This window comes from Oncorhynchus gorbuscha, linkage group LG13, assembly GCF_021184085.1.
Source record: "Oncorhynchus gorbuscha isolate QuinsamMale2020 ecotype Even-year linkage group LG13, OgorEven_v1.0, whole genome shotgun sequence".
NCBI lineage: Eukaryota > Metazoa > Chordata > Actinopteri > Salmoniformes > Salmonidae > Oncorhynchus > Oncorhynchus gorbuscha.
The window spans coordinates 80,081,004-80,150,480 of NC_060185.1; the positions used below are offsets into that span (position 1 = coordinate 80,081,004).

General features: G+C 42.2%; 7 protein-coding genes and 1 non-coding gene across 15 annotated transcripts in view; 4 read left to right on the forward strand and 4 right to left on the reverse strand.

Moving 5' to 3' along the window:
• Positions 1-6,371: 6,371 nt before the first annotated feature.
• gla (galactosidase, alpha) lies at positions 6,372-16,534 on the forward strand. The gene is made up of 7 exons (XM_046295883.1): positions 6,372-6,635; positions 7,275-7,449; positions 8,088-8,262; positions 8,418-8,509; positions 8,683-8,844; positions 9,107-9,304; positions 13,046-16,534. Exons 1-7 carry the CDS (start codon positions 6,475-6,477, stop codon positions 13,307-13,309), a joined length of 1,227 nt encoding a protein of 408 aa, XP_046151839.1. The 5' UTR covers positions 6,372-6,474; the 3' UTR covers positions 13,310-16,534.
• Positions 15,199-19,905, reverse strand: LOC123993577 (60S ribosomal protein L36a-like). Its single transcript, XM_046295884.1, has 5 exons — positions 19,831-19,905; positions 18,502-18,607; positions 18,326-18,393; positions 16,060-16,182; positions 15,199-15,280 (listed from the first exon to the last, which is right to left on the reverse strand). Exons 1-5 carry the CDS (start codon positions 19,888-19,890, stop codon positions 15,260-15,262), a joined length of 378 nt encoding a protein of 125 aa, XP_046151840.1. The 5' UTR covers positions 19,891-19,905; the 3' UTR covers positions 15,199-15,259.
• On the reverse strand, positions 16,534-16,670 carry LOC123994283. Its single transcript, XR_006831627.1, has one exon. It is a non-coding gene; the product is annotated as a small nucleolar RNA SNORA9 (small nucleolar RNA).
• Positions 19,906-20,581: 676 nt separating the features above from the next.
• On the forward strand, positions 20,582-41,078 carry btk (Bruton agammaglobulinemia tyrosine kinase). 4 transcript variants are annotated; one of them, XM_046295878.1, is made up of 19 exons: positions 20,582-20,735; positions 27,787-27,854; positions 28,287-28,445; positions 29,116-29,220; positions 30,164-30,245; positions 30,445-30,573; positions 31,082-31,140; positions 31,264-31,451; positions 34,248-34,310; positions 34,723-34,777; positions 35,055-35,131; positions 37,235-37,362; positions 37,649-37,723; positions 38,020-38,191; positions 38,929-39,148; positions 39,785-39,849; positions 40,015-40,133; positions 40,358-40,515; positions 40,735-41,078. In XM_046295878.1, exons 3-19 carry the CDS (start codon positions 28,305-28,307, stop codon positions 40,804-40,806), a joined length of 1,908 nt encoding a protein of 635 aa, XP_046151834.1. In that variant the 5' UTR covers positions 20,582-20,735; positions 27,787-27,854; positions 28,287-28,304; the 3' UTR covers positions 40,807-41,078. The 4 variants fall into 4 exon arrangements, with proteins under 4 accessions (XP_046151834.1, XP_046151838.1, XP_046151836.1 ...); XM_046295882.1 differs by having other exon boundaries at positions 40,738-41,078; XM_046295879.1 differs by lacking the exon at positions 20,582-20,735 and adding an exon at positions 23,910-23,997.
• A 539-nt stretch (positions 41,079-41,617) lies between these two features.
• On the forward strand, positions 41,618-42,978 carry timm8a (translocase of inner mitochondrial membrane 8 homolog A (yeast)). Its single transcript, XM_046295891.1, has 2 exons — positions 41,618-41,854; positions 42,247-42,978. Exons 1-2 carry the CDS (start codon positions 41,738-41,740, stop codon positions 42,406-42,408), a joined length of 279 nt encoding a protein of 92 aa, XP_046151847.1. The 5' UTR covers positions 41,618-41,737; the 3' UTR covers positions 42,409-42,978.
• Positions 42,979-43,034: 56 nt separating this feature from the next.
• On the reverse strand, positions 43,035-48,285 carry zgc:101583 (uncharacterized protein LOC494104 homolog). 5 transcript variants are annotated; one of them, XM_046295885.1, is made up of 6 exons: positions 48,155-48,285; positions 46,133-46,271; positions 45,928-45,984; positions 45,443-45,533; positions 45,022-45,182; positions 43,035-44,661 (listed from the first exon to the last, which is right to left on the reverse strand). In XM_046295885.1, the coding sequence occupies exons 1-6, from the start codon at positions 48,185-48,187 to the stop codon at positions 43,997-43,999; spliced, it is 1,146 nt and encodes a 381-aa protein (XP_046151841.1). In that variant the 5' UTR covers positions 48,188-48,285; the 3' UTR covers positions 43,035-43,996. The 5 variants fall into 5 exon arrangements, with proteins under 5 accessions (XP_046151841.1, XP_046151843.1, XP_046151845.1 ...); XM_046295887.1 differs by lacking the exon at positions 48,155-48,285 and adding an exon at positions 47,149-47,475; XM_046295889.1 differs by lacking the exon at positions 48,155-48,285 and adding an exon at positions 46,888-47,122.
• Positions 48,286-48,860: 575 nt separating this feature from the next.
• mars2 (methionyl-tRNA synthetase 2, mitochondrial) lies at positions 48,861-58,571 on the forward strand. Its single transcript, XM_046296660.1, has 3 exons — positions 48,861-49,664; positions 56,583-56,917; positions 57,303-58,571. The coding sequence occupies exons 1-3, from the start codon at positions 49,370-49,372 to the stop codon at positions 58,494-58,496; spliced, it is 1,824 nt and encodes a 607-aa protein (XP_046152616.1). The 5' UTR covers positions 48,861-49,369; the 3' UTR covers positions 58,497-58,571.
• A 9,749-nt stretch (positions 58,572-68,320) lies between these two features.
• Positions 68,321-69,477, reverse strand: part of med12 (mediator complex subunit 12) — a 44,576-nt gene continuing 43,419 nt past the window's right edge. Inside the window, exons 43-44 of the mRNA XM_046295892.1 lie at positions 68,987-69,083; positions 68,321-68,802 (exon numbers count right to left, since the gene is read on the reverse strand). Of these exons, the coding sequence (XP_046151848.1) occupies positions 68,765-68,802; positions 68,987-69,083 (135 nt within the window). The 3' untranslated portion in view covers positions 68,321-68,764. The remainder of the gene's footprint in view (positions 68,803-68,986; positions 69,084-69,477) is intronic.

The following is a 69,477-nucleotide window of genomic DNA, read 5'->3' on the forward strand; positions in this document are numbered from 1 at the left end:
CCTCCTGGAGCAAATACACTTTTTTGTGTTCCCTTTCACATTATTTTATCTGTGAAAAGAATACAAAATATGCTAACTTTAAAAGTGAGGGACAGTTTATGTATTTTGCGTGTACCACTGATTTACCTGTTTTTTTACAAAGGTATAATAATTAATTTTGTTTCATTTGTCAAACACTAAAATAAGCACCACACAGTATAAATTGGTATCAGGTAGTTGCTAATTGTGTTGAATTATTTGAAGTGAATGTCCTCTGTGTCACACCAGGTAAAAAAATACCACCTCCCTGAAATAGCCTAGGACTAGGACTATAAAATCCAGTGTTACCGGTACCCATGAATCTACTTGTCTAGTCAAGTCCTACACAGACAGACAGATGATTTGTGACTGTGCTGGAGAAAAAAATGCACTCAGACAAACAACAGGAAAACTGTCTGCAAAGATCCTTGAGCTGCTGCCTCCACCAGCCTGCCTGCAGCCTGTTTCTGCGGGAAACATACTGCCGCTACTCTTTGCCTGGCATTTTGCTGTGGCTATTCGTTTACCAGCACCTACTCCAGCAAAAAAGCAATAATATGCAGGTCTATCTAATTATTACAGGGGGCATGAGATCCATCAAGGCTCCTCAAAGTTGAGATTAGTCATGGCAACCTTGCATGCAGTACAGTGCTGCGAACAGTAATCATAGTCAGAGCGAAGGTTAGGCTTTGTGTACTCTCAGACTCTTTAAAGGACTACAAGCTGAATCATGTATCGATTACACTATTAAAATTGATTTTTATTTTTCTAATATACTGAAAGGCCCTTCACCAAGGCCTTGCAAGTCATCAATGAGGTATAGTATCTCTGCTAGATCATTATTAATAATATTTTTGATTGTAATCACGAAGAAGCCATTATTGAAAAACATTTTCATAACAGCGACCAATGTAAAATTATAATTAGGTGCATACGTTTCACGGTATTACTCTCTCCACTGTTTGATTCACTATCTGGGCTTGGGCTTAAGTTTTGCAAATAGATGTTTCAACAGAGCTTTCAGTAGTAGGACTATTGAAATGCCAATGTGTGTGTGTGCAAGGACCAGAGTGTCTGGCCATAGAAAGTGTCCCATCAAGTGGGACTGATAATCTGTTCTCTCCGGAAATGTACAAGTAAATAAGAGTAAAGAAATAGTTTAAAGTATTTTGGTGGCTGTTTACCAATATACAGATAAACTCAGCAAAAAAAGAAACTCTCACTGTCAACTGCGTTTATTTTCAGCAAACTTAATGTGTAAATATATGTATGAACATAAGATTCAAGAACAGACATAAACTGAACAGGTTCCACAGACATGTGACTAACAGAAATTGAATAATGTGTCCCTGAACAAAGGGGTGGTCAAAATCAGAAGTAACAGTAAGTATCTGGTGTGGCCACCAGCTGCATCTCCTCCTCACAGACTACACCAGATTTTCCAGTGAGATGTTACCCCACTCTTCCACCAAGTTCCCAGACATTTCTGGGGGTGGAATGGCCCTAGCCCTCACCCTCCGATCCAACAGGTCCCAGACGTGCTCAATTGGATTGAGATCCGGGCTCGTCGCTGGCCATGGCAGAACACTGACATTCCTGTCTTGCAGGAAATCACGCACAGAATGAGCATTATGGGTGGTGGCATTGTGGGTAACACATGAGGGAAGGAGGATGTCTTCCCTGTAACACACAGCGTTGAGATTGCCGGCTGTGACACACCGCCCCAGACCATGACGGACCCTCCACCTCCAAATTGATCCCGCTCCAGAGTACAGGCCTCGGTGTCACGCTCATTCCTTCGATGAAAAACGTGAATCCAACCAAAACCGCGACTCGTCAGTGGAGAGCACTTTTTGCCAGTCCTGTCTGGTACAGCAACAGTAGGTTTGTGCCCATAGGCGACGTTGTTGCCGGTGATGTCTGGTGATGACCTGCCTTACAACAGGCCTACAAGCCCTCAGTCCAGCCTCTCTCAGCCTATTGCGGACAGTCAGAGCACTGATGGAGGGATTGTGCGTTCCTGGTGTAACTCTGGCAGTTGTTGTTGCCAACCTGTACCTGTCCCGCAGGTGTGATGTTCGGATGTACCGATCCTGTGCAGGTGTTGTTACACATGGTCTGCCACTGCGAGGGCGATCAGCTGTCTGTCCTGTCTCCCTGTAGCGCTGTCTTAGGCGTCTCACAGTACGGACATGGCAATTTATTGCCCTGGCCACATCTGCAGTCAGCATGCCTAAGGATGAGCAGGGACCCTGGGCATCTTTCTTTTAGTGTTTTTCAGAGTCAGTAGAAAGGCCTCTTTAGTGTCCTTAGTTTTCATAACTGTGACATTAGTTTGTGGATAAAATAGCAAAATCCACTAATTTGAAGGGAGTCCACAAACACCGCACATACAAAGGTACAGTATGTTTAGTCTTGGGGGCAGGGGGCTTATGAAGTGGGCAGAATACACTCACTGGATAGTTTATTAGGTACACCAGGCTGTTCACAAAAATGGATAGCTCCTACAGACAGTCAGTCACGTGGCCATGGCTTGCTATATAAAGTTACTGTTCGATTGGACATTAGAATAGGCAAAACGAGTGACCTAAGCGACTTTAAGCATGTATTGATCATTGGTGCCAGGCTCACTGCATCCAGTATCTCAGAAACAGCTGCCATCCTGGGCTTTTCATGTACATCTGTGTCTAGGGTTTACAGAGAATGGTTAGACAAACAAAAAAACAACCAGTCAGCGGCAGTCCTGCGGGCTAAAATAGCTTGTTGATCAGAGAGGTCGAAGGAGAACGGCAAGAATCGTGCAAGCTAACAGGCAGGCCACAAACAGACAAATAACGGCGCAGTACAACAGTGGTGTGCAACGCACAACTCGTCGATCCTTGTTACGGATGGGATATTGCAGCAGACGACCACATCGGGTTCCCCTCTTAAAAACAAGAAGCAGCAACTCTAGTGGGCCGCCCGATCACCAACGCTGGGCAATTGAGGAGTGGAAACACATCGCCTGGAAACACATGACCGCGAGTTCAGTTTGAGAAAAATTTAAGAATCTATCACTGCTGTGGCTGGGAGCGAGATCCTTTTTATAGTGAGGAAACCAAGTAAGTTTGTAACAAAGTAAGTCGATGGTCAATCGCTCAGGTGGGACGAGTCATTTATAGCCTCCACTTCTTTGCCCAGGCTCTCTGATATGAAATACAGTGAGTGACAAATTCTTTGTATCAGGCCTGTCCCTCTTGGTAAGGCCTCTGATGTTCAGGGCTGAAATACACACCCTTGACATTTGCACAAAGGTCAGGTTTTGTGTTCATTTTATGATGCTCGCTTTCTAGACCCATGACAGCACAGCGACAGGGATTATTATGATAGTCTGGGATTTGCCATGTCAATAATTCTACCTTGCTTGTTTACAATATAGGCTTGGTGTTCATTAGCCCAATAATGGACTAAAGGAACCTAAAGTCAGTCATAGTCCAAGGTAGCTCTGCTAGATCATTATTAATAATATTTTATTACTAAAGGCAAATTGGATCTGGAAGCCAGAACAGTCAAATTCTCCATCTAAACGTGAATTGATTCTCAATTGCAGTACGGTTCTAGAAACTTAAGTTCATACCACATAAAAATAAATTCACAAATGCAAAATACACACTTACTGTAGACAGTTTTTTTTGTTGTTGAATTTTTACCCCTTTTTCTCCCCAATTTCATGGTGTCCAATTGTTGTAGTAGCTACTATCTTGTCTCATCGCTACAACTCCCGTACGGCTCAGGAGAGACGAAGGTTGAAAGTCATGCGTCCTCCAATACACAACCCAACCAGCCGTACTGCTTCTTAACACAGCGCGCATCCAACCCGGAAGCCAGCCGCACCAATGTGTCGGAGGGTACACCGTGCACCTGGCAACCTTGGTTAGCGGGCACTGCACCCGGCCCGCCACAGGAGTCGCTGGTGCGCGATGAGACATCCCTACCGACCAAGCCCTCCCCAAACAGTGACAACACGTTTGTGGCATCCGTTTTCCATTTAGACACAGGTGTTCGAAGATGCAGATAGCTAATTAGCACAGGTAGTCCACTCTGTCTTCTGTCTGTTTTCCGTAAACAAGCGCTGTAACATGGAAATATGTGGGAACCCTAACCCTATAAACGTGTATCAATTTAACCTTTTGTTTTGGGGAAATTATTTCTTGATGATATAAAAGATATGGTCCTTATGCTTCCAAAACCGTACCGCAAGAGACGCGTGTTAATGTTTAGACCGAGCATCGGAGCTCTTACCAAAACTCCACCATACAGAAGATCCCTTCGTCCAATGACTCTTATATGTAATGTAATGGAACTGAGAGTCATGATCAAGAGCCAGGTGTTCACCAGTCAAGAAGTTGTCTTTTCGGTGTGGCAACTTTCTGATCATTGGATAGGCCTTGGCCTGGTCAAACAAATTATAGTAAGATGTTTAATTGGTGCATGTGGTTGTGATAATCTTTTATGTGGACCTCAAGTAGGCCAACACAGGGATAGCCTCCATATCAGATTTGGAGAGCCTTGACACACAGGTCAAATAACAATTTTTGACATCTATTTCATACCTGATACACTTGCTTTTTCTGTTGATTTCAATGCTGCTGAATAGTCAAGTCATTGACAACGCATTACATTTTACATTTACATTTAAGTCATTTAGCAGACGCTCTTATCCAGAGCGACTTACAAATTGGTGCATTCACCTTACGCATGGCTGCTTCTCTCTAGTTATTCATGATGCAAGGTTCTTTGTAGCTCAGCCAGTCAGCAATTGCATGCAATGTCGAACAAGACCATCAGGGCCAGTATTGTGCAGAAAATGTCCCCCCTGCCAGAATTCTCCCCCCAATTCGCGTTATTCATTGCTGCGACTTGCTTGCTAGTTGAGATTTCTGCTCTTCACTCCGTTTTCAGTTTAGCCTACATTTCACTGATCTTAGTAGCAGAGAGCATTTTTGTCTGCAGTTTTCGGTTTGGCTATTTGTTTCAAGTGTATTAGTCTATAAATAAATCTCTTTGCCAAAATTTGTCATCTCTCCCATTTCTTAGTTGTTCTGAAATGTTTATTGCTTGCCTACATTTGACTCCCTCCTCTATGTTTAATATAACACACATATTAATTATTAATTTTGGTTGCCCATCCTGATGTGAAGTTTGTTCTATAGAAAGTATTTGACTCTAATGTGTGCCACAAAAGGTATTTGACTCTAGTGACGAAATTAAGGAAATTAGAAGGGGGGGAGGATTCGGCAAGGCCATTTTCTTGCCATGAATGTTGGCAGGAGGAGATTTTCGGCACAACACCGGCTCCAGGTATAAGTGACATAAGTGGTCGCTTCGGGCCTCAAGCCTCCTTTTTTTTGGGGGGGGGGGTGACTCAGTCGGGGTCTCAACTGACTGTTGACAGTGAACATAGTAGAATACACAAGGTGGAAGTTGAAAATTTGGTTGTGCATCAACAATTTTTGTATTTTTATGTCAGTGAAATGTGTTATAAAACTGCAACATTTTCTCCTCACCCCATAGAAAATGTGTAGAGTTGTAGGAAATTAATTGCAGGAAAATTAACCTCTGTTCTCTTGGCCCTCCCACCACAACAGGAGGGCAGCTCCCGCTCAGCCCAGTCCAAGCTCTTCTCTGTCCTGGTACCCCAATAATAGAACCAGCTTCCCCCTGAAGCTAGGACAGTAGAGTACAGGCCTATCTTCTGAAACCCTACCTCTTCAAAGAGTATGTTAAATATTCCTACAGCAGCTCCTCAATAATAAAATAAATAAATATTGAACTAACACTGTTCAATGTACTGTATACAGTATATGCCTTTCGTGAACTAACACTCACACTTGACTTTTTTCCCCCTTACTAGCTCTGACTTTGCTGAGAGCTACTTTGAGGAAAACTGTACTCACTATAACTGTGTTTTGTGGTTGTTTCACCTAGCTATTTAAGATTAATGCACTAACTGTAAGTCGCTCTGGATAAGAGCTTCTGCTAAATGACTAAAATGTACATGTGAAGCGCATTCTTCTCTTTGCCATCAAGAGGGGTGTCACTAAAATGTCTTGCCCGCATAGGGCCCAAAAAAAGCTACAGCCAGACCTGTAGCCCATTCTTTTTCAAACCTAGCAAAAAAGATTATGAAGTTATGGCCAGGTGCACATCACAAGACGTTACAGGCAAAAATGTTGAATTTACAATCCATGTCATCAAGCAAACACTTGACACAGGTGCGCCTCCTTGTTTATATCCAGACACAGGTGCAACGTGATTGGCTAGTTTCCAGCGCATCATGATATTACTGGTCCATGTTACAGTCAATCTTCCGGTAAGGCAGACCCAGTTTGTGTCACTATCAGGAAATAGACGTGCTTTCAATTCACACATTGTTAATGCAGATTATTCGTTAGTCAAGTGAAACCAGTAACTAAAATGGGTGCTGTAGTTCTGGTGCTATTTACAATCGGTGCTTTTATCAGTACAGTTAAATCTCTGGACAATGGTCTCGCGCTCAAGCCTACAATGGGTTGGCTGCATTGGGAGAGATTCATGTGCAATGTCGACTGTGACACGGACCCCAATAATTGCATCAGGTATGACATCTGGCTTCACCCTCAACTCTACACATACATTTAAATGTTCCAGACTCAATCAAACATAGAATGCAAGGGAAACACAATTGACAGGATGGGTATAATTTTGTGGCACGTTCCAACGGGAATCTGTTCCAAAAACTTCGTAAAGTAGGATGCCAACAAAAGCATACAAAGTAGCATGATCAATTCACCTAGCTAACTAGCTGCCGAATAGGCATCAACTCACCACGTAGCGTATTCTTAATGTTTGTCCATTGTCTACCAGAGTGAGGACAGACATGTTTCGAAATAAAGTCTTATTCTGCCGCTATACAACTATGTATGCGTTGTTTGTTGGCAGCCTTGTTATTTACGACGTTTTTGCAACAGATTCCTGTTTTAACGTTCCACAAAGTATAACCACCCTAATTGACACCACTAAACTAGCTTAGACCATTTTGATGACCGCTCAATTCAAACTCATAGCAAGGAAGTAGAGTAACAGTAGGCGGTAAGTGGGATGGTTCTACATTCATCAGCTATAAATGGCCTCACACGTTCACTGTTACTTCATTGACACATTGAAGCATAGTTAATATCACACTATGAACTGGCTAATAGTTTCCTCTGTCTTGTCCCTGATCTCTGTGCTGCTAGTGAGAATCTCTACATGCAGATGGCAGATGTGATGGTGACGGAAGGCTGGAAGGAGGCTGGCTACGAGTATGTCTGCATCGATGATTGTTGGCCCAGCCACCAACGTGACGCCAAGGGACGCCTTCAGGCAGACCCGAAGCGGTTCCCCAGAGGCATCAAGAAACTGGCCGACTATGTGAGTGTATAGGCTACAGACAGCTACAGACAGGTCGTGCTCATTAGGGCACACATGTAAAAAAAAATTATTTATTTATTTATGTATTTAATAATAATTTAATAATAATAATTTTCCATTGTAAAATTATTATTAAAACAATTATTTTTGGGCCATTTTATTTGGTTTCATGTCTACTGAACATGAACCAGTTGTTGAGGGACAACTTATATTATCCACATACAGTTGGTGATGCACTGCTTATGTCAGCTCTAACTCCAATGTTTTCTAGTTCCCAGTGCTTTTCTATCACACCCTCTGTCACTTTAACACAACAAACAGAAACATGTCCTTCCTTGAGTGATAACCTACCCAATGGGACTGTAAGGTTAGTTGGTTTACTAATTAGATCATCCACTTTGCTAAGAGTGACACATAACTATGAGCAAACAAAGGGAATATTGCCTTTACCATGGTGCTAAACTACCAAAGGTTTCAAAACCCTCTGAAGTGCCATGAAAATGTGGTTTGGTAATACAACATCACCATCTACTGGTTTCAACTGTAAGGGTCCACTTTGTTCATGGATTTTGGCCTACAGGACAAACCTTTTCTAAAAGCCTTATTGTAAGATTGCTATTTGTGAATTGGTTATACAGGTTCATTCCAAGGGTCTCAAGTTGGGGATCTATGCTGATTTGGGAACCTTTACATGTGGAGGCTTTCCAGGGAGCATGGGATACTACGACATCGACGCTCAGACCTTTGCTGATTGGGGTGTGGATCTGCTCAAATTTGATGGGTGCTACATGAAATGGACTTTACTGGGAGAAGGTGATTTATATATTAAATGTCATGCTACAAAACTACTAATTCAACAGCTCAAAAGTCTTTCAGATGAAATTACGTTTCATGAATTGAATAGAGAATAATTGATTGGTAACACCCGAAACCCTATAATTACTGCTGTGTGACCTTTTTCCCCCCAGGTTACACAAACATGTCAATAGCACTGAACCAAACTGGGAGAAGTATCCTGTACTCCTGTGAGTGGCCACTGTATGAGTGGCCACACCATCAGGTAAGAAAGAGTGAGGTGGTAAATGCCTTTATTCCTAGCATTTCTTCAGTTCGTTGGCTAATGAAAATGATAAATACACCTGAAACTGAATTGATTTCATCTTAGTCAGGAGGATTCATTCATGATTCATTTTGCATTGATTGTGTCCCACCATATCAATGATGTACTCACAGCCAGACTATGCTGCCATACGGAAGGCCTGTAACCACTGGCGCAACTTTGCGGATGTGTATGACTCCTGGGACAGTGTGAAGACCATCTTGGACTGGACTGCCGACCATCAGGATGTCATTGTCCCAGCGGCTGGGCCTGGGGGCTGGAATGACCCTGACATGGTACTGTGGCGGTTCTACTGTTCGCTATGGATAAGGGGTTGGGGCCAATTCATCCCATTGTTTTCTATGGGGAATGTTTAAGTGAACTTCCTCAATTGACCAATCCAATCCTGCTACTCAGTTAATGGCATTCAGTAAAACTAGTCTGAGTAATGATTGATCATCAACTCTTCACCTTACTCACACCAGATGTTCCTGCCATAACCCATGTACTTTGTCTGAATAGTATGTCTGATTGACATTGACAGTGTTCCTTCCTCAGCTGGTGATTGGAAACTTTGGCCTGAGTCATGCCCAACAGGAGTCTCAGATGGCATTGTGGGCCATCATGGCCTCCCCTCTGCTGATGTCCAATGACCTGAGAGACATCTGCCCCCGGTCCAAGCAGCTGCTGCAGAACACAAGGATCATCGCCATCAGTCAGGACCCACTGGGCAGGCAGGGCTATCGCACCGCCAAGGTAGTACACCTCTACTCTGTCACTCACTGGGGATATTTCATGGTAATGCACAATGGAGAATAGTGTTACCGCCACACATAAAACAAACAGGTCATAAGCAACTTCTGTTGTGCAGTACCAAATCCTACTTTAAATGTGACTACTCGGTGCTAATACAGTTCAATACAACACTGAACCAAAATAAAAATATATATAAACGCAACATTTTAAAGTGTTGGTTTCATGAGCTGAAATAAAAGATTCCAGAAATTGTCCATAAGCACAACGCTTATTTGTCTAAAATGTTGTGCCCAAATATGTTTACATCCCTATTAATGAGCATTTCTCCTTTGCCAAGATCCATCCTCCTGACAGGTGTGGCATATCAGTACACAGGTGCACCTTGTGCAGGGGACAATAAAAAGCCACTCTAAAATGTGCTGTTTTGTCACACAACACAATGCAACAGATATCTAAAGTTTTGAGGGAGGCTGCATTTGGCTGTCTCCCGGAATGTGCACCAGAGCTGTTGCCAGAGAATTGCATGTTCATTTCCCTACCATAAGCCTTCTCCAACATCGTTTTAGAGAATTTGGCAGTACATCCAACCGGCCTCCCAATCGCATACCGTGTGTAACCACACTAGCCCAAGACCTCCACATCCGGCTTCTTTACCTGGGAGATCGTCTGAGACCAGCCACGTCGTCTGAGACAGCTGATGAAACTGTTTTCACAAACAAAGAATTTCTGCATAAACTGTCAAACAGTCTCAGGGTAGCTCATCTGCGTGCTTGTTGTCCTCTTGACCACCTGAATGCAGATCGGCATCGTAAGCGACTATGTGGACAAATGCTCACCTTCGATGGCCACTGGCACGCTGGAGATGTGTGCTCTTCACGGATTAATCTCTGTTTCAACTGAGCAGACGGCGTGTATGGCGTTGTGTGGGAGAGCAGTTTGCTGATGTCAATGTTGTGAACAGAGTGCCCCATGGTGACAGTGGGGTTATAGTATGGGCAGGCGTAAGCTACTGACAATTATCGATGGCAATTTTAATGCATAGAGGCACCATGATGAGATCCTGAGAACCCTTGTGTCATTCATCCGCTGCCATCACCATGTTTCAGCATAATGTACAGCCCCATGTTGCAAGGCTTTGTACACAATTCCTAGAAGCTGATAATAGCCTGCATACTCACCGGACATGTCACCAATTGAGCATCTTTGGGATGCTCTGGTTTGATGTGTACGACAGCGTGTTTCAGTTTCCACCATTATCCAGCAACTTCGCACAGCCATTGAAGAGCAGTAGGACAACATTCCACAGGCCCTTATCAACAGCCTGATCAACTCTATGTGAAGGAGATGTGTTGTGCTGCATGAGGCAAATGGTGGTCACACCAGATACTGACTTTTAAGGGTATATGTGACCAACCGATGTGTATTTGTATTCCCAGTCATGTGAAATCCATAGATTAGGGCCCATTTTTTAAATTTGATTTCAATTGACTGATTTCCTTTTATATGAACTGTAACACAGTCAAATCTTTGCATGTTGTGTTTTATATTTTTATTCAGTGTAATGGTCAAATACCCTTATGCAGCTACACTATCACAGAGCCTAATCAAACTCAAAAAGCCTGAAACTCCAAAGAAATTACATCTAACATCATGCATTCACTATAAATTGCCAACTCTGAAACCATATTGCATTCATCTGTAGCCACATAAAATATTTACTTTCCCCAATGATCAACACCACCGATGCCGGTAACACATATAGCTGGGTTGGTTGTTTAACAACACAAGTCACGTGGCGAACTATGGGACAATACAGACGGGGTTGGCTTCGACTGTTGACATAAACTATATTGAGCCTGTGTTCATTGAAAACATGAATACATTTGCACAATTAACACTTGTGTCTCAAATACATTGTTAGTTGTTTAGTGAGTTTTTGCCATATTAACATAGATATGACATCGATTTGCTGCATGGTCGGTCAGCCAACCAACCCAGCTTGAGACCCTTCTCAGTGATCTCTTTGTATATACCCCACCTACTGGCCATATGCAAGACTGATCACTGATCATCATCTGTAGCTTATGTTGTGGTAGTTACAGTTGAAGTCGGAAGTTTACATGCACCTCGGTTGGAGTCATTAAAACTAGTTATTCAACCACTCCACAAATTTCTTTACATACACTAAGTTGGCTGTGCTTGGAAAATCTTCTGATAGGCTAATTAACATCATTTGAGTTAATTGGAGGTGTACTTGTATCAAGGCCTACCTTCAAACTCAGTGCCTCTTTGCTTGACGTCATGGGAAAAATCTAAAGAAATCAGCCAATACCTCAGGAAAAGAATTGTAGACCTCCACAAGTCTGGTTCATCCTTGGGAGCAATTTCCAAATGCCTGAAGGTACCACGTTCATCTGTACAAACAATAGTATGCAAGTATAAACACCATGGGACCACGCATCCGTCATACCGCTCAGGAAGGAGACTCGTTCTGTCTCCTAGAGATGAACGTACTTTGGTGCAAAAACTGCAAATCAGTCCCAGAACAACAGCAAAGGACCTTGTGAAGATGCTGGAGGAAACGGGTACAAAAGTATCTATATCCACAGTAAAATGAGTCCTATGTCGACATAACCTGAAAGGCCACTAAGCAAGGAAGAAGCCACTGTTCCAAAACCGCCAGGAAGATGGTTTGCAACTGCACATGGGGACAAAGATTGTACATTTTGGAGAAATGTCCTCTGGTCTGATGAAACAAAAATATAACTGTTTGGCCGTAATGACCATCATTATGTTTGGAGGTAAAAGGGGGAGGCTTGCAAGCCAAAGAACACCATCCCAACCGTGAAGTACAGGGGTGGCAGCATTATGTTGTGGGGGTGCTTTGCTGTAGGAGGGACTAGTGCACTTCACAAAATAGATGTCTTCATGAGGAGGAAAATTGTGGATATATTGAAGCAACATCTCAAGACATCAGTCAGGAAGTTAGCTTGGTCGCAAATGGTTTGTCCAAATGTACAATGACCCCAAGCATAGTTCCAAAGTTGTGGCAAAATGTCTTAAGGACAACAAAGTCAAGGTATTGGAGTGGCCGTCACCTAGCCCTGACCTCAATCCTATATCAAATGTGTGGGCAGAACTGAAAAAGCATGTGCTAGCAAGGCCTACAAACCTGACTTAGTTACCCCAGCTCTGTCAGGAGGAATGGGCCAAAATTCACCCAACTTATTGTGGGAAGCTTGTAGAAGGCTATCTGAAATGTTTGACCCACATTAAACAATTTAAAGGCAATGCTACCAAATACTAATTGAGTGTGTGTAAATTACTGACCCACTGGGAATGTGATGAAAGTTGAAATAAATCATTCTCTCTACTATTATTCTGACATTTCACATTAAAATAAAATGGTGATCGTAACTGACTTGAGCTGGAATTTTTACTAGGATTAAATGTCAGGAATTGTGTAAAACTGAGTTTAAATGTACTCCGCATTGCGTCGTGCCTAAGAACAGCCCTTAGCCATGCTATATTGGCCGTATATCACAAACCCCCAAGGTGCCTTATTGCTATAATAGACTGGTTACGAATGTAGTTAGAGCAGTAAAAATAAATGTTTTGCAATACCCGTGGTATACGATCTGATATACCACGGCTTTCAACCAATCAGCATTTAGGGCTCGAACCACCCAGTTAATAATCTGAAATCAGGCTGTTGAAACTAACCTGACTGTTGATTGACAGGTGGACAGTTTTGAGGTGTGGGAAAGACACCTGTCTGGTGGCCGGTTGGCTCTGGCAGTGATGAACAAGCAGGAGATCGGTGGACCCCGAGGCTTCCCCCTCACCCTGGCCACGCTGCCTAGCTGGAAGATCTGCCACCCCCAGTGTAATGTCACTCAGGTCCTGCCCAGCTACAAGGAGCTGGGGGTCCAGACCCTCCTCAGTAAACTTGTGGTGGTGGTCAACCCTTCTGGCACAGCACTGCTGACTGTCACCCCCATTTAAGTGTGACTTCAACACCCAATGGCAATTATGGAAGGACATGCCCAACGTGAACAGTTCCTTAGTATGGTGTAGCTAGCAGACAAGCTTATGGGCCCTGGCCCTCACCCAGTACTGATTTGAAATGCACAGGATTTATGAGCACTTTAATTCACAGCAAGTTACGTTGCTTATTATGATTATTCTAGATAGTGTGCTTATTTGCCAAAGAGCCATGTATATGCTCACCTTTGAATAGGTTATTTAGTTTGTGTGCTTCCCTTGAATTATTTGAGATGTTTCATTATTTTAAGTGTGGAATGTGTTAGTAAATGTCCATGTTTTGTATGCTAGTTGATCTGGTCACAAGATTTGCTGGATGGCAGACACCTGAATGTTCAGACATCAAAAATCAGTAGTACTGTAACAATTTTTCCTGATTTGAAATAACTGTTACCTTGTGACAATGTTTGGAAATGTTCACATTTAAAGTGGCAATCTGGAATTCAAACAACCAAAGCTATCAACCTGCCACTTTTTTGGTAAGCTTAGGGATGGGGCTGGAAAAACATTACCACTTAAATTTACGGTAACACTTCACAACCAGTGTTATAACATGGTCATAACCATGTCAATGTCATAACAGCTTACATAACTTGTCAAAATGGGATCAGAACATTGTCATGACCCATATTTACACCTGTTGTGAAATTGTTATGGCTGGTTATGACACTTGCATAAGTGTCAAAACCCACATTTACTCATGTTTTTCCCTGCCAAGAAGTCCTTTGTAATTCTTTAGTCACTTTTTTCTTCATATTTTAGAAAACACTTTGACCGTCACTTTTCCTTGACTAAAAAAATTGTTTTTAAAGTGTCTGACCATAATATATGCCCTTATGTCAAGAGGGTGTCTTTGTCCTGCATTCATCCCAGTCATCAGCAAGTGTTGGTCGGTGCATGTCTGACATCAATGTGTGTTCAATTGCAATTTAATTTGGTCAATTTTAGAAAATGATAGTATATACTATTGACAAGTAGGCTATATGGTGTAATGGAATGTTTTGCCTTGTGTGGTAGGTGTCATAACCATCCAAAAAATAACTTCTGTAGTTGTCTTAACCAGCCATAAAATAATGTAATGTATCAAACTTATGATGCTGGGTGTCCACAAATTTCCACAGGCAAGGACTGATATCGAAATGATTGTTTTAAAGCTTTCTTGGCTCTACCCTAGTTAGCATTGGCTGGCAAAACTGCCAACTTCCTTCAAACTACACAGGAAAAATGTGTATCCATGTGTTCATCTGACTCTGGTTAAGTAGAACAAGAGCTTTAATCCCAAAATCTCACCGTACCCCTTTAACCTTATTTTGGGGTTATCACTTCAATATACGTACACACACTAGATATGGAACCCCACCATTGTAAAAATATTTGAAGCTATAGAAATGCATTCATATTACATTTTTAAATGTGAGCTAAACAAGAATGTATACAAACATTCCTAAAGTATAATTTGATAATGTAAGGATAACAAATATTAAATACATGCAATTGTCCTTGAAACACTTAGTCCATTCATTCCTATGGAGGACTGCTCCTACTAGGGAGTGCCAATATGGCAGATCAGTGTCTTCAAAGCCTCAATGGCCAATACATAGCGTCAGCATTCTAGGGTTTATATACATCATTCGGTTCTGATGGGGTGAGACTGTTGTACTAAACCCATGAGGATACGATTCAGGCATGGTTATTTGCTAGTGTGTTTATACTGATGTGTTTCAACCACTCTTGGAAAGGTTAAGTTGTACATTCTGGAATGGCCAATTACATCTTCATATCCACCAACTAATTGCCATCACTCTTGCAATTACCACCAAGGTACAGTTAAGGAGAGATGAGACATCTGGTACAATTTTAATACATTTATTGGGGGGGGAAATAAGTCCATCCAATAGATTGACCCACAGCCTAGAACTGGATGACCTGGCCCTGAAAGGAGACAATAAAAACAAGGTTATAAGGCAGCTCAGATATTCAACCAGCACATTGAAACTATTCACCTTTCCACAATGAAAAATACAAAACACCCCTTCTGAATCCAATCACATCGACAATTTGTTAACATTCATTAGGGCATATCTAAAATTCAAACAATTCAATAGCCGCACACGTTTGGCCAGAGAGGGCCTTCAGACTGCTATTGTCAATTCCTCTCCAGGCTGTCTAACAACCCCCGAGTTCAGAGGAAGCATGCATTTTTGTAATTGACTAAATGTTCTATAGAGCAACGATTTAAAGTGGAAGAGCTCCAAGGTGTATCAAGGATAGTTGAACATTGTCAAATGTCACCGATAACACTAAACGTCATTTAGATGTCCAGAAACCATAGACCCCTCAAAGGCAACTCTGGACCTTGAAGCCAGTTCCACTACATGTTTACATTGTTCCCTTCGAACCAAGGATAGCTTTAGACCTGAGGCACCAGGTGGGTGCAATTAATGATCAGGCAGGGCATAAAAAACAGCAGGCTCTGGACCTTGTAGGGTAAGAGTTGAATACCCCTGTTATAGTACATTCAGACCCATTTAGTTTATTCTTATTCTAAAATGGATTAATATTGAAATATCACGTTACCATAAGTATGCAGACCCAGACCCTTACTTTCCAAATGCACTGTACATACACACATTGCTTTTCATGACTGTGGAACAAATAAACACGGGCCAGGAACATCTGTGTTGCACTACATGGCTCGAGTTTGTGCTTACCTTTCTCTTCTTGTCACCTCCCAGCTCAAAGTGCTTGCATCTCTTGATGGGCACCATTCTCTTGGCCCTGCAGTTGGGCTCCACACACTCCAGCCTCAACACGATCTTCTTTGTGGTCTTGGCCTGAGGAGAGAATAGAATGTTACCACAGTCCAGGATCCATGCACACATGACACAAGGCAGCGGCATACTGATGATCTACCCCTCTCTTGAAGTGTGTTCTCGTTCACTCCCCTTCATGCATTAAATGACTAGAGGAAGTTTCCACCCATTCCTTTCTAATCCATGAGGGGGCGTTTGAGGGCAAAATATGGAAAAGGGGTGGACAATCAGAGCGTTGCCTGTGTTTCTCAATTTCAGAGCTTAAAATTCTACCCCTTAACACCTTTTCATTTTCTGGAGTGTAAAAAGATTGTCAATACTGTATTTTATGTAGGTGCAGAAGTAAAGGAGAAATAAAGTGTTCATTAATCAAGTTGTCTGAGGTTTACCTATAACCTTGCCACGGAAGAGACACAGCAGGGCCTCAAACCATCTCAGTTTTCTCTAGCAGACACCTTAGGAAAGGACAAAGCCACTACAGGCCAAGCCTCGCTGACAATGGCCTGCACAAATAGTACACATTTGTAAGGTATATCAGTGGTTCAACTCCTTTCCTTGAGTAATCAACAGTACATGTACAGTTGAAGTCGAAGTTTACATACACCTTAGCCAAATACATTTAAACTCAATTTCACAATTCCTGACATTTAATCCTAAAACAATTCCCTGTCTTAGGTCAGTCAGGATCACCACTTTATTTTTAAAATGTGAAATGTCAGAATAATAATAGAGAGAACTATTTATTTCAGCTGTCATCACATTCCCAGTGGGTCAGAAGTTACATAAACTCAATTAGTATTTTGTAGCATTGCCTTTAAATCATTTAACTTGGGTCAAACGTTTCAGGTAGCCTTCCACAAGCTTCCCACAATAAGTTGGATGAATTTTGGCCCATTCCTCCTGACAGAGCTGGTGTAACTGAGTCGGGTCAGGCCTCCTTGCCTGCACACGCTTTTTCAGGTTCTGCCCACAAATTTTCTATAGGATTGAGGTCAGGGCTTTGTGATAGCTACTCCAATACCTTGACTTTGTTGTCCCTTAAGCCATTTTGCCACAATTTAGGAAGTATGCTTGGGAAGATTTGGAAGACCCATTTGCCACCAAGCTTCAACTTCATGACTGATGTCTTGAGATGTTGCCTCAATATATCCACATATTTTTCTTCCTCATGATGCCATCTATTTTGTGAAGTGTACCAGTTCCTCTTGCAGCAAAGCATGCCCACAACATGATGCTGCCACCCCCGTGCTTCACGGTTGGGATGGTGTTCTTGGCCTTGCAAGCCTCCCCCTTTTTCCTCCAAACATAACGATGTTCATTACGGCCAAACAGTTATATTTTTGTTTCATCAGACCAGAGGACATTTCTCCAAAAAGTACGGTCTTTGTCCCCATGTGCAGTTGCAAACCGTAGTCTGGCTTTTTTAATGGCGGTTTTGGAGCATTGGCTTCTTCCTTGCTGAGTGGCCTTTCAGGTTATGTCGATATAGGACTCGTTTTACTGTGGATATAGATATTTTTTACCTGTTTCCTACAACATCTTCACAAGGTCCTTTGCTGTTGTTCTGGGATTGATTTTCACCTTTCGCAGGAAAGTATGTTAATCTCGAGGAGACAGAACACGTCTTCTTCCTGAGCGGTATGACGGCTACATGGTCCCATGGTGTTTATACTTGCAAACTATTGTTTGTACAGATGAACGTGGTACCTTCAGTCGTTTGGAAATTGCTCCCAAGGATGAACCAAACTTGTGGTCTACAAAAAAAAAAAATCCTGAGGTCTTGGCTGATTTCTTTACAAGCTGTTTCAAGACACAGTCAACTTAGTGTATGTAAAACTTCTGACCCACTGAAATTGTGATAAGTGAAATAATCTGTCTGTAAACAATTGTTGGAAAAATGACTTGTGTCATGCACAAAGTAGATGTCCTAACCGACTTGGCAAAACTATAGTCTGTTAACAAGAAATGTGTAAAGTGGTTGAAAAACAAGTTTTAATGACTCCAAGCTAAGTGTATGTAATCTTCTGACTTCAACTGTATGTTGCCCCAGACCCCCAGGACTACTTAACTGTACTGTTTGGGTTCCTCAAGGATAGAAGTATACCACTGATATAAGATACCTTTTGGTAACGTATCCAGTACACACAAAGCTTTGCAAGCTTACCTTTTTGCGGAAAATAGGCTTGGTCTGTCCACCGTAACCGGACTGCTTTCTGTCATATCTCCTCTTACCTAAAACACAGATCGTACATCATTTATTTCATTTGTAACACATAGCAGTCCATACTACGTCATATGTTCATCGCATCTGCCAATGCTCATATTGAGACAGAAACTCACCCTGTGCGTAGAGGGAATCCTTTCCCTTCTTGTACTGGGTAACTTTGTGAAGCTGGTGTCTCTTGCACTTCTTGCAGTAGGTCCTGCGTGTCTTCGGCACGTTCACCTGAATCACAGATTTCGAATGTATAATGACAAAGTGCTGCAGTCTGGTACATTTTAAGTACCTCTTTATTCAAATTGAGTCTCTGGGCTTCACAGCAAATATCCAGCATGGGGGTCAGGTCACTACCATTCAACCTAGGGGGCTACTAGCCGAGGAACACTAACTCCCTTCACATATCGAGGAAGAGTGGAGTTATTTCCCTGAATCACCAGCAGTCGATATCTGTAAAAATGTCAATTCTGAAAACGCTTACCAGAACCTATATTTGTACTATACAACTGCGTCCTTTCCACGTGGTGCTGAAATTCATACTTTTAATTTTAAAAAACAGCTTTTAATACAAGCAGCTTTTTCCTACATTATTTTATATACAACACCAGAAAATCTGCTCCAAGTGATTTTAATTGTGGAAATATGTTCCAAAGTATTCCCACGCATAACAGAGACATACAGTATGTGATTGTATACAAATGTAAGTAAGGTTTATAATTATTATGTTTTATTATATTAAGCTTCTTAAGGTCAATTTGCAGTTGACAAATTATTGGTAATTATGTTCTGGCCCTCCGACCATCCGCTCAAGAAAAAAAATCAATCGCGCAGCTGAATTTAGGTGATGATCACTGATACAAGATAGCTACTCAAGTCAAGTGTTTCTCAGGTAGGCCAAGAGCCTTTTCACCATCTATGTGGCATTTTTGTTCCAACGACTACATGTACATACGTTTAGTGTTGTTGACTCAAAAAGTTGTATAAACACCTCTACCAACAATCCATTTGCCAAAGGCTTTGGTGTGAGCAGCTAGCTCCATCGTTACACAACAGGATCTCCTTGATAGCACGCAACATTGGGCAGCACTACTTGGTAGTTATAAAGCGTTTGCTATGATTACAACTTTGAAAGGTATCTGGCAAGGATGCATTTATAAAATATTAACACCATTATATTGCCAAGTACACAGTAAGAATGGCAATTTCAATAAGAGACTGCCATTAACTAGCTAGGTAGTTAGCGATACAATCACCGTAGCCATTCGCTCGCGTTTTGTATATAGGCAACTTTTGCGGGGGGATATACAGATAAAATCATTAATAATGGCATATACATGTCCCTAACCATTGCATTCACACATTGGGTACTTTCAAATGTAACAAGTGAATGTATAGTTTGAAGATTACAGTTGATAGTTTTTTTAAAGTCTATTAGTGATTGAGTTTCATACCATGACGACAATCCGATCCAGACGAAAAGAGGAAGGTTGACGCCGGAAGCACTTTTTCATAAAGAACGTTGGATACCAATGGGTCCTAATTTTGAACACTGCCACCTTGTGTTTGAGTGTAGAATAGAACCAAGTTGACCACAGTAGTAGTAGTCGTCCTTCAGTACAAAGCTTTAAAAAGATCGATATATTAGTAAAATGACAAGGCTACTGGTGTGTATGCTTAATCATATGAGAATCCATGAAGTTATCAAATTTTTCTGAATTATAAATTATTACCCGATAAATTATACTTTAATAATCATAATTTAAATCAGGTTCCTTTAGGTTGCATGCAGGTGAAGTGATAAATTAGGGCTAAACATATATTTAATTGCAGATGACGACCATAAATACACTATTTTGCACCACTCTATTTATATGACACACAGGCAAAAGTCCTTGCTGACAAAATGGTAACAATAATGTATACACATACATTCCATATTCATCACTAAGCCTATACTCAAGCTGTTTTCCTTCTTATCATTGGTCTATAAAGGCCTCAAGGAAGTTATCATTTCACAGAGGCAGTCAACTTTGAACACAGTCTAATGCTACAGTAAATAACTCATTCCTTAGCCTACTTTACGGATACTGGCGCGTTAATGGTTAGTTGGCCCTCTTCGACGCCACACAAACTCTGCTTCAGAGAGCTAATATAAAAATGAGCAGGAAGCAAAAAGGGAACTGCGTGAAGTCAATTCCTCTGAAAGGGTGGGGTTTAGTCTCCTGCTGCCACACACTGTTAGTACATGGAATAAGAGCAGCCATAGCAGAGGTCTTTGTCCATGTCAACCCTCCACATCACACACAGTCTGCAGACAGTGGTCTGTCTATAGGCGTTGCTGAGTGTCAGAGTTAAGGTAAGTGATTAGGTATTTGCTAACTAAATGGTAGGGGTCCATCTGCTGGGAAAGACGAAAGCTCTGTAGGTTACATGCAGGCTATGTATTACTGTATGCGTTACATTGAAAAATAGGCTTCTATTGAGTATGCAGGTCCTCGTTAACTGAGAGAGAACCAGATGGTCATTGTAGAAGAGAGTTTGTTCTGAAAGACTTACCTGGGTAAATAAAGGTTTAAATTGCTATATTAAAAGGTAAGTCAGAAGGTTGACATTACCACTACATGATATCTAAGAATGAATTAAAAGTCATCAATTTGGTCTCTTTTGATGAGGTTTCATCATGTAAATCATGAATGATAGTAAGCTACCATTACATTGGGAGGACATCGGGAGCTCCAACATTGAAGCAAGCTTGACGTTTCTGGAACTTCCAAATGAACAAATCAAATTGCATGTTCATGAAAAGTGATGGAAAATGTCCAAACAAACTACAGCATATCATTCATGTATCATTCCTCAGTATCTCTATTAGATGTTCATTCATTGTCCAGGCCTGTCTTGAACACATTGTATGTTGGAGGGTGGATGATGCCCACATGCATATCAAAGAACATGTAGTCAGTACTTTTTATCCCTTCTTCATATTAAAGACATTGCCCTTAATGTATAATATTTTGTCAATGAATGAGTTACAATGCACTTTGGATAGCAGTGGAGTGATTGGAAATAGAAAACAAACTCTATCATGTTCATTCTTAAACTTTGTTGTTACGTGTCCACTGTCCATGCTCTTATGTTTACATTTCACAGTGGAGAGTTTTGGAGCTGGATATTAAACATGAATGACTTAATATTAATTTGATAACATACACAGTGTACAAAACACAAGGAACACTTGATCTTTCCATGACAGACTGACCAGGTGATTCCAGGGAAAAGCTATGATGTCACTTGTTAAATCCACTTTAATCAGTGTAGATGAAGGGAGGAGACCGGTTAAAGAAGGATTTTTAAGCCTTAAGACAATTGAGACATGGATTGTGTCTGTGTGGTATTCACAGGGTAATGGGCAAGACAAAATATTTAACTGCCTTTGAACTTGGTACGGTCAGGCACACCCGTTTGTGTGTGTCGAGAACTGCAATGTTGCTGGGTTTTTGCCGCTCAACAGTTTCCCGTGTGTATCAAGAATGGTCCACCACCCAAAGGACATTCAGCCAACATGAGACAACTGTGGGAAGTAGTGGAGTCAACATGGGCCAGCATCCCTGTGGAACACTTTCTACACCTTGCCCCGACGAATTGAGGCTCAATATTAGGAACGTGTTCTTAATGTTTTGTGCACCCAGTGTATGTTGGTCTGTGCAATTTCAGCAATATCCCTGAAACATTGATGCAAAGAAATTGCAAGCCGAAAGCTGCCTTCGCTTCTACAAAGAACAGTCACCCCGCTATGCAGTACGTCTTCTTGACCCATTTCTTTTAGTAGCTGGTATGTTACATTAAGGAAGAAAGTAGGGTTTGTAAAACCAAGATCTGTTTGTATGTTTTGGCCTGTTTGTATTATCTGAGGATGTGAGGAACCCTTCTGCCTAAATATCTTCACATGGAGAGTTTCCTATTGTGGTCAGACACACACTGAGTGTGTATGTGTGTTACGGTGACTGAGTGTGTATGTGTGTTACGGTGACTGAGTGTGTATGTGTGTTACTGCGACTGAGTGTGTATGTGTGTTACTGAGACTGAGTGTGTATGTGTGTTACTGCGACTGAGTGTGTATGTGTGTTACTGCGACTGAGTGTGTATGTGTGTTACTGCGACTGAGTGTGTATGTGTGTTACTGCGACTGAGTGTGTATGTGTGTTACTGCGACTGAGTGTGTATGTGTGTTACTGCGACTGAGTGTGTATGTGTGTTACTGCGACTGAGTGTGTATGTGTGTTACTGCGACTGAGTGTGTATGTGTGTTACTGCGACTGAGTGTGTACGTGTGTTACTGCGACTGAGTGTTTATGTGTGTTACTGCGACTGAGTGTTTATGTGTGTTACTGCGACTGAGTGTGTATGTGTGTTACTGCGACTGAGTGTGTATGTGTGTTACTGTGACTGAGTGTGTACGTGTGTTACTGTGACTGAGTGTGTATGTGTGTTACTGTGACTGAGTGTGTATGTGTGTTACTGTGACTGAGTGTGTATGTGTGTTACTGTGACTGAGTGTGTCTGTGTGTCACCACAAAAGTAAACTCTCCATGTAAAGACACACACACTTATCAGACAGGAAACGTCCAGAGAGCATTTGTTGCAAGGTTCCTGTTATCAACAAACCAACACTTTCATTGGAAGGGAGTGTGTCATTGAAAAGAAGACAAAGTACTCCATAAAATGATACTGAACCCATGTATGTTACTGTGCATAAAGTCTGTATTCCTCTTCACCATTGGTTAGTCGATTTAAGAGACACATCCTCATCCTTTGTTTATCCCACATTGAGGCTTGTATCAAACAAATAAATAATTTGGTGGTATGTTGTTAGTAGTATGTATTATACTATGTGTTAGTAGTGTTATGACAGTGTCAAGAGAGGAAGAGGGGATGTAACAGTAACCAGTTGAACCACAGTGGCGCCACTGATACTTTCCAACATTGTCTCTTTTTATTTAGCATTGCAGTGCATCACTGTTGCAACTTCCCTATAAATTCTACTGTGTCAGCCCAAGTGACTCAAGCTGTTTAGAAAAAAACCTAGCACTTGTGTGGCTGACAGGCTAAACACGACTGTTGTAATACAAGATATTACAATTGATAGAACAGCTGCAGCCACTAAAGAGATACATTTATACTTGCTCTACCTAGAAGCTTTAGGTCAGTGTTTTACCCAAGGCTTATATCTGCATGTAAACAACCTGTTTGAAATATTGTGTGGACTGCACAGTATGAGCTTGCAGCAGAGGCAAGGGGTTTGATTATGTGTCAAAGAGGATTATTTGTAACATAACATTACACAAAATTATAATACTGTTGTTGACATACTGCATAGTATCAAAATCATCTAGCTAGTGTGAAAAAAAAACATTACACTCATGGCTAGTCGGATGTGTCTACTATCTTGTAGTGTGAAAAGAGAGGGGGTATCAGCAGCAGATGCAATCAGGAAGTGAGAAGGAGGGTGTTTAAAATAGTCTGAGCTGAGCTGAGTAAACTTGTATCATGGAGATAGCATGCAGAGGAACCTTAACGATTAAGCTCTTTTGAATATATCTACGGTATAAGGAACATGGGTGAGTTGGAGTTGGTGAGAAACGTTCTGTCGTTACATGTCTGTGACGTTGAAGTATTCCTATTTGAGCGCCAAGATACCAGTAAATCTAGAGTACTTCAAATACAAAGTATTTGACATATGTATGAATTTGGACCCAGCTCTTCTGCATGGTGAACAATGGCATTTTCATGCTTTATGTTATCAGATGATCATACTCTGTACATTTGTGGCCTGTGGTATCAGCTGAGGTGACATCACCACACCAGTGTCCATAGTGGAGCCATTATCCTGATCCCCAGATAATTAACAAATATCTGACGCTATCTGTCTATTTGTCAAACTTGCTTTCCTTCCGTCTGATGCTGGAATGAATCAATAGAGGCCTTGTTTTGTGTGGAAGGCTGACAGTGGTGTGGTTGACCAACCCAGCAAGGTGCAATGAGTGGTAGATACAAAGAGCATAGGAATCCTTTTGTCTCTGTGTCTTATGTTTCCTACAATAGGGACCTATTTCTCCCCATATTTTACGAGTTCAACAAAGTATTGTCACTTCAATAGAACTGCATTACCAAAAATAGAGTTTGTGGACATTCATCAAATAAAAGGGATAGTGTATGCCAGCATGCCAACAGAGATACACATTATTTTGCGCTAAGCAATATTAACGCTAAGCTGTAAGTCAATGAACCCAAATCCGTAGTGAACTTTCCCTTTAACAATATCAGACATGAGAGCATAAGCATTGGCAACGATTGTAGGTGGGGAAAGGTTTGCGAGGGGTAGCTGATAATGTCCTGCCTTCATCGTATGGGGAAAAGAGAGGGTCAATGTGTTATGGAACATACAAATAAAATAAAATGTCACATGCGCCGAATATAACAGGTATAGATCTTACAGTGAAATGCTTACTTATGAGCCCCTAACCAACAATGCAATACAAATAAGAATAAGAAATAAAAGTACCTAAAGGTAAATAAAGAGCAGCAGTAAATTAATAATAGCGAGACAATTTTTTATTTTTTATTTTTTATTTCACCTTTATTTATCCAGGTAGGCTAGTTGAGAACAGGTTCTCATTTGCAACTGCGACCTGGCCAAGATAAAGCATAGCAGTGTGAACAGACAACACAGAGTTACACATGGAGTAAACAATTAACCAGTCAATAACACAGAGAAAAAAGGGGAGTCTATATACAATGTGTGCAAAAGGCATGAGGAGGTAGGCGAATAATTACAATATTGCAGATTAACACTGGAGTGATAAATGATCATGTACAGGTAGAGATATTTGTGTGCAAAAGAGCAGAACAGTAAATAAATAAAAACTGTGGGGATGAGGTAGGTGAAAATGGGTGTGCTATTTACCAATAGATTATGTACAGCTGCAGCGATCGGTTAGCTGCTCAGCTAGCTGATGTTTGAAGTTGGTGAGGGAGATAAAAGTCTCCAACTTCAGCGATATACAGGGGGGTACCGGTACAGAGTCAATGTGCAGGGGCACCAGTTAGTTGAGGTAATTGAGGTAATATGTACATGTAGGTAGAGTTATTAGAGTGACTATGCATAGATGATAACAAAAGAGAGTAGCAGCGGTGTAAAAAAGGGGGGAGGGTGCAATGCAAAAGTCTGGGTAACCATTTGATTAATGTTCAGTGGTCTTATGGCTTGGGGGAAGAAGCTGTTTAGAAGCCTCTTGGACCTAGACTTGGTGCTACGGTACCGCTTGCCGTGCGGTAGCAAAGAGAACAGTCTATGACTTGGGTGGCTGGAGTCTTGGACAATTTTTAGAGCCTTCCTCTGACACCGCCTTGTATAAAGGTCCTGGAAGGCAGGAAGCTTTGCCCCAGTGATGTACTGGGCAGTACACACTACCCTCTGTAGTGCCTTGCGGTCGGAGGCCGAGCAGTTGCCATACCAGGTGGTGATGCAACCGGTCAGGATGCTCTCGATGGTGCAGCTGTAGAACCTTTTGAGGACCTGAGGACCCATGCCAAATCTTTTCAGTCTCCTGGGGGGGGATAGGTTTTGTCGTGCCCTCTTCACGACTGTATTGGTGTGCTTGGACCATGTTAATTTGTTGGTGATGTGAACACCAAGCTCTCAACCTGCTCAACTATAGCGCCGTCGATGAGATTTGGGGCGTGCTCTGTCCTCTTTTTCCTGTAGTCCACAATCATCTCCTTTGTCTTGATCATGTTGAGGAAGAGGTTGTTGTTGTCCTGGCACCACACGACCAGGTCTCTGACCTCCTCCCTATAGGCTGTCTTGTTATTGTTGGTGATATCCATGGCTTCTGGTTGGGGTATGTATGTACGGTCATTGTGGGGACAACGTCATCGATGCACTTATTGATGAAGCCAATGACTGATTTTGTGTACTCCTCAATGCAATTGGAGGTATCCCGGAACATTTTCCAGTCTGTGCCAGCAAAAGAGTCCTGTACCACTTTTTTATTGATCGAGTCACTGTTGCTTCCTGCTTTAATTTCAGCTTGTAAGCAGGAATCAGAAGGATATAATTATCGTCAGATTTGCCAAATGGAGGGTGGTGGAGAACTTTGTATGTGTCTCTGTGTGTGGAGTAAAGGTGGTCCAGAGTTTTTTACTTCTGTTTGCACATTTAACATGCTGATAGAAATTTTGTGTGACCGATTTAAGTTTGCTTGCATTAAAGTACCTGCCACTAGGAGCGCCACCTCTGGATCAGCGTTTTCCTGTTTGCTTATGGCAGAATAGAGCTCATTTGGTGCGGTCTTAGTGCCAGCATCGGTCTGTGTTGGTATTTAGACGTAAACTCTCTCGGTAGATAGAGTACCTCATGATAAGCTGTAGACCACACTAACTCAGGCAAGCAAAACCTTGAGACTTCCTTAGATATCGTGCACCAGCTGTTATATACAAAAGACATAGTCTGCCACCCCGTCTTACGAGACGCCGCTGTTCTATCCTGCTGATACAGCGTATAACCAGCCAGCTGTATGTTGACAATGTCATCGTTCAGCCACAACTCCGTGAAGCATAGGATATTACAGTTTTTAATGTCCCGTTTGTAGTTTAATCTTCCGCGTAGGTCATCGATTTTATTTTCCAAAGATTGAGCGTTTGCTAGCAGAATGGAAGGCAGTGCGGGTTTATTTGATCGCCTATGAATTTTCAGAAGGTGCAAATGACGGGGATCTGGGCCTGGTCCCAGTAAAGCAGCATATCATTCACGTCGTGCTTGTCGTTAAAGGAAAAAAAGGATTATGCCAGATCATGATGAGTAATAGCTGTTCTGATGTCCAGAAGTTATTTTCGGTCATAAGAGACGGTAGCAGCAACATTATGTACAAAATAAGTAAAACAATAAGTTACAAACAATGCAAAGAAACAAACAAAAACGCAATTGGATAGGAACAAGTAAATTGTCAGCCATCTTCTCTGGCACCATCTTACAGATGTAGGATATTAATTTGATCACACTGTTGCTGGAGAACTTTACTGCAATGGAGGACATTTAAAAAATGTTGAGGTTCCGCTTTGAAATTTCAGACTTGATTTTCAATGTATCAACTCCTACAAAAATGTCCATTATTTATAATCTACATAATAATTCATATTTCCTGTTGCTGCAGTATTACATTCCTGCTGTAGCAAACTGGATCAAATTAAGATCCTACATCTGTAGAGAAGCAGGAAGATGTGGGTAAAGGAAACAGTTGTGCCACAACGAAGGAGGAAACATTGGCAGGAGCGCTCATGCAAACCAGAGGTTAATATATACACACTGATATCTGCTCCGGATCACATCTGTTTCTATCTGCTTTCAGATCTATGCTGTAGATCTATGCTTTAGATCAATGCTGTAGTGACAAAGCACAGAGTTCATGAAGAGTAGGTAAGTAGTTAGTCGTATAAGAACCTGGGGGAAGTTGGTCTTATAGTCTTATAGATATACCTTCCCAAAATCCTAACCTTAACCATGAGGGATGACAATGTAAAACTGACCTTAGGGCAGTGTCTAGAGGGAAATGTTACCCTACTCTGTTAAGCACTGTGGAAACTTGTGATAAGCTGAGTTTTGGGTAAATACCTGTACAGTACACCATTAATCAAATGATGTTGTTCATGATTTATCCAATGGAGAACAGTCAACTACACATTTCCTCCAGTAGCTACGGTCACTAGCAAGGTTTGCTACAGCACTTGATGTTGTTGAAGCTGCTGGTCTCTTTATCCCCCATTAGGCCTTGAATGCATGGGACCAAAACATTTTATACCTTCTTCCATCTCTGACTGTAGCTGTTAAGTTGACCTGCCTTTTCTCCAGGTAACATCTGATCAGACCATGTCAGACAATCTCCTGGAAGAGATCTTCATAAAACGCTCCCAGCAGAAGAAGAAGACCTCCCCTTTAAACTTCAAAGAGAGGCTGTTCATCCTCACGCAGGACAAGATCGCCTACTACGACTATGATCTGGACAAAGGGGTATGTACTCGTAGCCTGGATCTGTTTGTGCTGATCTGGGACCAGGTTAATGTACTGTATTTTTAATTTTATTTATCTGTTATTTTACCAGGTAAGTTGACTGAGAACACGTTCTCATTTGCAGCAACGACCTGGGGAATAGTTACAGGGGATGAATGAGCCAATTGTAAACTGGGGATTATTAGGTGACCGTGATGGTTTGAGGGCCAAATTGGGAATTTAGCCAGGGTTAACACCCTACTATTACAATAAGTGTCATGGGATCTTTAATGACCTCAGAGAGTCAGGACACCCATTTAACGTCCCATCCGAAAGACGGCACCCTACACAGGGCAGTTTTAGACCAGAGGAAAGAGAGCCTTCTACTGGCCCTCCAACACCACTTCCAGCAGCATCTGGTCTCCCATCCAGGAACTGACCTGGACCAACCCTGCTTAGCTTCAGAAGCAAGCCAGCAGTGGTATGCAGGGTGGTATGCTGCTGGCTTATGTTATCATTATAAACATTGACCATAACCCAAGTGTAGTTTCACACTATAACAATTTTATCATACTACGCTATGCTCCCACAAATATACTGCAGTACCTGTATTGTTGGTCATCTCAATAGGTCTGGGCTTAGTAGTCCTGCCGTTCCCCCACTTACTGTAATCCTTTAATCCTCTGTGCAGAAAAAGAAGGGGTTGAAAGGCACCGTGGGCATCGATAAGATCAAGTGTGTGGGGACAGTACAGCCGGAGCCCAGTGCCCCCGCGGAGCGCCAGTACCCGTTCCAGGTGAGCTACTGCTGGTCCTAGATCAGTGAGACCAATGAGATTAACACAACAACAGATCTCAGACCTGTGGATGTTTTAGTTCACTCGCTCTTCTTCTCGTGTCCTGTTACAATAATTCTGTGTGGCAGTAAAAAGAGAATGCACTCCATCATTGTTGCTCCAGTTGAGTGACATCAGATGACCTCTAGATACTGTAGATGTTTAATGAAGCGTTGTGCTTCCTTTAACTCTCTGACACTATTCTCCAGGCATTTACTTTGCTCAGTCTTAGTTGAGGGTCCAGTTAGCCCTGGGCTAAAATCATGCAGGATGGAAAGCCCATAGAGACTATTCAGGTAGCTTTGAGGTGAAAAGGGATATACTGCATCTACCTAAGAGAAACGAATTTACCCAGCAGTGCAGAGATGGTTAACATGCTGAAAATCAATCTACCTCAACAGAGAAACTAATTTACCCAGCAGTGCAGAAATGGTTAACACGCTGAAAGTCAATAAGAAGAAGTGAAAACAACTCTCTTGACAGTGGAGACCGAGCTGAACTGAGGGTTTCAGCAACAGTGCAGGTGTCACCACAGTAGACATGGTGACTAAGCAGCAAATGATATTACAGCCTCTATAAAGACACAGGAAATACCCAATATATTTGCATACCCCTAAATTAGGAGTTTGTGGGATGGGTGGCAGCAAGGCTAAGAAGCACAATAAGCTAACCTAATGTAGCAGGCATTTATTTATCTCCAAAGCAGTAACCTATGGTCATTGCTTGCTATATAGCACAAACAGATCTGAGAGCAGGTTCAGAAAACAGTGTTTGTGTCCCTATTGTTGTGATAGAATAGATACTTCTACACTATTGTATTGCTTTCATGTGTACGGCCTGACCTGGTACTACCCTTCACCAACTGAAGAAACAGCTGTTTCTCTCTATCCCCCATTTACCACAGATAATCTACGATGAGGGCCCACTTTACATATTCGCCAAGAGCGACGAGGTCCGAAAGCAGTGGCTCCACAAGCTGAAGCATGGTCAGTATGCAGCATTATTGTACACCTAACACTAAAGTGTCGGACGAAGAATAGACAAAGGGAGACATGAGATACCGTAAACATTTCCTTACAGCCCATAATACCAGCCCCATTGTTTAGTCAGATCTAGGTGTCTATGCAAATTGCCAGTGTTGATCCAATGTAAATGTCGTCCCATATTCTGTGCCGCCATGTTAAGTGGTGCGTTTCAACAAGGACCTGATGCAGAAGTACCATCCATGCTTCTGGATGGACGGCATGTGGCAGTGCTGCCAGCAGGAAGTCAAACAAGCCATGGGCTGCAGGGTGCTGGAGAACAAGAATGTAGGTCAGTAATGTGGTGGGAAAGCCATCAATAAAACTGGCAGTAAAAAGAGTATGTGTTCTCTACCAGCTTATGTAATTAGGAAGTAAATGGGAACATTTTACTTAAAGCTTGCAGTTATAATGCACTATGATGCTGTTATAATGCATCGCAGAACCATATATTCAGATATACCTCAATATATGACTCTGATGCATTGAAAGATGTGTATGATATGATGATGATGTCTTAAATGTAAATGTAAATGTAAATAATGCATGTATGATGTCTTTATAACGCATCTATGATGTCTTATAATCATCTCATAATACCCCAGACTAATACCAGCCATTTTGTATCAGTATAAATGTTGATACATAGAGATACATACATATATAACCATTTACAACTTGTACCTGCAGGCTTGAAGTGATAACAAGTAACTGAGGAAATAAGTATTATAGGTAACGGCAGAGAAGCATAAATTGTAGTCACAGAGAACAAAACATGAAGCACCCCCTTTCCCTTATAGGGGTTTCAAAGGGGTCTCGGAGGCAATCCAGAAAACCCCTTCCACCGACGCCAGAAGAGGTCTGTCTTACATGTTCTCGCCACTCTTGTGTTCAGTTACTGTATCTCTACTTCTGATTGATACAGGAAGGATATACAGCATCACCCATCTTTATCAATGTTGTCTCCCATCCCATTTTTCAGGAGAAACATTTGAGGCCTTTACCTCCGCAGCCTCCCGAGGAGCCTGCGCTCACCACAGGCATGACGGTGGTCGCTGAGTATGAGTACACACCCTCCACGCCCCAGGATCTGGAGCTGAGGAAGGATGAGGAGTACATCATTCTGGAGATGTCTGACTCCAACTGGTGGAGGGCCAGGGACAAATACGGGTGAGAGAGGCAGAGAGGAAATCGAGAAGAGACAGGTGGAGGAAGGGTTGTTTAAGAAAGTTGAAGCTCATTTTCTGCATATCTATATAATTTATGCTCATTTTAAAATGTTATTTGGAGAACAGCAAAAAGAAGCAAAAATGGCCACAGCCATTATCACTGTAGCTTCATTCACCTCAGCCCATCTACAAACACATAGCCTATTAGATATACAATTAGCCACTACACATGAACTCACATTTAATATATACAGAGGGATCTGTTACCAGAAAAGGTATTTTATTAAAAGAAGGGTAACAAATCGTTTTGCTTTACAGAACAATGTTTTTTGCAGTTTTACAGTATATTCCCTGCAATTCTACACATTTTGCCATGGGGTGGGGAGAAAGTGTTGCAGTTTTAAAGCTAATTTCCTGCAATTCTACACATTTTTCCTTGACTTACGCCATGCTAATATGATATCTGAGTGAGAGTGACTAACAAAATCAATGGGGGCCCCTGGAGGTAGCTGGCTAGACTAACTAGACTAATTTACCAATATTTTTCATTTTTTTAGCTGACATGGGCTAATTGAGTAACTGCTAGTGATTGACATACACTGAGTATAGCAAACATTAGGAACACCTTCCTAATATTGAGTTGCACCGCCCACCTTTTGCTCTCAGAACAGCCTTAATTTGTCTGGGCATGGGACTCTACATGCTCTACACAACAACAGTTGTGTCAAGTTGGCTGGATGTCCTTTGGGTGATGGGTAATTCTTGATACACATGACAAACTGTTGAGTGTGAAAAACCCAGCAGTGTTGCAGTTCTTGACACAAATCGGTGCGCCTGGCACCTACTACCATACCTCGTTCAAAGGCACTTAAATCTTTTGTCTTGCCTATTCACCCTCTGAATGACACACACACAATCCATTGTCTCAAGGCTTAAGCATCCTTCTTTAACCTGTCTCCTCCCTTCATCTACACTGATTGAAGTGGATTTAACAAGTGACATCATTAAGGGATCATATCTTTCACCTAGAAAGAGCAGATGTTTTTAATGTTTTGTGCACTCGCCTCCCAGTGGGCAAAACTTGGTTGCAATCATTATGACAATATTATCTGAAGTTGTTCAGGTTGTACACTGTTTTTAAAGGAACAAGTATTTTAGCAACCAGTCAAATGTAACCAGTTTACAACCTGGAAATGATACCATTATGATGTTGTATGTTACCTGCTGGGCTGTGTGTTTGCTGGAAGAACACTTCTAAAACATAACACCTATCAACAAGAAAGCACAAGAAAAACACATTAAAAAAGCCCTCACCGACCCTTCACCCAGCTGTGCTTCCCTTTCTAGTCTGTAATGGTTTGCAAGCCCTGCCACATCCGACAAGTGCCAGAGCTGGTGTAGTAAGATTCGATCTTAGTCCTGTGTTGACGCTTTGCCTGTTTGATGGTTCGTCGGAGGGCATAGCGGGATTTCTTATAAGCTTCCATGTTAGAGTCCCGCTCCTTGAAAGCGGATCCTCAAACCTTTAGCTCAGTGCGGACGTTGCCTGTAATCCATGGCTTCTGGTTGAGGTATGTACGGTCATTGTGGGGACGACGTCATCGATACACTTATTGATGAAGCCAGTGACTGATTTTGTGTACTCCTCAATGCCATCGGAGGAATCCCGGAACATGTTCCAGTCTGTGATAGTAAAACAGTCCTGTAGTTTAGCATCTGCTTCATCGGACCACTTTTTTATTGATCGAGTCACTGGTGCTTCCTGCTTTCATTTTTGCTTGTAAGCAAGAATGAGGAGGATAGAATTATGGTCAGAGTTGACAAATGGAGAGCGAGGGAGAGCTTTGTATGCGTCTCTGTGTGTGGAGTAAAGGTTCCAGAGTTTTTTCCCTCTTGTTGCACATTTAAAATGCTGCTAGAAATTTTGTGAGACCGATTTAAGTTTCCTTGCATTAAAGTCCCTGGCCACTAGGAGTGCCGCCTCTGGATGAGCGTTTTCCTGTTTGCTTATGGCGGAATACAGCTCATTGAGTGCGGACTCAGCCTCAGTCTGTGGTGGTATGTATACAGCTACGGAAAATACAGATGAATACTCTCTCGGTGGATAGCTTATCATGAGGTACTCTATAGACCACCCTAACTCAGGCGAGCAAAACCTTGAGACTTCCTTAGATATCGTGCACCAGCTGTTATTTAGAAAATACATAGTCTGCCGCCCCTCGATTTTAAACATAACACCTATCAACAAAAAAAACAGTTTAAAAAAGCCCTGACTGACCCTTGGCCCTGTAACAAAACAATGACATGCTTCCAAGAATAGAGATGAGGACTGGTGATCAGTATACCAAGGTTAAGGTACATTGGTATCTTAAAGTCACCGGTGCATTTAAACTGTTTTCATGATATGTGTGTTGTTTTAACATGCAGTAAGAATAACAATCATATCCCTTTCATACATTATGGGCAACATTTTCATGATGCAAAATAGTGATGATGCAAAACACAGTAAAACTCATTTTAATCTGGCAGTGTGATTTCATTTGATACTTTTCTTCAGAAATGTGTGTTTATGCATTGCTGAGATTACCAAACTCAGTTAAATAATCATATTTTTATCATGCATATTGTTGAGGAAAAGTGTTAAATTGAATCACACAGCTAGATTAAAATGTTGAGTTTTAAGGTATGTTTTTCACAGATGTGAACTGTTGTGCAGCGTGAAAACATCACCCTGTGTCTTTAACATGCTAAATGTACATTGACTTATCAGGAGATTGTGTGTGGCCTTCCTTTGCAGCAAGGAGGGATACATTCCCAGTAATTACGTTGTGGAGGCTGGAAATGAACTGGAAAAGTTTGAGTGAGTATGGAATTCTCTTGCTAGAAAACATTGACTATTAAACATTGCATTACAATGATAGGGTTTCAGATGTAATCCTACACCTCTCTAATCCTGTGGGAACCAAAAATAATGAGGTACCAAGTCACCACACCTTCCGAACACATTAAATCCCAGCAGGGCCGTGTTCAGTGGGGCACGCAACAGAAAACGTTTCAAAATGTTTTGCAACTGGATGCGAAAATGTGCATTTCTTATTGGATGAATCAAGGTAGTCCCTCCCTGTTTCAATCCGTTTTCTTCCGTTTAGTGCCTAATTAACACGATTCAGCAGAATACTGCCTCAAGTGACCTGCTTTAATACCCGTTGCTATGAGGTCAGTTTAACCATAGTGGTTTATAACATGCTCATTTCACCTTTTCTTTTTCCCAGCTGGTACTGCAAGAGCATGAACCGTAGCCAGGCAGAGAATCTGTTGAAGACAGAGGTAATCTCAATGAGAAAACAAAACATCTGTAACATACAGTATCAGTTGACATACAACTGTTCCTCTCCTTTGCACAAGTGCTGCATTTAAAATATCAGTTATTTCCATTGTGGTCGTTATAGCATTAGCTATGGACACCAATTTTAGCTATGGGCACCATCATCTGTCAAATAGCTTAGAATGACAGAACATTGCTATGGGATACTCACAAAGCAATACTGCCTCTGCTTTGTATGTACCTCTGCTATTGAGGTTGTTGTTTTTTATTTTTTCCCAGAACAAAGATGGTGGTTTCTTAGTACGTGACTCAAGCAAAGCTGGGAAGTACACCGTTTCTGTGTTCACCAAGGGCGGGTGAGTTTATTGAGGGCAGACAGATGGGGCATGGCTAACTGTGCCTGCATCCCAAATGGCAACCCTTTATGGTCCAATACTTTTGACCAGAGCCCAGGGGGTGCTATTTGGGACGCATCCTGTGAGTAGGCCTATCCACTAGTCAAAACCGTGAATGAGTCCAAAATGGTACACAATTCTCTATGTAGTGCACTACTTTTGACCATATGGCTCTGGTCTAACGTAGTGCACTACATAGGAATTGGATGCAATGTCAAACACAGCCCATAAATGGAAAGTCAAAAGAAGAACTGCTCAGCAGTAGATATTGAAAGCAAAAACAGCCGCCTACAGAGGAAGAGAGATGTAAATGTCTCCATGCAAAACCAGGATTATTCTTTCTGCACAACCTTTCAAAGGGCTTGGGTCAAAAGTACCACACTATATATGGCAGGAGTATTCAAATGTTCTACCTGAAACTGTTGGTGTCCCAGGCAATGTTCCCTCAAAAAATGTTTGGCACTGAGCAAATGTAATTTACTGTGAGCACAGAGGCTGTGAACACTGAGGCTGTTCCCGCTTTAAGTTATAGTTTTCACTGTGGCCAAGTAGGTTACTGTGGCTATTTGATCATAATGTAGGCCTACCAGAGTGGCCTACTATTTAAAAAAAAAACATGAAGAAAAATGCATCCCATAACATCTGAACATGAAATATCGGTTCTGTTACTCAGTCTACAGTAACAGCAATGTGTTGTGTTCAATGAAAAAACTTGACATTATCCTGTTTAATGACTTAAATGTAAATGTAATGTCCTTCAAACAGGCGATGAAAAAGGGTGTGTTGTTTGATGCAAGAAACCACTGTACAAAATAGCATTCATTATTCATTATTCACATACCATTATTACAGAGAATCAGACAAATTATGCTACCATCAACCTATTGGCTACATAGCTTATTCAAGCCTGTCTCAAAATACAACACAGACCCTTTAAGACATAAAAAAGCTATTGACCTGACTTGCTTTTCAAAGATGGCTAGAAATGCACACATTTTGTGCTCATGTAGGAAGCAGCCACTCCCCCATTGTTGAGGAGAAATTAGCTATAACTGGGCTAATAACTCACTTACTAGCAAAGAATATTAACAAATGTGCACAGGTGGCTACATGCAGCTCTCGCGTTGATCTCAAAACAAGCGCATCTTCTCTTGACTGCTCACACTGTAAACACAGTCCAGTTCAAAGTGAATGGCATAGATCCATATGGCAATGGCTATTTGCTTATAGGCCTACTTCAGCTCTGATTGGTTATGGTGCAGTGGTCTGTGTAGAATACAGGCCTGAGTTGTGTCTGTCAATGCAATTGAATTCTACACCAATGCGCTCTGCCTACAAGGCGTTCTGCCTACAAGAAAATCTCTAAAACAGTTAGTTAAGTCTTGCATAGTTCATTTTGTTTGCGTATGTGACATTGAAGTGGCTAATATTACATTGATTTGAGCACAATTCTCACAGTAGAGCAAAATGTTGATCGTGTTAACGAAAGGGGAAAACTCTAGAAGGTTGAGTAAAGTTCAGTCATTGGTCCCAGGTCTAAATCAATCCCCGATTTATGGGGAATCATTTTTTTTAAAGCAGTGGAACTAGCTTCGAGGTCCAGGTTTGAATTTGCAAGATATAGGGAATAGGGTGCCATTTTGGATGCAATCAATGTGTGAACAGAGCATCTTGTTGTTACTTTCAGATTCACAGCTCATGAAAAGAAACAAAACTATTAAAGGGACATTACACTCCAATATTAAAGATCCAGCTATACACCACAATAACATTTTTTTACAAAAGAGATAAGATGTAATTTCTAGGTGTGCAGTGCTTATCTTTTACATTCATTTGGGGTTGAGGCATATAACTAGATCTACACAACTAAGGGCGTGGGATGTAGATTCAATGGAATTAGGCTACTTTTGAGGTCTAAAAGCATCTGACAAAGTTTGATTTTGGAGTGTTGTGTCCCTTTAAATTCCTATCTAAATTAACACAACCTAGTAACTCTCCTCACTCACACCAAACATAACACTCCTAACTCAAACCAAACCAAACACTACTCACTCTTCCCATTAGGGAGACTGCAGGTAACTGCAGACACTACAACATCTGCACCACCCAACAAGGCCAGTTCTACTTGGCAGAGAAGCACAATTTCAGCAGCATCCCAGACCTCATTAACTACCACCAGCACAATGCAGCAGGTACAACTAACCCCAACTAAGGTTTTCAAAATTCCAGTAACTTTCCTAAAATTCCCAGGTTTTCCAGAAATCCTGGTTGGAGGGTTCTAGATTTCCTTCTTATTCCCTCCTGATTCCAGGAATTTTCCAATCGAGATTTCTGGAAAACCAGGACATTTTGGGAAACTAGCCGGAAATGTGCAACCCTACACCAACACATCACTTCATATGCATCTGTGTAACAGTACAGGTTCATCATGATGAAATACAGCACTTACGATATATTGTCCATCATGTCCCATTCCAGGTATGGTCAGCAGGCTGAAATACATTGTGTCAAGTCGTGCAAAAAATGCCCCTTCCACAGCAGGGCTTGGTTATGGTGAGTGTGTTCTTTCAATACATTTCTATTGAGAGAGTATTATGTATACACTGTAGCCTGGTGGTCCGGTCTGTTTGTGTTCTGGGCAACTCCTCTCTGTCTGTGTTGTCAGGCTGAAGATATGTAGCTGTACCACTTGACAACAATAGAATAGTTGGTCGTGGCACATACAATATGGGACCAGAATAGTGCAGTAACAGAAACCCTTATGACTGACTTTGAGAAATGCTATCTGTGGCTTGATTGCTAACATGAGTAAACATTGTGTTCCTTCAATTTGTTGTTTTGTCCTCCAGGGGTATGGGAGATTGACCCACGCCACCTCACCTTCATCAAGGAGCTGGGCAACGGGCAGTTTGGAGTGGTGAAGTATGGAAAGTGGCAGGGCCAGCATGACGTGGCCATCAAGATGATCAAGGAGGGCTCCATGTCTGAAGACGACTTCATAGAGGAGGCCAAAGTCATGATGTAAGCAAAGCTCTTTTTTAAAATCTCAGATGGCTGCAGTCAGTGGACTATGGGGTCAAATGTATTACATGAATGCTCAATTTCAATTCAATCCCTATCTCCTACTACCATACCTGCTACACCTAAGGCACTTGTGCTGATGTAAATCAAATCAAATCGTATTTGTCACATTCATATAGGTAGAGGTAAAGTGACTAGGTAACTAGAGCAATAGGGACTAGAGCCATAGGGAATAGATCCATAGGTAGAGATATATCCAGAGCTTTGGAGGCTGCTGAGGGGAGAATGGCTGGCACGGCGTTAATGGAATGGCATCAAACACATGGAAACCATGTTTTTTATGTATTTGATAGTATTCCACTAATTCCGCTCCAGTCATTACCATGAGGCTGTCCTCCCCAATTAAGATGCCAGCTAACTCCTGTGGACAAGAGGTACAGTATTTAGAGGCATATATGGTAACAGCTCTACCTTGTCCCCTGCTGAAATTCTCCTCTTATGGGGCAGTCGAATTGTAAAATTCTGTGAACTTTCAATAAATTCCCTGTTTTTCCAAAAACCCTGATTGGAGGATTCTGGATTTCCTGCTTATTCCTTCCTGATTCTGGGAATCCTCCAAATGGGATTTTGGAAAAACCAGGGAATTTATTGAAAGTTCTTAGACAATAGTGTTGCTCAATTTAACCTACATAGGCCTACAACACATGCTTAATCTTGTCTCTTTTCGATTGAACTAGGAAGCTCCGCCACGAGAACTTGGTTCAGCTGTACGGCGTGTGCACCAAACAAAGGCCCATCTACATTGTCACAGAGTTCCTCTCCAACGGCTGCCTACTCAGCTATCTGCGGGAAGGGCTGAAGCAGCATCCATCCCCCATCCAGCTCCTGGAAATGTGTAAAGACGTCACAGAGGGCATGGCCTACCTGGAGGCTCAGCAGTACATCCACAGAGACCTGGTAAGATATTATAATTGTTGTGGAAATTCTACAGAGGGACACTCGAAGTCAATCTTAAATGATACATTGTTTATTATCAGCGCGCTGGAGAGGTTCCAACCAACTCAATGCACCAAGTACACATGTCGATCAGGAGCTCTACCTGGGGCAGTCCTGTTAGAGCCTTATATACTGGTTCCAGACACATTGCATAGGTTTCGTTCATAGGATTGGTTCCGGCATGTGTCTGGCACCGTCACCCATCTTAACTTATAGAACATATTCTGGGCATTCTGCCAGATGGTCCTAAGGAGGAGGTCATGTCGCCCCTCCGCTCATATCTTTACCAAGCACAGGCAGGAACCAAGGATTATTTACGACACTAAGACAAGATTAACATTTTCAAGGCTGTCTCTTCACATGATAAACATTTCCATCACATACTTATAAGTCAAATAGCTTGGGTTTTGCCATTTCCCCTTTTGGGACTATTCCACTGACTCCGTTTTGGGACTATTACACTGATTGTTCAAACTAAATCAAGCGCAGTTCACGTATTTGAAAGACACAGCAGGTCTGATCCTGACATGATACTACTACTATCCTATACTAAACAATACTGGGCCCAAATAACACATACTCTGTTCTATTTCTCAGGCTGCAAGAAACTGCTTGGTAGATACCAATGGGACCATTAAAGTCACTGACTTTGGACTGTCGAGGTAAACGACTGTGATTGTTGTACTTGAATCTGGCAGCTTTTACAAATAAGCACACACTGCAGAAATACCTGACAAATAAATCAAATCTACAGTTGATTCTTACAGCAATATTATGTAATTTTTGCTACTTTCTTGACAAGTTGACAACTCTCCCTGTCATGTCAGGTATGTCCTGGATGATGAGTACACCAGCTCTGCAGGCTCCAAGTTCCCAGTGCGCTGGTCTCCTCCTGAGGTCCTGCTCTACTGTAAATTCAGCAGCAAGTCAGACATCTGGGCTTATGGTTTGTATAGGCCTCCTATCTTAGCTCAGATCCAGGTCCCAGGTCTGTTTGAGCGGTCTTGTCAACTCGGTATGGTTGTTGTCACACCAATGACCATATGAGTTGGCGAGAGCGAACAGATCTGGGAACAGGTTACAGCTATTTAGCCTTTAATTCACTAACTGATCATTACATTACTGCTGATCATTTAATAAATATTGACAAGGTTACCTTGCTCTCCATAGGGGTCTTAATGTGGGAGGTCTACACCTTAGGGAGGCTTCCCTACGAACGGTTAAACAACAATGAGATAGTGGAACAGGTGTCCCGAGGCCATCGCCTCTATCGCCCCCAGTTGGCCAACGACAGAGTCTACACCATCATGACCAGCTGTTGGCTGGATGTACGTACAGTATAAAGTAGCCAGCATAATGCCTGGTCCCAGATCTCTATATTCTGTCTTGATAAATTTCATGGTCACTGTCAAACCAAGTTTGCAAAACTGTCAAAAAAGTGTCAAAGATAAATGTCAGTAGAATGGACATGTCAGCTTGACAGCTTCTAATCTAAAACAGTTTGCCTCACCTTCATGTCTTGTCCCTCCTCTTGAATTGACTGGCAGAAGGCGGACGAGAGACCCACCTTTCAGGAGCTGTCGGTGACTGTTCAGGACTTGCTCTATGAGCTCCAGTAGATCCAACCACCACATTCTGAGATTGAAACACAGTTCGCAGACTCATCCCTCTGGCAGATACACTTCCTCATGCAGAGCAGACTCAAGACTTCATCCCCTCAGGGCCTCATTCATTCTGTGCATCGGCCATTGAGGAACCTGCTTTAGGAGAAGTAGATAAAACTGTTAAAGAAGGATCAGCCATCCTATGGGAGCGCTGAGAGATGCTATATGGTTGAACATGGGACACCCATGATGAACTCCAGTAGTGAAATAAAATATTATTTGATGAATGTATCGGTTGGTTATTGAGAACATGCTAGATATGAAAAGTTTTTCCTTATTTATTTTGCATGTTTTATTTTATTACTATCATTGGTGAACTGCATTCAATAATACATACATACATACATACATACATACATACATACATACATACATACATACATACATACATACATACATACATACATACATACATACATACATACATACATACATACATACATACATACATACATACGAGAGGCCAATCTGTTTCTGTAAGATTTCTTGTTTCTTTTCTATGTCTAGCCACTGAAATGTATAGTAAGAAGAAACACCCTTTATCAACTGAAAATGTAGCTATGTTCTTTCATTAAATGATTGAGAAAGAGCAGCAGCCTACCTTGCAGCGTCTGAGCCTCAGTATCTTAAGATAAACATATTGCATATAATGACAATATGGATCAAGTCGATAAAGCTTGATAACAAAATGTTTTGGTGACTAGCATGTCCCCACATCCAATGGAATTGACTGTTCTTAGTGGCGCACTTTCTGATTGGTCCAGCACTCTTCCGTTTCCTGTGATGCGCAAGCCGATTCACACACGTGAAGGTCAGGAACTGCAGTCAATCGTTTACAATTATCAAATAATTGTACATTTCTGTCTAATTTATAAGCGATTTGCGCATGAACATGGAAAACCAAGGAGCCACAGCAGACCCTCAGCTTCAGCAATTCATCGAAATCGAGTCCCAAAAACAAAGGTTTCAGCAGTTGGTCCATCAGATGACTGAAGTGTGTTGGGTAAGAAACGCTTCTGCAATGACAACTTGCTAGCTAGGTGAACTACTGTAGCTAGCTACTTGAACATCTGGCGATCAAGTACATGAATGCATAAAAATGTACATAGTTTGCCAGTGAATCATTGGACATGTATGCTTCTTTATTGTACTATCTAACTTGTAATGCCAGTATTTGTGGCTCAATGCAAACGTTTGCTGCATTAAGCTAACTAGCTACAATAACTAGGCTCCTGAATTAAGCTCCTACACAATCAACCACCTGTAGGGTACTCGCCTAAAATAGTGTTTTAGATGTGAACAAATTACTCATGCACGATGCAATGTCTTCCACTCCATGCAATGGCATGTGATCCAGCCAATGATTGAGCACCCGTCTACTCTGGTTCCTTACAGGAGAAATGCATGGACAAACCTGGGCCCAAGCTGGACTCCCGGACAGAGATCTGCTTTGTGAACTGTGTAGAGCGCTTCATTGACACAAGCCAATTCATCCTGAACAGACTCGAACAAACACAGAGGAGTAAGGGCTCCTTCTCAGAATCCATGTCTGAATAGTCTAGCAACATCCTCCACTGGATAGACTGACAAGGCGCTGAACAGCCAATCAAGTTGTTTTACAGCAATGCCAGCTTTCTATATGGTGCAATGAGAACACTGTCCAGTAACCAGGTGGGGAAGAAAGTCGTTTTGATAAGTGCCTCGTTTTTGCACCTTGTATCACGTCACCTAGCCAAGTCCTCTCTCACCTAGTGGGACATGAGATTAAGTGCAGTAGTAACAATTCTGGTTGGTAGCTAGCTAATATCTTCATATTGTTGGTGATTCTGAAACTGTGTAGTAAATTGAATGAGCCTGTTGCATGTCAATCATATCATGAAAACTGAGATGGGAGAACATTAGTATGCTTTTAAAACAAGCTTACCCAGCTGTAGAGGTTGTCCTGGGGCAGAAACAAAGAGCCAAAAATCTGGGACATTCAATTTGACATTGCGTCGGAAAGCCACAAAAACTCACTGCATTCAATACCAAGTCAGAGTGCGAACAATGTCTTGTTGGGAAAAGGGCACGATCTATGGCTGAAACAAGTGTTCCATTGTATATATGCAATAAACAAATCTTATTGCCTGCTTTGTCATCATTGGCATTTTGAATACAGTGTGGTCCAAGTATTAGGGTCTTGCTGTATAAAAAGGTAATCGTTTATTGACATACTAAAAGAATGAGCAGTATGTTAAATCAATGATTAAGAAATACATTAAGTTTGGCACGTGCAGTAGTAGGAATGTGTTTCAAAAGAGGCTATTTCAAGGAAAGTGCCTCAGTTAATACTGATGTTCATATACATGATCAATAAATTCAATTGAGGTAATTACATTACAGTAACTTCACACTCAGATTGTGAATATTGAACAATCACTAACTTTGAAAGATGATTGAAGCAAGTACACAAAGGCTGCATTGCCTCGACTCACATTAGCTCATTCATTTTTAAAGGAACATTAAAACAAAGGAATAAGACAGGCCTATCAATAAGTTACAGTTCAGTCAGTAAAAAACAAAAGGCACTAGTCGGTTCATATCAAAACTAGTGGATCTGAACTAAAATCAATACATTCAATTATCACTGTCCATGATTAAATATTAAGTGTATGTACACCAGTTTTTTTAATACAGTAGAAACCATTCGGATTAAGGGGAAACCTGTAGGACTAATACTTTCAACCAGTTGAATGGTTTAGGCGTACCATGAAGTAAAATAAAATTCTGTTGGACTTTGCTAATCTCTAGACATACTGTACATTTGTCGGTATAGAAATGCAATGTGCTCACTGGATTGCAGTGCATGATAATTAGGCAAACAATCCTTCCAGTGGCTATTGCATTTTAAGACTGTATTTAGTAAACATATTTTCCACTTGTCTACGCAGGTGGTTAAATATCAAATAAACAGAAATGTAAAACTGGCAATGGGAAGTTGATCTCTAAACATTTGGCCTTCGTGCTATATAGGGTTGGAGTCAATTCAGTTTTCGATTCAGGAAATTCGCTGAAATTCAATTAAGGAATTCAAAATTGCCTATTGTTTTCAGAGTCATGAATTGAGCTTCAATCATACTGAATTAAACTGAATTGATCCCAAGTGCTAAGTGGTGACAAAGCTATTGTTCCTCCTCATTGAGCCCTCTGGCGAGTAGCTGCCCTTTGAGTTCCCCTCTCTGGCCAGCTTCCCCTCCCCTGGCCCCTCTGCCTGGCTCTCCTGGCTGGGCAGGGCCACGTAGGCCTGCTGGCCCCAAGGGGATCCATGAGGTCCCTTCCTCAGGTACAGTGGCAGCGAGTCCCAACTGAATGTGAGATCTTTAAATGCATGAAGGAGGAAGATACCCAAGATAATTGTGAGAAACCCACTGACTGTCCCCACAGCTCCGTCCGTGCTCATGCTCAGCCACTCCTTGAAGAGGATAGCTGAACATGCCATTACAGAGGTGGTGAAGAACACGTAATAGATGGGCGTGACGATGGATGTGTTATAAATGTCCAAGGCTTTATTGAGATAGCTGATCTGGATGCTGACGCAGATCACCAGACAAATGAGTAGACACCAGAACAGGGGTTCCTTTAGGACAGCAGTGCCAGCGAACAGCTCCTTAATGCCGATGCCCAGGCCCTTGACGCAGGACACCGACAGGGAGCCAATCACGGAGCAGATCAGGATGTAAACCAGCACGTTTTTCTGGCCATAGCGCGGGGCGACAAGGAAGATGAGGATCAAGCTGCTCGTCACGACAGACACGGCGAACACTATGAATCCTGGGAGACATCACAGTCGGAACATTTGAATGAGTACATTGTAAGAGCATGATACAATAGTTGAGATTCTTGCATTTTTACTTATTAACAAGCCAATGCTTTTTGGGATCAGTGGCTCTGAACAGCTGCTGAGTGATTCAGCATAGGTCAACATGTGAGACATTGGTATAACTGAAGTAATACGTTTCTCAACATGGTCAAAAACATTACCAGCGCATGCAAGGGGATTGGCCTAAAGGCACTGCACATATTTTTTTAACCTTAAAAAAAATTCACATAACGAGTAGTTATTTGGGATGCAAGATGATATTATAGAATAGTGTTTGTGTAGATCTGGACCCATGATGTCAGTTACAGTACCTGGGTCTTGGAGCTTCTCAGCCATGGCAGTAAGGGAGGCCACCTCCTCCTCCTGAGGGGCGTGGATGACCATGACAGTGGAACCAAGGATGCACAGCAAGCAGCCCATCTTCCCGTGAACATTCAACCGCTCATTGAGGAAGTATGAGGACAGCACAGCACTGCAGGCAAAATAAGTTTGTCTAGTTAAAATGAACAGATTTTTTTTCTGTAGCCATCTTCATTTTAATGGCATGCAATAAAGTCTGACTGACTTTAGGCCCAAATACATGTCAGGAAAACATCCTAGAACTAGCTCTTTGCAAATGGATTATTACATTTTGAAACAGAATGTCACCTCACGCTTATCTTAACAGTTCATGAGATGAGGAACTCAGTACCGATCAAAGCACAAGCTGAAGTTCAGTAATCAGCCATTTACCTCACAAGAACGCTCATTGCTCCCAGTGGTGTTACCAATGTGGCAGGGGCAAAAGCGTAAGCGGCAAAGTTAGCTGCTTCCCCAGCTCCCACTGAAACACAGAAACCAGCATTAGTATGCAACAATGACATGGGACAATGCACATGGTACTGTAATTGTAAGCGGAGGTGAGTTTTGATAACTATGCTCTCATTCAGCCTACATGTGCAAACGTGATCTTCTGAGGAATGTGTACTTCAAAGATTTCAATACGACAATGTGGGTCGTTGCGTCATCACAAAAGACTACCAGCAAAAATACCAAACCCACAACAGCCTCCCTTTCTCTTTGAAAACAAAGACCACAATGTTAACAGGGAAAGGTCAATGAGGACTGTTACTACAAGGTTTACCCTACTGTACCATATGCTAAAGTTCAGTAATGCTAAATTGGTATTCTAAAATAAAGAACCATTGTGATCAGGTGACAGATTTTTCTACACTTACTTGATATTAGTCCTGCCCACCATAGCCATTCCTTGAGGTAAGCATATCCCCCCTGACCTAATAAATACAAATATAATGTATGATCATACAGATAGGGCCTACTATACTAATAATACAAGTGTTTAAAGTTTTATTTAGTAAGCATACTTTCAATTGCCCAACGTAGCTAAAGTTAAGATGAAGTTATATATGATGGTGGTAATACCTGCTCGCATAAACCCTTTGCTGGACAATCGCAAAAGACCTTTCTTCTTAAGGATGAAGCTTCCTCCAATGAATATGCTCGAGCTCATGGCAAGAGAGAGGCCAATGTAGAAGTCAGTGCGGTTTGTTCCGATATCCATCTGAAAATCACCACCAGATGTGATAATAATGCAGAGTACACAGATCGCAGGTTTTGAAAGGTTCTGGATGGCGGTTCTCTAACCATGTCTACTACTGTTATTGTCTATTAACCTAAACACCTAACTAACCCTAAAGACAATCAATATATTCGTTGTTCAATCCCGCAGCCTTGACACAACGGGTTTGCAGTACAGCTGAGGAACGGGCTGGAGAAACGCAATTATTCTCAAATTTGTAGATGCAACTATGGATTAGATCATAGGCATATTTAGAAGCTATATAGTGTTTGGGTTTGTTAACAAAAACGTTACTTTTTACAAACCGTCTGAATTTAAACAAACATTGAGTAATATGCTCACGAGGAGCTATAAATGAGGAAAGGTGAAATTACAGTAACGACCACATACTTAGCTTTTACAGTTCAATTCAGCGTGTTGACTTCAGCCTGAATATTTCCTTCAGCTGCTAGTCTTATTTTTGCCAGCTAGCTAGCTAACTTTCTAATCGCGTGACGATGTCTACTAAACGTTACACATTTGATCAGATTTATGCGGTGAGGTAGTATTAGCAGCAATATATCCTACCTGAATCATCCGAATAACGTTTTTTTTTTACCTGTAATTACTCATTCTGAACAGAGGTCATAAGACGTAGCTGGTAACAATAACTTGACTGGCAAAGCAATGTAGCGGGGCTATTAGCCTGCCTAGCCAGCTAACTTTTGAAATAAGCAAGACAGGCAGAAGAGAACGGTTTCTACATCACATATTGGGCTGTATAGCGGACTTGCTATTCTATTTTCTTGTTTGCACACAACATTCACGTGAACACGAAAGGCTAGTATAGTACACATCCTAAAATGTACTTTGAGCTCACCTTTGCTTTCAACCCATTCGATCTGTAAAGAAGCAGCTGACTGCTGGAGTCCGCCCAGAATGGATACTGCACTTCCTCGTGCAGTGTCAAATATGTAATTTTATAGCTATATTTGTTTCATACCATATCTGGCCAACGTTTACGAACTCGCCACAATCATTTATAATTTACATCAACTGACTTTATGAAAACCCAAATTAACAAGCAAATGGGAGTTTATGTGGGACATATCAGAGACAAAAATGGGCGAGTTCGTTTTACACGGGTCTGTTCTATTCGGCATCCTTGGTACATCCCTACGCCATTGAAGTTGACATTTAAAATTGTTAAAGTAAGCGCTAGGACAGCGTTTCACAAGGGGTGCACGTTTTGTTTTTTGCTTTAACACTACACAGCTGATTCAAATGATCAAAGCTTGATGATTAGTTTATTATTTGAATCACCCCCGTGGCTGCACTGCAGGTGGAGATGGGTGACATGCCATTGTAGATTAGGAGACAGCAGTTGGCAATTCATTATTGGGTTAACCTACAGGGACATGGGGTGTCTCATCCTTCAAAAGGGATTTTACAGGCATGTTGGAAACATGACCGAAGACAGAACACAAACTTTGGGTTGGTCATACCAAGGTGAAAGAGATTGGACTGTATGGAAGGGAGTTTAGTCCAATGGTAGCTATTCCTGTAAATCCACCATGGCTACTCCGACCTCCAGTTGTTGATCTAGAAGTATTGGAGAGACTACAGAAAGATAGCGAAGGTGTTGATCCATCTGATTTGTTTAAAGAGACTCACAATACTTTGTATCATGATTTTGTGGCCATTTACACAGATGGTTCAAAAGATCCAAGGACAGGGTGTACTAGGTCAGCATTTGTAGTGCAGGAATTTGGGGTGGAAGTCAGGAAACATATTACAGAATCTGGCTCTATTTTTTAAAAATATGTATTTATTTACCTGGGCAAGTCCAGTTATGAACAAATTCTTATTTACAATGACTGCCTAACCTGGATGACGCTGGACCAATTGTGTGTCGCCATATGGTACTCCCAATCACGGCCGGTTGTGATACAGCCTGGAGTCGCACCAGGGTCTGTAGGATAAGAACTAACCCAAGACTATAGCCTGTCGTTTCCAATGGGAGCAAATGAATCATAGTGGGCATAGTCAAGCACGAGCATTGGCGCGTTCTAGCATGTATTTGCATAGTTCAGTCCGGGAATGTGAAGTTGCGCATGTGCAATAACTCAATTCGCCCTTGCACTCCTGAACAACGCGATTAAAAAAATATTTAAAAAACTTTGGCAAAGTGTGAAGTCTACAAAACTTAGTGCACTCGGTTCAGAACTGTACGTTTGTTTATGTGTAACTGTAGTTTTTGTCGCACTTCTTTGCTTTATCTTGGCTAGGTCGCAGTTGTAAATGAGAACTTGTTCTCAACTGGCTTACATGGTTAAATAAATAAAACTCAGTTCCGGAAACTGTATTGAGATCAAATGTTTAATCGTTGAGAAAATGATCAGAATGTTGGCCAAAATCCATCTCGACCCATCTTCCCCCACTACCGGCCACTGGGCTTTCTCGTCACCATATTTGGTAGTGAGTGGAAACGCCAACCGGATGCTTCACATTTACGCATCCGTGGTTTCGTCCCAAGGATAACGCATAACACTCGTTTTACAAGGTACAAGGCCCGGTGCCTCGGGTGAGTGGATATTTTTTTAAACCATGGAATAGTTGAAAGTAAGCAAAACTACGTTAAACCGGGGCACCGGGCCATGTAAAACGAATTGTGCGTCTTCCTGCTGATCGGATTGGTTGTTCCCTGTAGAAAGGGGTGGTATAAATTTGTTGTGCACTGTGATTGGATTAATCCGAAATTACGTTGTAGCAAACGGAAGAAGATCTAACCTTGGCAGGGAAACAGACGTGGGTTTCATAAAGATATGTAAAGTGGAGTCCTTTACGGAATTATATTTATATAAAAACAAACAATTACCAGGATTACTCAAAATACTAAACTGTTTTGACATTTCTGGTGTCGTTACTTTTCTCTACGACTCATGGGCTTTTAGAAATGAATTAACACCGGGTGAGGATATCACTGTTGCCATTTACAATGGACCGCAATATCAACGCTGAGTTGGTAACGTTTGTCATATGGTCCGTCATAACCTCACAATCATAGTTTGTGGACGCTGTCAACAGTTGCCTATTGTCCCATGATGAAGACGTACCTCTCCATTATCAGAAACTGTAAGGTTGCACAGAGATGGTCATTCAGCCATGCTACAAGATGTGCACTTTCTCCATCCCCATCATTCTGGAATTGCAAAAGGCTCATGGTGAGACGCCTGTGCACTGATATTCCGACACAAGACCGGAACTATTATATCACCACCCCTATCTTCTATGTGAACGCTGCCCCTCATATTGGACACTTGTACTCGGCTGTTACTGCTGACTTCCTGCACAGATACAAGCTTCTACAGGGGTTCAACTCCAGGTTTGTCACAGGTGAGTGAAAAACACATGCAAATCAATGTGGATTGATTGAGTCGATTTCCGCGCTTATAAACCCAGGGTCGTTACACTATTGTGGTAATATTGTAGTTGCCCTTGTTTATAAGCGTGAAGTGAAATATCCCTATTGAAGCATTGGTTAACACGCTTACCTAGCCCATCCTCGAAGGGCAGACCCAGGGTGGTGAGAGTATGCAACAACACCTCCGCTACACTGATCCTCAACACAGGGCACGCCATGGGTTTGTCCCCAGCCCCCTCCTGTACTCCCAGTTTACCTATGACTGTGTGGCTACACACGACTCCAACTCAATCATCAAGTTTACTGATGACATGACAGTGGTAGGCCTGATTATCAACAATGACGAGCCTACAGGGAGGAGGTTAGAGCTCTGGCGGAGTCATGCCAGAAAAATAACCTCTTCCTTAACGTAAAAAAAAACAAAGGAGCTGATTGTGGTCTACAGGAGACAGAGCGGGAGCATGCCCTCATCCGCATGGGAGTCAAAAGCTTTACAGCACTGTGTCACATGTAACAGTATAGATTCCGTCCCTACCTGGGCTCGAACCAGGGACCCTCTGCACACATCAACAACTGCCTCCCACGAAGCATCGTTACCCATCGCTCCACAAAAGCTGCAGCCCTTGCAGAGCAATTGGAACAACTACTTCGAGATCTCAGAGCGAGTGACGTCACTGATTTAAACGGTATTAGAGAGCACCCCACTTACTAACTAGCTAGCTATTTCACATCGGTTACACACAGGAAGGCCAAGAAATCATCAAGGATCTCAGCCACCTGAGTCACGGTCTGTTCACTCTGCTACCATCTAGCAGACTGAGACAGTACAGGTGCATCAAAGCCGGGACAGACTGAAAAACAGCTTCTTTCGATCCCCAGGTCTCTATCAGACTGTTGAACAGCCATCATGCCACCTCCTGTAGTAGGAGACAGAGACTCACTTACACCTTATACACAGACACACCTTACACACACAGACTCGCTGACTCGCTCACTCGCTGACTCACTCACTCGCTGACTCACTCACTCGCTGACTCACTCGCTCACTCACTCACTCACTCACTCACTCACTCACTCACTCACTCACTCACCACCACTCACTCACTCACTCACTCACTCACTCACTCACTCACTCACTCACTCACTTACAAAAAAGTATTTAGTCAGCCACCAATTGTGCAAGTTCTCCCACTTAAAAAGATGAGAGGCCTGTACTTTTCATCGTAGGTACACTTCAACTATGACAGACAAAAAATACAGAAAATCACATTGTAGGACTTTTAATGAATTTACTTGCAGATTTTGGTGGAAAATAAGTATTTGGTCAATAACAAAAGTTTATCTCAATACTTTGTTATATACCCTTTGTTGGCAATGACAGAGGTCAAATGTTTTGGCCATAATGACCATCGTTATGTTTGAAGGGGAAAAGGAGAGGCTTGCAAGCCAAAGAACACCATCCCAACTGTGAAGATTTTTTTTGTGCAAAATTTCTAAATGACATCAGTTTAACCGATTTGTAAGGAAATAGAAAGCTGTGAAAATGACCCAACATGTTTCTGTTAACATTTCAGTTCGAATGCATATTTTATGTTTTACGGTGAAATACCGTCCGCTTTTATGATGCTGATAAAAATGGAACCTCTACAGACTGTGCATTTGCGTTCTCTCAAAATGCTGGAAGAAATCATATTTCTTCACTCCTGTTCCCTAGTCAAAATGTACATTTGGTGTATAATTTTACAGCAAGAAATGTTTTTAATCCTGCAGGAGTTAATATTAAGACTATGAGAGAGGTTATAGACATAGTCAGTGTCCAGATTTCAGTGTCCATTTAACCCTAAACTCAGACATTATCCTTTTTGAGACAGTGGATCAAGGTTGACTTTCTGCCCATTCCCAAAAAGCGATTGGCATGTAAGATATTTGGCGTGCATAAAGTTAGGCCCAAACCTTAACACTTTGGTAACACCTTGCATTTTGGTACACCAGAAGTACAGTGCATTCGGAAACTATTCAGTCCCCTTGACATTTTGTTACGTTACAGCCTTATTCTAAAATGTATTACATATTTTTTCCCCCTCAATCTACACACAATACCCCATAATGACAAAGTGTAAAACAGGTTATTAATAATAATAATAATAATATATGCCATTTAGCAGACGCTTTTATCCAAAGCGACTTACAGTCATGTGTGCATACATTCTACGTATGGGTGGTCCCGGGGATCGAACCCACTACCCTGGCGTTACAAGCGCCATGCTCTACCAACTGAGCTACAGAAGGACCACGTTATTAAAAATGTTAGCAAATATATTACAAATACAAAAACTGATATCACATTTACCTAAATATTCAGTGAGAATCAAAATTGAGCTCAGGTGCATCCTGTTTCCATTGATCATACTCGAGATGTTTCTACAACTTGATTGGAGTCTACCTGTGGTAAATTCAATTGATTGGATATGATTTTTATTTTTTATCTTATTTAAACATTATTTAACCAGGTAGGCCAGTTGATAACAAGTTCTCATTTACAACTGCGACCTGGCCAAGATAAAGCAAAGCAGTGCGACAAAAACAACAGAGTTACACATAAGCAAACATACAGTTAATAACACAATAGAAAATAAAAATATAAACATAAATGTACAGTGTGTGCAAATGTAGGGAGGTAGGCAATAAATAGGCTATAGAGGATAACTAATTAGAATTTAACATTAATACTGGAGTAATAGAAGTGCAGATGATGATGTGCAAGTAGAGATACTGGGGTGCAAGAGAGTAAGTAATAATATGGGGATGAGGTCGTTGGGTGGCTATTTACAGATTGGCTGTGTACAAGTACAGTGATCTGTGAGCTGCTCTGACAGCTGATGCTTAAAGTTAGAGGGAGATATGAGTCTCCAGCTTCAGTGATTTTTGCAATTCGTTCCAGTCATTGGCAGCAGAGAACTGGAAGGAAAGGCGGCCAAAGGAAGTGTTTGCTTTGGGGATGCCCAGTGCAATATACCTGCTGGAGCACGTGCTACTGGTTGGTGTTGCTCTGGTGACCAGTGACTTGAGAGAAGGCAGGGCTTTACCTAGCAAAGACTTATAGATGACCTGGAGCCAGTGGGTTTGGCGATGAATATGTAGTGAGGCCAGCCAACGAGAGCATACAGGTCGCAGTGGTGGGTAGTATATGGGGCTTTGGTGACAAAACAGGTGGCACTGTGATAGACTACATCCAGTTTGCTGAGTAGAGTGTTGGGTGCTATTTTGTAAATGACATCGCCACCAGTCAAGGATCGGTAGGATAGTCAATTCTACGAGGGTATGTTTGGCAGCATGAGTGAAGGATACTTTGTTGCGAAATGGGAAGCCGATTCTAGATTTAAGTTTGGATTGGAGTTGCTTAATAATGTGAGTCTGGAAGGAGAGTTTACAGTCTAACTAGCACCTAGGTATTTTTAGTTGTCCACATATTCTAGGTCAAAACCGTCCAGAGTAGTGATACTAGTCGGGCGGGAGAGTGCGGGCAGAAATTGGTTGAAGAGCATGCAATTAGTTTTACAAGCATTTAAAAGCAGTTGGAGGCCACAGAAGGAGTGTTGTATGGCGTTGAAGCTCATTTGGAGGTTTGTTAGCACAGTGTCCAAAGAAGGGCCAGATGTATACAGAATGGTGTCGTCTGCGTAGAGGTGGGTCAGAGAATCACCCGCAGCAAGAGCGACATCATTGAAATATATACATACCCAGAGAGAGAGAGAGAGAGAGAGAGAGAAAAATATTCGGCCCAAGAGGCCTTCCGATTTGACACACTTAGCTCTATCTGAGAAGTAGTTGGTGAACCAGGCGAGGCAGTCATTTGAGAAGCTAAGGCTATTGAGTCTGCCGATAGGAATACAGTGATTGACAGTGTCAAAAGCCTTGGCCAGGTTGATGAAGACGGCTGCACAGTACTGTCTTTTATCGATGGCAGTTATGATATCGTTTAGGACCTTGAGCGTGGCTGAGTTGCACCCATGACCAGCTCGGAAACCAGATTGCTTACGGTACGGTAGGATTCAAAATGGTCGGTGATCTGTTTGTTAACTTGGCTTTCAAAGATTTTAGGAAGGTAGGGCAGGATGCATATAGCAGTTTGGGTCTAGCGTGTCACCTCCTTTGAAGAGAGGGATGACCGCGGCAGCTTTCCGTTCTTTGGGGATCTCGGACAATACGAAAGAGTGGTTGAACAGGCTAGTAATAGGGGTTGCAAAAAATTGCGGCGGATAATTTTAGAAAGAGGGAGTCCAGATTGTCCAGCCCAGCTGATTTCTGGGGATCCAGATTTTGCAGCTCTTTCGGGAACATCAGCTATTTGGGTGAAGGAAAAGTGGGGGGGGGGGGGGGGCTTGGGCAAGTTGCTGTGGGGGGGTGCTGAGATGTTGGCCTGGATAGGGGTAACCAGCTGGGAAGCATGGCCAGCCGTAGAAAAATGCTTGTTGAAATGATTGATTATCGTAGATTTACCGGTGGTGACAGTGTTTCCTATCCTTAGTGCAGTGGGCAGCTGGGAGGAGGTGCTCTTATTCGCCATGGACTTCAGTGTTCCAAAACCTTTTGGAATTTGTGCTACAGGAAGCAAATTTCTGTTTGAAATAGCTAGCCTTATCTTTCCTAACTGACTGAGTATATTTGGAAAGGTACACACCTCTCTATATAAGGTCCCACAGTTGACAGTGCATGTCAGAGCAAAAACCAAGCCATGAGGTCGACGGGATTGTCCGTAGAGCTCCGAGACAGGATTGTGTCTGTACAGATTTGGGGAAGGGTGCCAAAAAAATTCTGCAGAATTGAAGGTCCCCAAGAACACAGTGGCCTTCATCATGCTTAAATGGAAGAAGTTTGGAATCGCCAAGACTCATCCTAGAGATCAGGGAGGTGACAATGATCCTGATGGTCACTCGGACAGAGCTTTAGAGTTCCACTGTGGAGATGGGAGAACCTTCTCTGCAGCACTCCACCCATCAGGTTTTTATGGTAGAGTGGCCAGACGGAAGCCACTCCTCAGTAAAAGGCACATGACAGCCTGCATGGAGTTTGCCAAAAGGCACCTAAAGGACTCAGACCATGAGAAACAAGATTCTCTGGTCTGATGAAACCAAGATTAAACTCTTTGGCCTGAATGCCAAGCGTTACATCTGGAGAAAACCTGGCACCATCCCTACGGTGAAGCGTGGTGGTGGCAACATGCTATGGAGGTTTTTCAGTGGCAGGTACTGGGAGACTAGTCAGGATCGAAGGAAAGATTAACACAGCCAAGTATAGAGAGATCCCTGATGAAAACCTGCTCCGGAGCGCTCAGGACCTCAGACTAGGTTGAAGGTTCACCTTACAACAAGCCAACGACCCTAAGCACACAGCCAAGACAACGCAGGAGTGAATGTTGAACTTGTGTTACACACATCCAGATGAACGCATAAACCTCATTCACATTACCCAATAGCACTCTGTTACGTTGCGGCGGATTACATGCATTTCAATGGAGAATAAAGTTAAAGAAACAAGTTGAGGTAGAAGTAACTAAACAAAACATGTTTTATTATCACCTGAAACTATATATTTATCCTGTTTTGAATGAAAAAGTCATTTTGCAATCTCCCAAAATGACTGCTATCTCTGACAGGAGACAGGCTCTCCTCCATCTTGTGTTACAAACAACACTTGTCAGTTCAGTAGTGGGGCGAGACTCCAGTGAACACGGCAAAAGGAAATGTCTCCTAGTGGTCATATCACGCAATAGGATTTCACGTGGAATTTTATAAAAAGGTCTTATCATTTTTTATGGAAAGCTGATTTAAAAAAATGGCAGTTTAAACATTGACAAAATTGTCTATTTGTCACGTCCCTACATTTTTCCACAACTACCTACACAGAAATTCTCTGTTCGGGCACACAAAACATTTTCTTGAGGCAAGCCGAAGTCTCCGCCCACTCGTCGGTGATTGGTTAACAGTAGGGATTCTTCAATGAAGTGCCTGTTGTTTTTCAACGAGAGATGAGTTGTTCTCGTGTACATATTTTCACTTAAATACTGCACCAAACATCCAAGTCAGATGCAAAAACATCAATTCATGACATTTCTTGAGGTATCCTAGATTAATTCAGCCTACAGTGTCTCAAAATTGACCAACACAGTACAATTGTTGCTTTTTTTTCTTGTTTTTCAAGCGAAGGTCTTAAGAGAGTATGTGAGCACTCATTCGGCTAGCTGAGCTCCGTTACTGAAGCATGCTTACTCACTTATGCCAAAATAATGAAGTAAAAACCTCAATGTAACCTATAGAAATGATATATTTACACATTTTATTTTTCAATCTGACTGCAACCCACCCGCCCTTCATCCACACAATATTTCATGACCCAAAACCCACCCACGCATCACAAATGCACAGACACACAGCCAATGCTGCAGTCCCACGTATATAGACATTGAACACGGGACTGTTTCTTTTATACTGTATTCTTCACTTACCTCATTCTGATATCTACATTGCTATTAGTTATTGTTATACACTGTATTCTCAACATAGCTCACTAATATCTACTGCTGTACATATCATTCTAGGTATGTCTTGTTGGTGTATATACGCATAGATTGTTTCAGTAATCCAATTGTAATGTTATTTGGGTTGTTAACTGTATTCGTTCTGACATTCGTGATTTATTGTCTCGTTTTTGATTGTTTGTGTACTTGTTTGACATTTTGCCTCACTGTTAGGAGCTAGTAACACGCATTTCGCAGTAACGTCTATAACATCTGCTAAACTGTCATTTGATTTACCTTGGGGACAGGCGACCCGAGTTTCGAGACTCACCCCCTTCATTCATAATATCTAAATAACATCTTTGCATTTCAGGTACAGATGAGCACGGACTCAAAATCCAACAGGCTGCCAATGCTGCCGGACAGGATCCTCTAAGTTTTTGCACTAAAGTATCTGAGAGATTCAAATACCTCTTCAAGAGCTGTCACATCTCATACACTGACTACATCCGTACCACTGAGGAGAGACACCGCTGTGCAGTGGAGCACTTCTGGACCGTGCTTCAGAGTAAAGGCTTCATCTATAAGGGGAATTATGAAGGCTGGTACTCCACGCAGGACGAGAGCTTCCTCATGCCATCGCAGGTGGGAGATGCCAAGGATTCATCAGGGAAGGAGATCAAGATTTCTCTGGAGAGCGGCCACGAGGTAGGCTAAAGGATGACTTCATAAATAGTTGTTGCTCGCATCATAACAAGGTTTACTACTACATCTCATTGATTCATGTCATTTACTGAGTGTTGTTCTTTGGTATGGCCATGTAACGCTTCTCTTTCTTGCATAAGAAATGTAATAACGATTAGGAAGGTGAGATAAAATGTAGAAGGTGTCTGTATTCAAAACGTGATGTTTCTGAAGTAACACCTACACAATCTGAAAGAGAACAGGAAAAATCATATCCATCGTGTCAGATAAATTCAGGTCCAGTGACTCAAGCAGGTTTGAATTATTTAAAAAAAACTTTATTTGCTACTCTAGTGCTCTTTTATACATTGTTTTTCTCATCAAATAAAATCTGGTTTGTCTTTTGCAGGTGGAGTGGATGAAGGAGGAGAACTACATGTTCCGTCTGTCTGAGTTCCGGTCCCGGCTGCAGGAGTGGCTGGAGGGGAACCCCAGAGCAGTGCAGCCAGAACGGTTCCACCGCGCCGTTCTCCAGTGGCTCCAGGAGGACCTCCCAGACCTCTCTGTCTCCCGCCAGAGAAGCCGCCTCCAGTGGGGCATTCCAGTTCCTGGTGACCTCGACCAGACAATCTACGTGTGGTTAGACGCCCTGGTCAACTACCTCACAGTGGCTGGTTACCCGGACTCACACTCTCAATGGTGGAGGGCTGCCCATCATGTCGTGGGAAAGGACATTCTCAAATTCCATGCCATCTATTGGCCGGCATTCCTACTGGCTGCTGACTTGCCCCTCCCACAGACCATACATGTGCACTCTCATTGGACAGTGGGAGGGAAGAAAATGTCTAAAAGCTTGGGGAATGTGGTGGACCCCCTGGAGAGGTCTCAAAGGTTCACCATAGACGGTATGAGGTACTTCCTCCTGCGCCAGGGGGTCCCAGACACAGACTGCGACTATGACGATGATAAAGTGGTCAAACTGCTCAATGCCGAGCTGACAGACTCTCTGGGTGGCCTTCTAAACCGCTGCACTGCTCCCTCTCTCAACCCAGCTCAGATCTACCCCCACTTCTGCTCTGACTCCTTCCCCAGGCAAGGGACTGTAGCACATAAGGGGAGGGCTGTGGATGAAGATTATCACATGCTGGATGCTGTACGTGCACTACCAGCTGTGGTGGAGCAGCACTACGATAGTGTGCAGGTGTACAAAGCTCTGGAGGCCATTAACCGGTGCGTGAGGCAGACCAACGGCTTTGTCCAGCGGCACACACCATGGAAGTTGGGCAGTGGGGATGGGATGGACCAGCTGTGGCTGGACACCATCCTCCACGTGTCCCTAGAGTGTCTGAGGATGTATGGGACACTCCTACAGCCCATAGTGCCAGAGATAGCAGACAAACTTCTGTCCAGGCTGGGGGTGAAGCCAGAGGAGAAGAGCTGGGCTGCTCTGGACTTCCTGGTTAAATATCAGGGAAAGGACTGCCCCTTTGAGGGCAGAGCACTGGGTCCTGACACTGGAGTCCTGTTTAATCGTCTGGAGAGGCCAAATGCAGAGAAGGGAAAGCCCAAGAAGGCTAAGAAAGCCACTCAAGTGAAATCATAAACATGGAAATTCTATGTTTTCTGTCCATGTAAAATGAGTTGAAATAAATTAGATTAAATATGTCAGTGTAATGCATTATTTTTCCTGTCTGTTTGAGCTGTCCTAACTGCTGCTTTTGTTTACAATTGATCATTATTATATTCAAATAGTGTTAAACATTTTTTGGTTGTTGAGAGAAATGAAATGGTTCTACCTACAACCACCAATCAACAAAAAGTGGTAGGTGTAGTCAACACTGTGACAACACTGTTCAATAAACCTTTTAATTTGAAGTAGTTTTATCAAGTTGCCATTTGTAGGTACAGAACTAACACTACTTTAAAAAGTTGGAAGTGTTCCATATTATTATTTTCTCTCCCACCTCCCATATAAAGACCATACAAGTTCAGTACTTTTATTTATTTAATTTTACCTTTTATTTAACTAGGCAAGTCAGTTAAGGACAATTTCTTATTTTCAATGACTGCCTAGGAACAGTGGGTTAACTGCCTGTTCAGGGGCAGAACGACAGATTCGTACCTTGTCAGCTCGGAGGTTTGAACATGCAACCTTCCGGTTACTAGTCCAACGCTCTAACCACTAGGCTACCCTGCCATCCTCGAACACATTTCCTTTCACTGTTATCTTCTCTTTAGAATGACCATCAGCGAGGGCCTCCCGGGTGGCGCAGTGGTTAAGGGCGCTGTACTGCAGCGGCAGCTGTGCCGTCCCTGGGTTCGCGCCCAGGCTCTGTCGCAACCGACCGGGAGGTCCGTGGGGCGACGCACAATTGGCCTAGCGTCGCCCGGGTTAGGGAGGGCTTGGTCGGTAGGGGTGTCCTTCGCGTCCTTTGTCTCATCGCGCACCAGCGACTCCTGTGGCGGGCTGGGCGCAGTGTGCGCTAGTCAAGGTGGCCAGGTGCACGGTGTTTCCTCCGGCGCATTGGTGCGGCTGGCTTCCGGGTTGGATGCACACTGTGTTAAGAAGCAGTGCGGCTTGGTTGGGTTGTGTATCGGAGGACTTTCAACCTTCGTCTCTCCCGAGCCCGTACGGGAGTTGTAGCGATGAGACAAGATAGTAGCTACTACAACAATTGGATACCACGAAATTAGGGAGAAAAATGGGTCAATTTTTTTTTTTTTTTAAAGAATGACCAGCTGAGAGGTTAAAGTTCATTCTGAGTGACAGGAGAGATGACCAATGGGCCAGAGTTTTCACCACCATGATAACCTGGGTAGAGAAATGGATAGAGTTTCTCAGTGAAGGTGCAGCCAGAGAAAGAGAAGATATGAGACTTGGCCTCGACATCATAGGCGACCTGTCCCTCCTCATAATCCACAAACACACCAACCTTCTGGGGCTTCTCTTTTTAGGGAGAGAGTGGGGCTAGTACAGGCCTGACACTCATTCCAATACATCAGTCCCACAGTCTAGTATACATTCTCAGGGCACAGTGCTATCCTAATTTTCTATTGATGGACTCTTCCCCCACCTGTACATCATAGTAGAATCTCCCTGAGGAAAAGCCCTCCTTTCCCAGGACACAACAATTGGTATAAAACCCTCTCTGGGTTGTTAGGGAGTTTATGTATTGTCTTTGTTTCCTGTCACTTGTTTCCTGTCCTCAGACAAAAGGAGATGTGTATCAGGGTCCAGAGTCACAGCTGCATCCTCTTCAGGAATCCTCTCCATCTCTTTATTGAATTTCTCCAGTTCAGAAAATGCTTTCCTTGCCATCTCCTCCAGCTGAGACAAAGCTCTCCTCAGGTTCCACTCACACAGTTCACTGTGAACACTGATCTCAGACCAGTCCTTGATGAGTGTCAGAGGGCACAGTGATGGGGAGCGGTGAAGGTGGTCCTCACTATGCGAGAGCTGCTTCAGCTAAGTACTTCTCCTCTGTAGCTCAGTGATTTCCTGCTCCAGCTCTTTGATGAGCCTTTCAGCCTGCCTCTCTGCTGCTTTCTGATTCTCCTCGATCACCTCAATGTAGTCAGCCTGGCTTCTCGCAATGAAGTGTGCCAGAGCAGTGAAGACCTGCACACTGTCTCATATCTCTCTCTGAATGAGCTCTACTGAGTTTTTGATATCTTGAACCTTCTGCAATTGCTCCTTGATCATCTGCTGCAGTGCCTCTGTCTTCCACAGCTGAGCCTTCCATTCTCCAAACTCTTCCTCTAGAGGGACGGTGTGGTGAGTTTTGTGGTCTGTCTCAGTGTAGAACTGACACACACATGTCTGGTCAGTCCTACAGAAGAGCTCCAGTAGTCTGTTGTGCTTCTTATTTTGTGTTAGAAAATATTTTCTTAAAGTAAAAAAATAAAAAGTAACTCTTTCTTGAACTGCATTGTTGGTTAAGGGCTTGTAAGTCAGCATTTCATGGTAAGGTTGTATTTGGTACCTGTTGTATTCGACACATGTTAAAAATGTCATTTGATTTGATTCAAAATAAGAAATATAGGACAATACACCCATCACGACAAGAGATATCACACACACAGTTTATCTATACATAGTCACTTCACCCCTACCTACATGTACAAATGACCTCAACTAACCTGTACCCCCGCACACTGACTCGGATACCGGTACCCCATGTGTTTAGCCTCGTTATTGTTATTTAATTATTTTTTTAATATATATTTTTTGACTGTTTAATAGTTTATTTGGTAAATGTTTTCTTAACTTGAACTGCACTGTTGGTTAAGGGCTTGTAAGTGAACATTTTACGGAATGGTCGATACTTGTATTCTGCGCATGTGACAAATAAAGTTTGATTTGATTTATAAATGGCTATGCCACCTGCGCATATTACAACAATCTTTTTATTTCACCTTTATTTAACCAGGTAGGCCAGTTGAGAACAAGTTCTCACTTACTACTGCGACCTGGCCAAGATAAAGATACATTTTTTATTTTTTTATTTTACCTTTATTTAACCAGGCAAGTCAGTTAAGAACATATTCTTATTTTCAATGACGGCCTGGGAACAGTGGGTTAACTGCCTGTTCAGGGGCAGAACGACAAGCTCGGGGGTTTGAACTCACAACCTTCTGGTTACTAGTCCAACACTCTAACCACTAGGCTACGCTGCCGCCCCATGGGATACACAATAGAAAAATCTGTATATGTGTGCAAATGAAGTAAGGAGGTAAGGCAATAAATAGGCCAATAGTGGTGAAGGAATGACAATTTAGCAATTTACAGTGCCTTGCGAAAGTATTCGGCCCCCTTGAACTTTGCGACCTTTTGCCACATTTCAGGCTTCAAACAAAGATATAAAACTATATTTTTTTGTGAAGAATCAACAACAAGTGGGACACAATCATGAAGTGGAACGACATTTATTGGATATTTCAAACTTTTTTAACAAATCAAAAACTGAAAAATTGGATGTGCAAAATTATTCAGCCCCCTTAAGTTAATACTTTGTAGCGCCACCGTTTGCTGCGATTACAGCTGTAAGTCGCTTGGGGTATGTCTCTATCAGTTTTGCACATCGAGAGACTGACATTTTTTCCCATTCCTCCTTGCAAAACAGCTCGAGCTCAGTGAGGTTGGATGGAGAGCATTTGTGAACAGCAGTTTTCAGTTCTTTCCACAGATTCTCGATTGGATTCAGGTCTGGACTTTGACTTGGCCATTGTAACACCTAGATATGTTTATTTTTGAACCATTCCATTGTAGATTTTGCTTTATGTTTTGGATCATTGTCTTGTTGGAAGACAAATCTCCGTCCCAGTCTCAGGTCTTTTGCAGACTCCATCAGGTTTTCTTCCAGAATGGTCCTGTATTTGGCTTCATCCATCTTCCCATCAATTTTAACCATCTTCCCTGTCCCTGCTGAAGAAAAGCAGGCCCACACCATGATGCTGCCACCACCATGTTTGACAGTGGGGATTGTGTGTTCAGGGTGATGAGCTGTGTTGCTTTTACGCCAAACATAACGTTTTGCATTGTTGCCAAAAAGTTCAATTTTGGTTTCATCTGACCAGAGCACCTTCTTCCACATGTTTGGTGTGTCTCCCAGGCGGCTTGTGGCAAACTTTAAACGACACTTTTTATGGATATCTTTAAGAAATGGCTTTCTTGCTACTCTTCCATAAAGGCCAGATTTGTGCTATATACGACTGATTGTTGTCCTATGGACAAAGTCTCCCACCTCAGCTGTAGATCTCTGCAGTTCATCCAGAGTCATCATGGGCCTCTTGGCTGCATCTCTGATCAGTCTTCTCCTTGTATGAGCTGAAAGTTTAGAGGGACGGCCAGGTCTTGGTAGATTTGCAGTGGTCTGATACTCCTTCCATTTCAATATTATCGCTTGCACAGTGCTCCTTGGGATGTTTAAAGCTTGGGAAATCTTTTTGTATCCAAATCCGGCTTTAAACTTCTTCACAACAGTATCTCGGACCTGCCTGGTGTGTTCCTTGTTCTTCATGATGCTCTCTGCGCTTTTAACGGACCTCTGAGACTATCACAGTGCAGGTGCATTTATACGGAGACTTGATTACACACAGGTGGATTGTATTTATCATCATTAGTCATTTAGGTCAACATTGGATCATTCAGAGATCCTCACTGAACTTCTGGAGAGTTTGCTGCACTGAAAGTAAAGGGGCTGAATAATTTTGCACGCCCAATTTTTCAGTTTTTGATTTGTTAAAAAAGTTTGAAATATCCCATAAATGTCGTTCCACTTCATGATTGTGTCCCACTTGTTGTTGATTCTTCACAAAAAAATACAGTTTTATATCTTTATGTTTGAAGCCTGAAATGTGGCAAAATGTCGCAAAGTTCAAGGGGGCCGAATACTTTCGCAAGGCACTGTACACTGGAGTAATATATGTGCAGATGAGGATGTGCAAGTAAAAATACTGCGTGCAAAAGAGCAGAAAAACAAATATTGGGATGAGGTAGGTAGTTGGTTGGATGGGCTATTTACAGATGGGCTGTGTACAGCTGCAGCGATTGGTAAACTGCTCTGACAGCTGAAGCTTAAAGTTTGTGAGGGAGATATGAGTCTCCAACTTCAGTGATTTTCGCAATACATTCTAGTCATTGGCAGCAGAGAACTGTAAGGAAAGGTGGCCAAAGCAGGTGTTGGCTTTGGGGATGACCAGTGAAATATACCTGCTGGAGTGCGTGGAACGGGTGGGTGTTGCTATGGTGACCAGTGAGCTGAGATAAGGCGGAGCTTTACCTAGCAAAGACTTATAGATGACCTGAAGCCAGTGGGTTTGGCGACAAATATGTAGCAAGGACCAGCCAACGAGAGCATACTTGTCGCAGTGATGGGTAGTATATGGGGCTTTGGTGACAAAATGGATGGCACTGTGATAGACTGCATCCAATTTGTTGAGTAGAGTGTTGGGTGCTATTTTGTAAATGACATCGCCAAAGTCAAGGATCGGTAGGATAGTCAATTTTATGAGGGTATGTTTGGCAGCATGAGTGAAGGGGCTTTGTTGCAAAATAGGAAGCCGATTCTAGATGTAATTTTGGATTGGAGTTGCTTAATAATGTGAGTCTGGAAGGAGAGTTTACAGTCTAACCAGCACCTAGGTATTTGTAGTTGTCCAGTTCATGTGTTCTATCTGCCTGGATGTGTTCACTGAGCCCGTCTCTCTTCTATGTGGACAACTTCTGCAAGGTCTGTATCAGCAGATACTGGAATACTACCAGTGTCCAGTATGTTAGAAAACATTTTCTAGTAGACCAGATCTGTTTGTCAATACTTTAATTTCTGAGATAGCTATTAAGTTCAGGAAGTCAGTTGAGGTGAAAGCTATTAGTTGCTCAGACCATCACCCTACTGTGCCTGGAGAAGTGTTCTGTGATGTCCGCACTAGGACAAATCTCAAGGCCCTTAAGTCCTGTCTGGAATGTCTAAATTATTTCTGTGAGACTCACCTGCAGCCGCATCAGATAGCCCCAGCCTTAAAGAGACACAAACTGATCGACCCTGTGGAGACCCTGGAAGACGGGATATGTAAGATAATGAGGCCATATACAATAATGAGGCCATATACAGTCGTGGCCAAAAGTTTTGAGAATGACAAATATACATTTTCACAAAGTGTGCTGTTTCAGTGTCTTTAGATATTTTTGTCAGATGTTACTATGAAATACTGAAGTATAATTACAAGCATTTCATAAGTGTCAAAGGCTTTTATTGACAATTACACGATGTTGATGCAAAGAGTCAATATTTGCAGTGTTGAACCTTCTCTTTCAAGACCTCTGTAATCTGCCCTGGCATGCTTTCAATTCATTTCTGGGCCACATCCTGATTAATGGCAGCCCATTCTTGCATAATCAAAGCTTGGAGTTTGTCAGAATTTGTGAGTGTTTGTTTGTCCACCCATCTCTTGAGGATTGACCACAAGTTCTCAATGGGATTAAGGTCTGGGGAGTTTCCTGGCCATGGACCCAAAATATTGATGTTTTGTTCCCCGAGCCACTTAGTTATCACTTTTGCCTTATGGCAAGGTGCTCCATCATGCTGGAAAAGGCATTGTTCGTCACCAACCTCTTCCTGGATGGTTGGGAGAAGTTTCTCTCTGAGGATGTGTTGGTGCCATTCTTTATTCATGGCTGTGTTCTTAGGCAAAATTGTGAGTGAGCCCACTCCATTGGCTGAGAAGCAACCCCACACATGAATGGTCTCAGGATGCTTTACTGTTGGCATGACACAGGACTGATGGTAAGCACTCACCTTGTCTTCTCCGGACAAGCTTTTTTCCAGATGCCCCAAACAAAAAGAAAGGGGATTCATCAGAGAAAATGACTTTACCTCAGTCCTCAGCAGTCCAATCCCTGTACCTTTTGCAGAATATCAGTCTGTCCCTGATGTTTTTCCTGGAGAGAAGTGGCTTCTTTGCTGCCCTTCTTGACACCAGGCCATCCTCCAAAAATCTTCGCCTCACTGTGCATGCAGATGCACTCACACCTGCCTGCTGCCATTTCTGAGCACGCTCTGTATTGGTGGTGCCCCGATCCCACAGCTGAATCAACTTTAGCAGACAGTCCTGGTGCTTGCTGGACTTTCTTGGGCGCCCTGAAGCCTTCACAACAATTGAACCGCTCTCCTTGAAGTTGTTGATGATCTGATAAATGGTTGATTTAGGCGCAATCTTACTGGCAGCAATATCCTTGCCTGTGAAGCCCTTTTTGTGCAAAGCAATGATGACTGCACGTGTTTCCTTGCAGGTAACCATGGTTGACAGAGGAAGAACAATGATTCCAAGCACCACCCTCCTTTTGAAGTTTCCAGTCTGTTATTCGAACTCAATCAGCATGACAGAGTGATCTCCAGCCTTGTCCTCGTCAACACTCACACCTGTGTTAATGAGAGAATCACTGACATGATGTCAGCTGGTCCTTTTGTGGCAGGGCTGAAATGCGAGGGGTACAGGTTAGTTGAGGTAATTTGAACATGTAGGTATGGGTCGAAAGTTTCAACTATCATGGTCCAAACACACCAAGACAGTTGTGAAGAGGGCACAACAAACATTTTGCCTGTTTTGCATGTTATTTTGGCATTAACAGGTGCTTCAGCCTAGCTCAGTGCTTTCTGTGGTGGTAGAGCAAGCCTACAGAAAATACGGAGCATTGCGCCGTGATTGGCTCAGTGTTGTCACTCATGGGGACACTACGTCACCTCCAAGTCTAAGGGTAGAGCTCTAAAATTCTAGCCCCTTGGGTGCTGCCATAGAGTTACATTAGAAGTGCCCATCCAAGAAGGCTCAAGGTCATTGGACACAAATAAAAATACTTAAAATCACATATCTACAGTAGCTTTGATTGGACTGATCATGTCAACATCATACTTTCAAAATTTTAGCTGGCTGTCATGTATCAAGTCGACAATCTGTCAAATAATTTTTAATCCTTGTCAAATGAATGGAATGAAGAGAAATTATAGATAAAACATATCAGCTAACAGCAAGCATCGCAAAGCAATCATTAGCCTGCTATTCAGTGGAGTTGCTGTGTGGTCCCAAGTCTAAGATTAAGGGTCTCTTTTCCAAGTTTAAAATTGTAAACATTCAACACTGGCCATGCCGTCAATGAAGCATGATTTGTGTCACTCAAAACAACTCGTCAAACTGTATGCGAAGACGGCTTGACAGAAATGGTAGCAGAAGGTGAATGTTGAACTTTTGTTTCATACTTATCCAGATGACGCAGCATACTATTTTGCGCAAAAACACTGTCGGTGTGTTCGATGCATTACCAGGTACTGACAGCCGGGCCAGCTGAGCCTGGGACTCACGAAGGGCAGGGCCGTCGCTCTGTCTGTTCGTAATACTAACAAACTAACCGCTAACAAAATAAAATGCAACAAAGAGAGCCTAAGCATCAGTGATTTACATGAAAATTATATTAATAACAACAAAACCCCACAACCAATAGTAGTAATAATTTGTCTTATTACTGTACACTACAGTATACTATCATCTAACAGTTAACCCTTTTTGGGGGGGTGAAACAGGCCTTCTTGGACATGGTTTGTTACACTTTCCCCTCTTTTCGGGAAAGTTTGTCCCCACGCTTCCCTGGGCATACTCTCCAATGGCCAAGATGGAAACGTCAATGATCTAAATTCTTCTAAATAAATTATTTTTAAACAGGAGCTGTGTCTGACCATGTAAATCCTACTCACAAAATAAAGGTGCATAACTGAGTTTACCCCTCCACTGCGTACATCACTGACATTTCAGTTTCCACCGCTTCTGGTAATTAGTGAAATGCGCCGCATGGTCAATCTGTTGTCTGTATTGGCCGTGTAGCATGTATGGTGATGTGGCTTCTGCAGAAGTCAGGACATTTATACTTCTTGTGCTTAGCGGAGCAGTGCAGAGATGGTGTGAAAAGTTAGTGTGTTTATACAAGACCTCCCGCCCTCACCTACCTGCAAATAATCATGTCAATGCGGAGCCCTCCGCATTGTTGCAAAATGTGAAGCTCACCGCGATGCAGTAAAGAGCTAAATGTGGCCTCTGCGTGCCTCCTGAGGCTTCTAGAAAGGGTTCGTCCAAAATGGCGCATTTGAACAGAGACCATTTCCATAACACATACACACAAGCCAACAGCAGATAATATTCAATCGTATATACGGTAATGGCTATAATGTAAAACACAGGATCCAACACGCAGAGACCATTTCCATTGTGAAATGTACTGCACCATTACATGATGCGTCTCAAAAGACGCCCTAATTAGTCGTTAGCATACCTTTTTGGTTAGCGCAAGTAACCCTGTGACAAGTCTGCTGCTCATAGTTTTTTGTTGTTGCTCTATCCAATGAATGCATCATGCCCCTGTTAAGTCATAAAGATGTTGAAGCGGGGGCATGGTTTTAGATCAAAAGTCCTCTAAGAAGCTCGCATGAAGAAAAAAAGACTAACCTCCATATTTTTTTTTATTGGTGGACTGCCTGGTTTTAGCGACATATCTAACAGGGTTCCCATTTCTAAAATATTCCATGACTTTCCATATACCTTACAGAATGTACATGACAATGGACAAAAGCTCACTGGGCAATACAATGTGGAAAAAGAACAGAATACATTTTTCTGATCATTTCATTTCCAAGGAGTGATCAATATGCAAAATTCCCTGACTATCCCTCTGGAATGCACATCAGAAAATTCCATGACTTTCCAAAAACAAATCACTGACCTGTGCGAACCCCGACTACACAAAAAATGAAAACAATACTATCTATAAGTGGATAATAATGATGACTCATAGTATTTCAATATCATTAATAATATCCTGATTATTCACAACCTGATTAGTAAAATGCTGTGTCAGGATGAAAAGAACGCACCAAACACAAGTACAAGACATAAAAACTGACATGATATTTAATGAGAAATACACTAAACTGAAAAATTGTACAAATTGAAATAAAATAAAAAATTGCATTATTCTTATAATTTCTTGTACTTATTTTTTACATAGACTCTTCCATTCCATTATTCTCCATGATCATAATATTTCACAGCACAATCCCTCCTTGGATGTTCAGAAATTACATGACTGAAGTTGAGATGGTTTTTGAATGGCATGTTGGGCCTCTGTGGTTGAGTTGTGGGTTCTTCCGCCTGGTCGTCTTTCTTGGCCAATAGCAGCCTTTCCCTCCTAAGAGCCTACACCTCTAAATATGGGGTCTGCGGGGCATTGGACACATCTATCTGCCAATCTACGGGCTGGCTGGGGACACGCCCACACACAGGGTCTCCCTATCCTTCCACACACACACTAATATACAACAAGCACTATCAGTAATATGAGTTGGTGTTCTGTCCGGGTTGTGTATCTGGGGAAAAGAAAAGAACACACCTGTTATCAACACACCTAAAATGACTGGAAATGGTGAAAATAAATGTCACATTTAGTGATTTATTTTCTTGTTTGGTGCCTGATGAATGTGACCCTGGGGTTAGTACAAGGCTATAGCAGATCTCACTAAAGTACACTGACACAATGAGTCTCTTTCTTACTTGAGAGTTGTTGTTGGAGCTGCCTGACCAGTGCTGCGGTCTGCTGCTGCTGTTGAGTCTGCTGCATCTGAGTCTGCTGCATCCCCTGTCGTGGGAACTGACACACACACATATTTCGGTGGTTGAACGTACAGACTATAACTTCACATCATACCTAATTTGAGAGGAATGAACTAATAAAGAAAATACTGTGACCATGACTTGGGACTCATTGTCTCTTTCCAGTAGCACACATTTAGAAAAATAGATGAGGCAAGAGAGGTCAGAGATTCAGAATCCGAAAATTGAACCAATGTTTGAGACCGTTGACAAGATTGTCCGTCCAAAAACACAACATTTAGGCCTTTGCGCATATGCAACTCGTCCCAAAAATAATTGACTTGAGTTTAACTTTTAATGGGAAAAACAGAATTTATAAGATACAAATTCCTATTAATGCATTTCTGTCTGGCTACGTCAGTCTTGTACTAGTGAATCTCATATCAGTACTC

Coding starts and splice junctions, on each gene's coding strand:
- gla (XM_046295883.1), top strand. CDS start 6,475: ATGGGTGCTGTAGTTCTGGTGCTATTTACAATCGGTGCTTTTATCAGT. Junction 8,845..9,106: donor GCTGGAATGACCCTGACATG/GTACTGTGGCGG, acceptor TTCCTTCCTCAG/CTGGTGATTGGAAACTTTGG. Junction 9,305..13,045: donor AGGGCTATCGCACCGCCAAG/GTAGTACACCTC, acceptor GTTGATTGACAG/GTGGACAGTTTTGAGGTGTG.
- LOC123993577 (XM_046295884.1), bottom strand. CDS start 19,890: ATGAAAAAGTGCTTCCGGCGTCAACCTTCCTCTTTTCGTCTGGATCGG. Junction 18,608..19,830: donor TGGATCGGATTGTCGTCATG/GTATGAAACTCA, acceptor TCTGTGATTCAG/GTGAACGTGCCGAAGACACG. Junction 16,183..18,325: donor AGCCTATTTTCCGCAAAAAG/GTAAGCTTGCAA, acceptor TTCTCTCCTCAG/GCCAAGACCACAAAGAAGAT.
- btk (XM_046295878.1), top strand. CDS start 28,305: ATGTCAGACAATCTCCTGGAAGAGATCTTCATAAAACGCTCCCAGCAG. Junction 28,446..29,115: donor ACTATGATCTGGACAAAGGG/GTATGTACTCGT, acceptor TCCTCTGTGCAG/AAAAAGAAGGGGTTGAAAGG. Junction 39,149..39,784: donor AGTACATCCACAGAGACCTG/GTAAGATATTAT, acceptor TCTATTTCTCAG/GCTGCAAGAAACTGCTTGGT.
- timm8a (XM_046295891.1), top strand. CDS start 41,738: ATGAACATGGAAAACCAAGGAGCCACAGCAGACCCTCAGCTTCAGCAA. Junction 41,855..42,246: donor AGATGACTGAAGTGTGTTGG/GTAAGAAACGCT, acceptor GGTTCCTTACAG/GAGAAATGCATGGACAAACC.
- zgc:101583 (XM_046295885.1), bottom strand. CDS start 48,187: ATGGCGACACACAATTGGTCCAGCGTCATCCAG. Junction 46,272..48,154: donor ATTGGTCCAGCGTCATCCAG/GTTAGGCAGTCA, acceptor GGTGATTTTCAG/ATGGATATCGGAACAAACCG. Junction 44,662..45,021: donor TGAGAAGCTCCAAGACCCAG/GTACTGTAACTG, acceptor GATGTCTCCCAG/GATTCATAGTGTTCGCCGTG.
- mars2 (XM_046296660.1), top strand. CDS start 49,370: ATGATGAAGACGTACCTCTCCATTATCAGAAACTGTAAGGTTGCACAG. Junction 49,665..56,582: donor CAACTCCAGGTTTGTCACAG/GTGAGTGAAAAA, acceptor TTTGCATTTCAG/GTACAGATGAGCACGGACTC. Junction 56,918..57,302: donor CTCTGGAGAGCGGCCACGAG/GTAGGCTAAAGG, acceptor TGTCTTTTGCAG/GTGGAGTGGATGAAGGAGGA.